The following is a 72089-nucleotide window of genomic DNA, read 5'->3' on the forward strand; positions in this document are numbered from 1 at the left end:
CCCCCTGGGCGCGCCCCTGCCTTGTGGGCCCATGGTGGCTCCCCTCCACTTATTCCAGCCACCACACACTCTTTCTTCCTCCCAAAAAAATCACCAACCAGCTCAAGCACGAGTTCTAGCTCATTTTGCTGCGATTTTTGATCTCCTAGCTCAAAGCCCCACTCACAAAACTGCTTTGGGGGATTGTTCTTCGGTATGTGACTCCTCCAATGGTCCAATTAGTTTTTGCTCTAGTGCTTTATTCATTGCAAATTTTTGCTGCCTAGGTGACCCTGTTCTTGAGCTTGCATGTCAAATTTATATGGTCCCAAGTAATTCTAATGCATGATATAGTCTCTAGGCACTGGTGGGAGTAGTTGCTATTAATTTTGTTGAGTTTGGTTCACTTTATTTGAAGTCACTAATTTTTTTAGAAATTTTCAGAAAATGATGAAGAGATTATTGAGGGGCTCTTCGAGCCGAAGCTCGAGGGATAAGCAAAGTGAGGAGGATAGGAGGCCCAAATATATAATCTCCCTCGCACCATGGAAGTTCGGCCGTGTGAATGGCCTTGTGGTGAGTTCTTAATAGCAGCCGGAACCACAATTTGATCCTTCACGACAGTCTGTTTACCAGTGGGATCCGGAGGAGATTGCCAACCAGTGGCAACCCGAGGCTCCTTCTCAGTACGATCCCAACTATAACTTTGGATATCCGCCAGGCCAGCTATGGCAATAGACCAACTTAGGCCAAAAGCCTAAGCTTGGGGGAGTATGTATTTCTCACCGACATTACATTCATATTCACACACTCATGCCAGTTGTCAGTGCTCATACTTTTTCATTGTACTATCCATGCTAGTTTATTTTCCTTTTTATGCTTTCTTCTTGTGTGTTTGTTGAACCTTAAGAAAAATCAAAAAAAATTAGTAGTAGCTTTTAGCTATTTTACTTTCTTGCTTGTAGTAGTAATTAAAAGAAAACCAAAAAATATTTCTCGTTCTTCTTTTGCTTGTTGGGAGCTTTCCTGTGTAAATAGTTTTATTTCTTTTCTTGTTCTTTGGGGGTCGAGAGGAGAAGACCATAATGAAAATGTTGAAGTGGCTCTTATATGCATTATTGTTGATTTAACCAAGAGCCCATATTGCCTTGTCTTCTCCTGTTTATTGAATGCTTGCAGATTCTAGCTTAGTCCAAAGCACGTGCACTATTATTATTATCATCGTTCGGTCATGCAAGTGAAAGGCAATTATGACGATATATGATGAACTGCTTGAGATGAGAGAAGCTGGTATGAACTCGACCTCTCTTATTTTTGTAAATATGATTAGTTCATCGTTCCTGATTCAGCCTATTATGAATAAACATATTTGCAATGGCAATTAGAGATTATAGTTGCTTATGTCATGCTTAATTAGCTAGGAGTTTATAATGGTTTATCTTGCGTGCCAACATGCTATTAAAATGATTGTGATGTGGTATAGTAGGGTGGTATCCTCCTTTGAATGATTCGAGTGACTCGACTTGGCACATGTTCACACATGTAGTTGAAACAAATCAACATAGCCTTCACGATATTTATGTTCATGGTGGATTATATCCTACTCATGCTTGCACTCAATGTTTATTAATTTTAATGCATGTTCATGACTGTTGTCGCTCTCTAGCTGGTCGCTTCCCAGTCTTTTTCTAGCCTTCACTTGTACTAAGCGGGAATACTGCTTGCGCATCCAATCCCATAACCCCAAAGTTATTCCATATGAGTCCACTATACCTTCCTATATGCGGTATCTACCTGCCGTTCCAAATAAATTTGTATGTGCCAAACTCTAAACCTTCAAATGAAATGTTTTGTATGCTCGAATAGCTCATGTATCAACTAGGGTTGTCTGTATATTCCATGCTAGGCGGGTTATTCTCAAGAGGAGTGGACTTCGCTCCTCACTCACGAGAAAATGGCTAGTCACCGGGATGCCCAGTCCCATGCTTTATGCAAATCAATTCAAAATAATTGCAAACAAAACTCCCCCAGGATTGTTGTTAGTTGGAGGCACCCGTTGTTTCGGACAAGCCATGGGCTGATGTTTGTTGGTGGAGGGGGAGTATAAACTTTACCATTCTGTTTGGGAACCGCCTATAATGTGTGTAGCATGGAAGATATCAAGATCTCTCAGTTGTTATGTTGACAATGAAAGTATGCCACTCAAAATATTATTTATCTCTATTTCAAAAATCGAGCTCTGACACCTCTACAAATCTCTGCTACCCTCTGCGAAGGGCCTATCTATTTACTTTTATGTTGAGTCATCATCCTCTTATTAAAAAGCACTAGTTGGAGAGCACTGCTGTCATTTGCATCCATCACTATTAATTTATATTGAGTATGACTGGATCTCTTTTACCATGAATTACAATGTTTAGTCAGTCCTTGATCTTTAAAGGTGCTCTGTATTTATGTTTTGCGGTCTCAGAAAGGGCTAGCGAGATACCATTTTGTTATATCATATTATGATTATTGTGAGAAAGTGTTGTCATCCGAGATTTATTATTATTGCTCGCTAGTTGATTATGCCATTGACATGAGTAAACATGAGACCTAAGTGTTATTGTGAATATAGTTAGTCATAATCATTGCTGAAAACTTGAATGCTGGCTTTACATATTTACAACAACAAGAGCAAACAAAGTTTGTAAAAGTTTTTCTTTATCACTTTCAGTTTATCAACTGAATTGCTTGAGGACAAGCAAAGGTTTAAGCTTGGGGAGTTGATACGTCTCCGTCGTATCTACTTTTCCAAACACTTTTGCCCTTGTTTTGGACTCTAACTTGCATGATTTGAATGGAACTAACCCGCACTGACGCTGTTTTCAGCAGAATTGCCATGGTGTTATTTTTGTGCAGAAACAGAAGTTCTCGGAATGACCTGAAACTTCACGGAGATTATTTTTGGAAATAATAAAAAATACTGGCGAAACAATCAAGGCCAGGGGGCCCACACCCTATCCACGAGGGTGGGAGGCGCGCCTGCCCCCTGGGCGTGCCCCCTGCCTCGTGGGCCCCCTGGTGCTCCACCGACCTCAACTCCAACTCTATATATTCACGTTCGGGGAGAAAAAAACCAGAGAGAAGGATTCATCGCGTTTTACAATACGGAGCCGCCGCCAAGCCCTAAACTCTCTCGGGAGGGCTGATCTGGAGTCCGTTCGGGGCTCCGGAGAGGGGAATCCGTCGCCATCGTCATCATCAACCATCCTCCATCACCAATTTCATGATGCTCAACGCCGTGCGTGAGTAATTCCATCGTAGGCTTGCTGGACGGTGATGGGTTGGATGAGATTTATCATGTAATTGAGTTAGTTTTGTTAGGGTTTGATCCCTAGTATCCACTATGTTTTGAGATTGATGTTGCTATGACTTTGCTATGCTTAATGCTTGTCACTAGGGCCCGCGTGCCATGATTTCAGATCTGAAGCTATTATGTTTTCATGAATATATGTGAGTTCTTGATCCTATCTTGCAAGTCAATAGTCACCTACTATGTGTTATGATCCGGCAACCCCGAAGTGACAATAATCGGGACCACTCCCGGTGATGACCATAGTTTGAGGAGTTCATGTATTCACTATGTGTTAATGCTTTGGTCCGGTACTCTATTAAAAGGAGGCCTTAATATCCCTTAGTTTCCAATAGGATGCCGCTGCCACGGGAGGGTAGGACAAAAGATGTCATGCAAGTTCTTTTCCATAAGCACGTATGACTATATTCGGAATACATGCCTACATTACATTGATGAATTGGAGCTAGTTCTGTGTCACCCTATGTTATAATTGTTGCATGAATAATCGCATCCGGCATTATTCTCCATCACCGATCCAATGCCTACGAGCTTTTCACATATTGTTCTTCGCTTATTTACTTTTCCGCTGCTACTGTTACAATCACTACAAAACTGTCACTGTTACTTTTGCCACTGTTACCGCTACTATCATACTACTTTGCTACTAAATACTTTGCTGTAGATATTAAGTTATCCAGGTGTGGTTGAATTGACAACTCAACTGCTAATACTTGAGAATATTCTTTGGCTCCCCTTGTGTCGAATCAATAAATTTGGGTTGAATACTCTACCCTCGAAAACTGTTGCGATCCTCTATACTTGTGGGTTATCAAGACTATTTTCTGGCGCAGTTGCCGGGGAGCATAGCTCTATTCTTTGAGTCACTTGGGATTTATATCTGCTGGTCACTATGAGGAACTTGAAAGACGAGAAAACCAAAATTTATCCCTCAACTACGAGGGGAGGTAACGAACTACCATCTAGCTCTGCACTTGATCCACCTTCTGTTTTGAGTAAGCTTGCGACACCTAAACCTGCTTCTGCTATTAATTCTGATATATCGCATGTTATTGATGATGCCACTTCTGCTATGCATGATACTTATGATGAAACTACTTCTATGCTTGATAATATTGTGCCACTAGGTGAATTTCTTGATGAACAACTTGCTAGGGCTAGAGAGAATGAAATTATTGAAACTGATAATATTGATGAAAGTGATGATGAAGATTCCCCCTAGATATGAATTGCCTGTTGTGCCTGAGGGTTATGTTATGGATGAAGAAACTGCTAGAGACTTTCTTGCTTGCAATGATAGAAGTGATCTTAAGAAATTATTAGTTAAGCTGAAAGAAAAATCTCTGAATGCTAGAATGAAATATGATCCTGCTTATGCTACTTCACCTATCTTTGTTAGTGATAAGGATTATGATTTCTCTGTCGATCCTGAGATAATTAGTTATGCCGCAATCTCCCCAGCTTGCCGGATCTCCTCACGGGCCGCTCTAGATTCGAACCACGCTTCTTTCGCCTCTCGCAAGCCCTTGTCAAGATCAGCCATCTTGGCTTTATTCTTCTTCTTGAGGAATTCACAGCGGCTAGCGGCATTTTTTAGTTCGAGCGTCATGGTGGATATTTTCTCCTCGTCTTGGCGCCGAGCAGCCTGTTCGGCCTTTAACTCGGCCGATGCCTTTTCGGCAGCCGCATTACTAAATCGGGCCTGCTCCTTGGCCTGGGCTAGCTCCGCCCGAAGAATCTCAATGGCAGCGGCACCATTTGCAGCCATGCATATACCAGTATGCAATTTTCGGCGTCACACCTATATTATAAACACGTATGTGTAATGACTGCTCCGAATACATACCTTGCGACTCGTCAAGACGCCTATTGATTAACGTAATATCATCCCCTGCCACATCAAGCTTCCGCTGCAGCTCGGCAACTTCTGTAGTCCGGGCAGTCGTCAGGGGCGACACAGCCTGTGTTCCAATTAACCAGATTATTCCCTCAGCATATCATTTTGATCCTCTGATCGCCTCCTATGGGAAGCCAACCCGAGTCTCAGGGGCTACTACCTATACACAGGTGCATGCTGCAAATAAAATATAGTTGAAAATATTACATCACAAACCTTGAAGCCTCTTAGCAGGCTCATGAAGGGTTCATTCAATCCGCTCTTCGTGGACAGAATCCTCTCAACCACTGTACCCATCAAGGTACGCTGTTCCTCCGAGACAGATGCTTTTCGCAGCATATCCCTCAACACATTCGATGCCACTGGGTCTCCGGAAGCCGCTGTAGGAGCACGACCATCCTTTGAAGGAACCTGTTCACTCGTCTCCAGAATCACCGCTGGTTGAAAGCCGGATAGTCCGGGGCCTTCATTGTTGGCCCCCGAATCTCGGATGATCGAAGGCTCACCTTCGGGTACTGCCTCCTTCACCCCTCACGCCTCTTGTTGATCAAGAAAAACCCTCCGAGACGACACTTCAAAGTCGTCCGCCTTATTGGGCCAGGAGGCCGGGGGAGGCGTCTCGCTTTCCATCATCTCGGGGAGAAGATCTCCCGAAGAAGAGGATAGCTCAAGAACACTATGCGCCGAACTGTTAAGACACACGTGAATATTACGTGTCACTCCGATAATAGGAAAGGAACGAGATGTGATTAAAGCACCCCAGATTTACTTACGATTTGGTCGAAGGCCTGTCCTCACGACGGAGCTGTTCAATGGCGTCGCCTTCCAATCCCGAGCCGCCCGACGAGGGCATCTTGCCCCTCTTGGGAGTCAGTTCCTCCCAACCTTCTGAGGCGGCCCTTTTCTTCCTGTATGGAGAAGGGATGCTTGCTTCTCCTTCGCCTTTGTCTTCGGGCGAAGAAATGTCAATTTCCCCGGACTCGGTGTTTGATTTACCTCCGGAACGAAGGCCATCCCTGGTCTTCCCACTCTCCACCTTGCCCCCCTCTGCCGGCGCCTGATACGGTGCCGGTGCCAGCATCCTTGTTAGCACGGGGTCCGCTGAGTCTTCGGGAAGAGGGGTCGTACACCTGATCCGTTTCGCTTTCTTTATCCAGCCCTGGAGAGAGATGTTTTGCTTAGTGTCTTAGCACAAGATACCTGATTATGAGGTGTTCGGCGGACGGGTACTTACTGTGGTGTCCGGATGGTTACAGTCAAGGCCGATGTCTTCGGTAGTATCCGACCATTGCTTTCGTTTCCCGAAGAATAATTTCCACATCCCTTTGTGCGTAGTGCCGAAGAAGTGTTGAAGTGTCCGCGGTCCTTCGGGATTCAACTCCCACATGCGGAGAGGTCGCCTCTGGCACGGCAAGGTCCGACGGACCAGCATTACTTGAATAACATTGATAAGATCAATGTCCCTCTCGAGGAGGCTCCTGATGCGGCTCTGAAGAGTCTGTACCTCATCAATTCATCCCCAGTCCAACCCTTACTAATCCATGATGCAAGCTGAATCGGAGGGCTAGATCAGAACGCAGGCGTAGCCGCCCACTTGGAACCACGGGGCTCGATGATATAGAACCACTCCCGCTGCCATAAGTCGGGAGATTCTGTGAAGGATCCTTTTAGCCAAAGAGCATTATTAAGCTTGCTCATTATGGCACCACCGCACTCTGCCTGCTTCCCCTCTATCACCTGCGGCTTCACATTGAAGGTCTTGAGCCACAAGCCGAAGTGTGGTGGAATCCGAAGGAAGGCCTCACACGCGATGATGAACGCCGAGATGAGAAGGACAGAGTTCGGGGACAGATCGTGAAAATCCAGCCCGTAATAGAACATGAACCCACGAACAAAGGGATTAAGGGCGAATCCTAACCCTCGGAGGAAGTGGGAGACAAACACGACCCTCTCGCTGGATCTGGGGGTAGGGGTAACCTGCCCTTCAGCGGGGAGCCGATGGAGGATTTCTGCGATCAGATATCTTGCCGCCCTAAGCTTCGCAATATCCTCTTCTGTAACAGAAGAAGCCACCCACCGGCCTTGGAGGCTGGATCCGGACATGACTGAGGATTGTGGCGATCAAAACTTGGGTGTTAGAACTCGAGGTAGCAAAGGCTGAGGAAGAAGCAAGCGTGGAAGAGAAAGACAGGTCTGCACCCCTTTATAAAGGCTGTATCGAACGCCTCCTCCTGGGCCTTAAAACTTGCCTATTACGAAGGAGTTGTACCCAATAGACAGTTGGGTTACCCACGCCCGTGTTGATAAGAATCCCTTAATAAGGGGACACGATCTCAGCTTGGATAAGACGTGCCAATAAAGCCGCGCCTCCAAACCCGGGGCTAACAACGGGTTTAAAATAATGTCCTGACGATGACGAAGCGTCGTGCTATGAACAGTTGTCGGTGGATTGGATTTATAAATTATTGTGCCCTCTGTGGAAGTATACAAAACTTATGTTACAGGTCCAGACACGTTCAATACGTCCGAAGACTATCTTGGAGTTCGGAAGGAGGAACCCGCCTTGCAATGCAAAAGACGGATCTACGCGCCGGATACCTTGTCATTGAAGCCAGGTTCAGGGGCTACTGAGGGAGTCCTGGACTAAGGGGTCCTCGGGCGTCCGGCCTGTTAGCCATGGGCCGGACTGATGGGCTGAGAAGAATACGAAGACCGAAGACTGCACCCGTGTCCGGATAGGACTCACCTTGGCGTGGAAGGCAAGCTTGGGGATCAAACATGTAGATTCCCCTCTTTGTAACCGACCCTGTGTAACCCTAGATGCTCCCGGTGTCTATATAAACCGGAGGACTCGGTCCAGAGGGGGAGATTCATTATCATAGTCATACAGGCTAGGCATCTAGGGTTTTAGCCATTACGATCTCGTGGTAGATCAACTCTTGTAATACTCATATTCATCAAGATCAATCAAGCAGGAAGTAGGGTATTACCTCCATAGAGAGGGCCCAAACCTGGGTAAACATCGTGTCCCCTGTCTCCTGTTACCATCGACCTTAGACGCACAGTTCGGGACCCCCTACCCGAGATCCGCCGGTTTTGACACCGACACCTTTCGATTCCAAGGTTTGTCTCCATAACTCTAACTTCCTATTTACCCCTGCCCGACTATCGTCGACTAGCACCACATTATCCGCAAAGAGCATACACCATGGGATATCTCCTTGGCAAAAAGATAAGGGCTCAAAGCTGACCCCTGATGTAGTCCTATCATAATCGGGAAGTCATCAGTGTCGACATCACTTGTTCGAACACTTGTCACAACATTATCGTACATGTCCTTGACGAGGGTAATGTACTTTGCTGGGACTTTGCGTTCTCCAAGGCCCACCACATGAAATTCCTCGGTATCTTATCATAGGCCTTCTCCAAGTTAATGAACACCATATGAAAGTCCTTCTTTTGCTCCCTGTATCTCCCCATAAGTTGTTGAAAGGATCGATATAGTTGACTAGAGGGGGGTGAATAGGCAACTAACAATTTTTAGTTTTTCTTTACCAATTTAAACTTTGCATCAAAGTAGGTTGTCTAGATATGCAACTAGGTGAGCAACCTATATGATGCAACAACAACAAGCACAAAAGCAAGCAAGGGATACAACACAATATAAGCTTGCACAAGTAAAGGTAAGAGATAATCAAGAGTGGAGCCGGTGGAGATGAGGATGTGTTACCGAAGTTCCTTCCCTTTGAGAGGAAGTATGTCTCCGTTGGAGCGGTATGGAGGCACAATGCTCCCCAAGAAGCCACTAGGGCCACCGTATTCTCCTCATGCCCTCACACAATGCGAGATGCTGTGATTCCACTATTGGTGCCCGTGGAGGCGGCGACCGAACCTTTACAAACAAGGTTGGGGCAATCTCCACAACTTAATTGGTGGCTCTCAACGACACCATGAAGCTTCACCACAATGGAATATGGTTCCGCGGTGACCTCAACCGTCTAGGGTGCTCAAACACCCAAGAGTAACAAGATCCGCAAGGGATTAGTTGGGGGAATCAAATTTCTCTTGGTGGAAGTGTAGATTGGGGCCTTCTCAACCAATCCCTAGAAAATCAACAAGTTTGATTGGCTAGGGAGAGAGATCGGGCGAAAATGGAGCTTTGAGCAACAATGGAGCTTGGGAAAAGAAGAGGTAGTCAACTTGGGGAAGAAGACCCCCCTTATATAGTGAGAGGAAAAATCCAACCGTTATCCACCTACTCAGCCCGCGACATGTGGTACTACCGCACAGGCTTGCGGTACTACCGCTGGGAGGTGCGATGATACCGCTCGCGCGGCAGGAGCCAGGTGAGGCCCTGTTGCACAAGGCAACAAGCGGTAGAACTGCCCTTGCGGTACTACCGCGCGCCCTTGCGGTACTACCGCGCGCCCTTGCGGTACTACCGCAAGGCAGGGCTCATCCTGGGCAAGGAAGGCACAGACTAATAAAATTACATCCGTGGCTACTTCTGCTGAGTTTCGGTCAGTGCAAAAATCCGGCACGGTACTACAGCTCACAGGGGGCGGTATTACCGCGTAGGGTGCAGAAGTAAAAAATTACTTCCGCCCCTACATCCGCTCACGCCACCGTGCTGGGCCAGAGACCATGGTACTACTACGTGCTAGGAGTGGTACTACCGCACTTGCGGTACTACCGCTGCCTTGGGCGGTACTACCGTGGCCAACTGCGGTACTACTGCTCCCTTGAGCAGTACTACCGCACGCCGCAGACCAGTAGCACTAGGAGGCCTTCATCTTCGCAACGACAAGGGGAACAACCGGTGCTCCAATCAAGCAAGGAAAGGTGGTGCAAAGGAACATATGTGTACGTGATGATTCCACCCTAACCTTTCCGAAGCGGACCCCTCTTAATAGTATGGCTTTCCTACGACTCAAATCCACCGAAAAGAAACATAGAGAGACGTCGTCTTCGATAGGCTCCGAGGGGCACCGAATCGTCTTGTGCCTAGACATGAGATATCTGAAATGCTCAATGCACATGATTAGTCTGCAAAAGCATTGTCATCAATCACCAAAACCACTTAGGGAGAAATATGCCCTTATAGTTGTCGTACCAAGAAAATGGCTTCCATGGTCAACCTCCCAGGCATGAAACCAAACAGATTTTTGGTCACGCTTGTCATTCTTCTTAAGCGGTGCTCAATGACTCTCTTCCATAGCTTCATTGTATGGCTCATTAGCTTAATTCCTCGGTAATTAGTACAACTCTGAACACCCCCCTTGTTCTTGAAGATTGGTACTAATATACTCCATCTCCATTCTTCTGGCATCTTGTTTTCCCAAAAAATGAGGTTGAAAAGCTTGGTTAGCCATACTATCGCTATGTTCCCGAGGCCTTTCCATACCTCAATGGGGATACAATCAGGGCCCATCGCCTTGCCTCCTTTCATCCTTTTTAAAGCCTCCTTGACCTCAGACTCCTGGATTCTCCGCACAAATTGCATGCTGGTCTCATCAAAGGAGTCGTCCAGTTCAATGGTAGAACTCTCATTCTCCCCATTGAACAGCTTGTTGAAGTACTCCCGCCATCTATGCTTAATCTCCTCATCCTTCACCAAGAGTTGGCCTGCTCCGTCCTTGATGCATTTGACTTGACCAATATCCCTCGTCTTCCTCTCTCGGATCTTGCCATCTTATAGATGCCCCTTTCGCCTTTCTTCATGCCTAACCATTGGTATAGGTCCTCATATGCCCGACCCCTTGCTTCACTAACAGCTCGCTTTGCGGCCTTCTTCGCCATCTTGTACTTCTCTATGTTGTCTGCACTCCTATCCAGATATAGGCGTCTGAAGCAATCTTTCTTCTCTTTAATCATCTTCTGGACATCATCATTCCACCACTAGGTATCCTTATCTCCGCTTCTCCTTCCCCTGGACACTCCAAACTCCTCCGAGGCCACCTTACGAATGCAAGTCGCCATCTTCATCCACACATTGTCCGCATCCCCTCCTTCCTCCCAAGGGCCCTCCTTAATGACCCTCTCCTTGAACGCCCGAGCTACCTCCCCCTTGAGCTTCCACCACTTTGATCTAGCGACTTTGGCACGCTTATCCCGCTGGACATGAATCTGAAAGCGGAAGTCAGCAACCACCAGCTTATGCTGAGGTACAACACTCTCTCCAGATATCACCTTACAGTCTAGGCACGCACGCCTATCTTCTCTTCTCGAGAGGATGAAATCAATCTGGCTAGAGTGTTGGCCACTTCTAAAAGTCACCAGATGTGATTCTCTCTTTCTAAAGAGGGTGTTAGCTACAATCATGTCGTAGGCTAAAGCAAAGCTTAAGACATCCTCTCCTTCTTGATTCCTGATGCCATGGCCAAAGCCCCCATGCGCCCCTTCAAAACCTGCGTTAAATGTACCTACATGGCCATTGAGGTCTCCTCCTATGAAGAGCTTCTCGCCAAACGATACATTACTAACCATGTCTTCCAGGCCTTCCCGGAACTCCCCCTTGGTGTTCTCATTGTGGCCTACTTGCGGGGCATACTTTACGCTGATAACATTGAGAACTAAGTCCCCAACTACCAGCTTGACCAGGATAATCCGGTCCCCACGACTCTTGATGTCTACCACTCCATACTTGAGGCTCTTGTTGATCAAGATGCATACGCCATTTCTATTTGCAGTCGTCTCTGTGTACCACAGCTTGAAGCCGGTATCCTCCACCTCCTTCGCCTTTTGTCCCCTCCATTTGGTTTCTTGGACGCAAAGGATATCAACACCTCTCCTCACCGCTGCATCAACTAGCTCCCGAAGCTTCCCTGTCAGAGACCCTACGTTCCAGCTATCTACACTACAAAAAAAATACACTTCCGTGATGATACGTGTTTGTCACAGTAGGTCGCGTTTTTTGTCATGCATGTACATCCATGACAATTTTATGACAGAATCAAGATAGTCATACCTGTGCTGTCGTAGAAGTGTTCCATGACATTACCAAAATTATCATCACGGAAATGTCCACTTCCATGACGATAAATCACGCGTCACAGAAGTGCTTTCGTCAAGGGTGACCGACACGTGGCATCCACCGTAACGGAACGCCGTTAAGCTATCGGGTCGGGTTTTGGATCCGATAACCCGTTAACAGCCCCGACCAATGGGAAATTTCCACGTGTAAAATTCTTATTGGCCGGACGAAACACGTGTCAGCTCGTCAGTGGGTCAGATAGGCGCCTATGATATGTCGACACGTGCCACGGCCCACCACTGGCCCATTTAGCTTACAAAGCCGGCCCGTTTGACTTGGTCAAAAGTTAATGGGCTGGCCCATGAAAAGCCTGTTAACGGTCTCTTTGCAAATAGCCCATTTTACGGCCCGTTAACTCACGGCCCGTTAGGCCCTAAAGGAAATCGGCCCAACAACGTCATGTGGGCCGTCGAATATAACACCAGCCCATTTCACTTTCGGCCCATGTATGGCCCACGACGTCTTTCGGTCCATATGAGGCCTTCGTATCTTTCGGCCCTTTACAGGCCCATGGTGACTCTAGCCCATAATGAACAGTAATTTTCTTTATACCCGTTAACGGCCCCTGATTTACATGGGCCGTTTCCAGCCCGTGTTAGCTTTCGGCCTATTGTCGGCCCATACATTCTTGGGCTCCTTTTCGGCCCTCGATTACTTCCGGCCCGTTACTGGCCTGTTCCCCTAATGGGCCAAATTCGGCCCATGGAAAGAGTCGGCCCGTTATTGGCCTGTTCCCCTAATGGGCCAAATTCGGCCATGGCGAGAGTCGGCCCGTTACTGGCATGTTACTCTAATGGGCCAAATTCGGCCCATGGCAAGAGTCGGCCCGTTTCTGGCCTGTTAACCCGTTGCGCCGTTTCCAGCCCGTCCTATATTATGGCCCATTAATGACCCGTTATGCCTGTGACAGAATTAAGCCTTTGCTGTCCTACGGCCTGTTAACGGCCTGTTACCGTGCTGGGCCGATACCAATTACGCCCGATTACGGCCCATGTAGACCCATTTATCCTATGGCCCGAGGCCCACCGATTACAGGCCGATTTATCGACGGCCCGTAGGAGACCCATGGATCCTACGGCCCATATATGGCCCATGGTAGTTGCGGCCACTAGAAAACCAGGGAAAAAGAAGACTAGGAAATAAATAAGGCCGAAACTAACGCTAGGCTATTAAGGCGATTGCACAGATTACATCCACTCGGCATCAAAGATCGCCACTGGTGTAAATATAGGGAACACCCTACACTATACAAAAATGGCTTGCTGTTTTCTTCAGCTGGTGGCTGCACGTTAAGAATAATTTTGTATCGCACCAAAACAAATTACGACTATATAACAAAAGGAAGGTTGGCATAAAACTTAACAGTCTAGCAGATAAATGCACCACCAGAAGTTCAGAAGCTCAGTTCATTTGACCTAACTGTTACGTTTTCATGCTGTATTGTCCGATGGAGCACCATAACCCTCGCCTTCATTTCCCCTAGGCTCCTGAACAACATAGCAAATGTCTGATAGTCTGGTTTCAAAATCATGCATATCTTGACGACATTGAGCAATGTTTCTCCTTGTTTCACAAAGGGTCTTTGTTAGGGAATGGACTTGTGTCTGGAGCGCAGATACAACATTGCTTTGAGCTTGCATATCTTGATCATGAGGCAGTTTGGACGATATTGCCTTAACAACCAACCCAGTATTACGCAGGAACGTGCTTTTGGCACTGTTAGTGGACAGGTACTGACCCACTGCAGCAAGAGCTGACATTGCGGTTATAGTTGCCTCGCCACCTTCAGAAGGTGGCGGTTCCACCTTTTTTTCCATAGCTCGCTGAAAAGTTGAGGTTTTACATTAGTAGTACCAGAACAGAAGATATTAAGGAGGCAGCAAAACCAAACAAAATAGCTTTGGTCTATATACAGAACTTATTCTGGTGAACCCATGTAAAATATTAGTTGTATTTTATTGCAAAGTACATAATAAAACCAGGTTCCAAACATATGACCATGTACCATCGCTAATGTATTGTCTATTTCTTCACATTGTATTGAGGGCTAAGGATAAAGAGACGAAGATTATAATACGGTAAGCATAGTATGACATCATTCATATCACAAAACAACTGAGAACAGACAAACAGGCAATTGTAACGTTGTGTGGGCAAGTCCAGCACGGAACTAGATTACGGGTCAAGATCAAAGGAACATCACTCCTCTCTTTTAAACCTTGTAAGGTGCAATGATACGCTAAGACAATTGTGTATAAAATTGAAAAGAGTAATAGACATTGGCTGCAAACCATGCAGTTCAAGGCACAAGTCAGAGTAAGTAGTAGTTAAAAGGCATGAGGATTAAGGACTTACAACAGCGGCTTTGACTGGTGTAGTCATGCCCTTCTTCTTGCTGGTGTGACAGTCCTTGAAGATTTCCACAGCATTTGGTTCAGGTACTTTTTGGTCCTTGCGGGCTTTCCTCTGCATTTCGAACAAGTCAATATAGATCTGATAATATGGTACAGCAAAAAGAGTGAAACAGCAGCTAATTACAAGAGCCTCGCAGTGTGCAATATAGCTACGAGATCCTGTCGTCTGTTGAAATTTCACTTCCGTACGGTTGGCCTTGTTCTTTGAACAGTTCACCTACAAGAAGATAGATTTGTGTGGCACATGCGTAAATAGGACTTCAACATGTGATCTGATCACATATATATAATGTACCTGATACTTCGGATCAGACCAGTGTTTAACAAGCCCCCTCCAGTCTTCATCCGATATATTTTGCACTGGAGATGTTTGGGAAAGTTCACTGTTAGCCTTGCCTTCAAAGTGAGTTTTCCTCAAGTTATATCGATACTGTCGCGCAGACTTGAAAACATGGGTGCAAGCTTGTCTGGTTGCATCATCTTGGCTAACCAACTTGAACCTCATCTGTTGAAAATTATGGGAGTCTCATTATCAGCAACCTAGAAAGTATGGGACAGAGCAAGACGATATTACTAGTTTCCATACATAACCATACTTACAAATAAATGGTCGAGGAAGGTGTTGAACTGGGTTTCGTCTTTGTCATTCCTGTACTGAATCCATGTTGGGAGGATACGTACATGACACCTAACGGCAACCGCTGGCTCTGATACTAACTTGGCTGACTCTGTAGCATCACGTGGCCTTTTTAAACCTGCCTCAAAACAGATCTCCATTCTTCCTCCTCTAGATTTAGTTAACCTATCGAGCATTATCCCTGATGTTTGTTTCCTCTTGCGCCTAGGTGCTAGTCCAACAACGAACATAGGAAGTGTTAGTGTACATCAAACTGTGAGACTACATATAAAGAAGCATGCAACTATAACTTGACTCCAGCAACTACCTTCTTGCTGTTGAAGCTCACAAGGTTCATCTGATATTGCCAACTCGTCTTGTGTCAAGAGTGCTTGGGAAGTAGTGTCAGGTGGCAAGGGAGCTTGGGAACGTGCTGCTAGCTCAGTTGATGCACGAGTAAGTCGTGCAGCTGGTAGTACTGTGGTAGGTGTTGCAAGAACTAGGGCTGTCTCTGCTTGTTTGGTGGCAGCTATTTGTTTCTGTTTGGCTTTTTTTGCAACTCGTGTAGCATGGGATGCCGTGTTTGTAGAATTTTCCGCTGGACTTTGACCTTCTATTGCACCATCAGTACCAGTAGAATCTGCAGGATTCATCCGCTTCTCATTCCCTGCCATTCTGTGTTTCTTCCTCTTTCTCTGTGCCATGTTAAGTCAAGCTGACAAGAAAAACGAATAACAATTTAGTTCTTCAGAACAAATTGATGCGTGATGCAGACGAACTGAACTTTGATGTTAGACAACCACATGATAGGAGGATGTAATATGTATGAAAAACAGGACGGAAGAGATAACCAGAACTATGATGTGTAAACTAAGAAGAAGACATTTCACCAAATTAGAAGAAATGCAATGGAAGGTAGACACCATATGAAAGATGCTACAAATATCGCTCTGCCAAGTTAACAGTGTCTCATCATAAATGGCGTTTAAACAAATGTGAAGCAGTACAAGAAATAAATCATATGCAAGATGCAAACAACATCACACTACCATGTTAGAGGTCTCTCGTCATTAGTGCCATTGCATATTCACAGCATTGCATATTCACAGTTTATGATGTGTAAACTAAGGAGAAGGCATTTCAACAAATTAGAAGCAATGAAAGCTAGACACCATATGAAAGATGCAACGAATATCACTCTACCAAGTTAAAACTGTCTCATCATGAGTGCCATTTCAACAAATTAGTAGTACAAGCTAGAAAAGAATGTGAGATGTAACCTATATCACACTCCGAAGTCAAACGTGTCTTATGATAAGTGATTGTTGTAGGTTACACAACAGTAGTAATTTGATGTAAGAACATGGTGTGATAGACAGATATTGTATGTTCTAGAAATAGGAACACGTGTCTTATTCAAGTATAATGTGTAAAGTAAGCAGATGGAATTCAACAAAATTAGAAGCAATACAAGCTAGACATCACACATAACATGCAACCACATATAACAGTGCCAAGTTAGAGGGAGCACCGGTGATGCTGCACTAGGGGAGACGTGCTCATCATAAACACATCTTTGTTGAGTGTCTATGCATGTGTTGTCTTGGAAATCATCTCGGGGGTGTCGAGGAGTAGAAACTGTAGAGGCCCTCCGTTCGGAAGGAGCACCTTTATCCGCTGCCTTGCTAACTTCCTTCTGCTTTATTGATTTTGAATTGTCAAGTAAAACCGACAAGAAAAAGCAATAAAATTCTCTCTTCAGAACTCATTCATGCATGATACTGACAATCACTACTTTGACGTAAGGCAAACACATGATACCAGGATGGAATATGTACGAAAAACAGGACGGCATGGCATGTTCACAACTGTTTGTGTAAACTAAGCAGAAACCATTCCAGCAAATAAGAAGCAATGCAAGCTAGACACCACATGAAAGATGCAACCAATATGACTCTGCCAAGTTAAAAGCGTCCCATCATAAATGGAATTTCAACAAATTAGAAGCAGCGCATGCTATAAATCATATGAAAGATGCAACTAATATCACACTGCATATACTAAAGGTGTCTCGTCATGTTGATTGATGCGGGATACAAAAAAACAATAGTTTTATGTAAGGACATGCTTAATAGACAGATGTACTATGTACTAAATATAGGAAGGCATGTCACATTAACAGGTATAATGTATAAGCTAAGCAGACTAGCACATGCAGTTTAACCAAATTGGAAAAATTACAATCTAGACACCATATGCAACATGCAACCACATATCACGCTGCCAAGTTAGAGCAAGCACCTGCGATGCTAGTGCAGGGGAAATGCTGTAATCAACTACAGAGCTATGTTCACTATCTTCATCTAGCATTTTTGTTTTTTGAGAATCATGTCGGGAGGCTGACGTTGCATTCTTTAAATGAGGAGTAGTCCCCTTGCCTGCCTGCCTCGTCATAAGTGATTGATGAGGGATACACAAGAACATTAGTTTGATGTAAGAACATGGTTAATACGCAGATGTACTAGTATGTACCAAAAACAGAAAGGCATGTCATATTCAAAGGTATAATGTGTAAGCTAAGCAGATGCAATTTAACCAAATTGGAAGCAATACAAGGTAGACATCCGACTGGAGTGGTGAGCATGATCATCTAGGACCTGAGAGCCTGGTGGGAGGCGGGCTGCTTCGCCACCATCGCAGCTTTTTAGTTGGCTTCCAGGTGATGCCTATCTTTGTTGGGCTTGTCACTGGCTCGGCCAGTGCCCTGACTAGCTATTTGTCTTCTGGTGCTCACGGGATGGTGGTTCATGTAAAAAAAATCTTTCCTTATCTTACCGACTTCAGCCTTTCGAATACAAGCTAGACACCATATGGAACATGCAACCACATATGACACCGCGAAGTTAAAGCAAGCACCTGGGATGGTGGTTCATTGCGAGCGAGGTCATCAACTCCACAGCTACGTTTACCGTCTCCATCTGCTGACATTGCACCCTTTATAGCGCTGTAACGTGTCTTGCCTACCCGCATACGAAGCTGGAGTGACTTCTCTCTTTTCTTTTCGGCTTCTCTCATGGCAGCAGAGTCTGAAATACCCTTGCATAAAAACACAATAGTGAGAGTAAGGGTGAAGTGTGTGCATAACTAGTGCACTGTAAAAGTAGCAGATAGCAGGTGGCTGAAAAATAAATGACAGGAGACATATGATAGCTCTACAACATTGCATGGCAAACAAAATTAGATTCTACTCCGTATGATTTTGTAATATATGAGCATAGGAAATGCAGGTACTCCTCCAGCACACCACCACATGTGGTCATATCTAAGATAACAGTCGACTGAAAATAAATAGGTCAGTCAGTTTTTTTAATGAACCGTCCGATCTATAAGGAACGGGCAGATGGCCTTCGTCTACCTCCCGCCAGTCACTGTTGACGATCTTTCTCGAACCGCCAGCGACCACCGGCCCAGACCCCTGCCTCCGCCGCCCCGCCCTCCCATCGACCTCACACCACCGTCGTGCTGGGCAGCGCCCCCAGGCCATCCCTTTAATCCCAGCCGACCTCCAGATCGGGCGCCAGTAGCTCTAGGCCGCACACGCCCCTAAGATAAACACCAAGGCACTGCTTCCCCGGCGTAATAGGCGTACTAGCGCCTGTTACGCCAGGGAATGCTTCCGTTAATTGGGAATCAACTGGCCAGAAATTGAAATTCAGGGGGCGGCGGACCTCTAGCTAAGGTGAAATAGTATAGGAGGAGAAACCTTGTGCATCGCGAGTTACTAGGAACATCTAGTATCAAGAAGAAGCGGTCGACTAGTGTCTTCTGTGGGATGAATACCGTGCAAGCATAGACGTAAGATTTGCACGAATAAGGGAAGAGGAGTACCTTTTTCGGTTGCCGGTGTGGTCACCTCCACATGTCGCGCTGATCTTCTTCTTTTTACCGAGGAAACCGATGTTCTGGAGGGTGCAGCCTTGGACGAACCCATGGCCAAATTGTTGACTGTGTTGCCGTGGCCGTATGTCGGCGGAGGGGAAGCAGATCCGAGGCGGCGAAGGACGGCGTAGCAGGAACAACTCCGGTGCGGTGGAGGGTGGCGAAGTTGGAGCGGCACCGGTGAGGCGCAGGACGGCGTGGTTGAACTGGCTCGAGTACGGACGGCTCGGCCTCGACTTCAACTACTAGCCGTGGAGGGCGTTGCGGTTGAGGTTGCGGTGGACGATGACGTCGGGGTATCGGCTCCAGCGTGATGGAGGAGGGCGGCGGTTGATGGGTGGGATGGGGTGGCGGACGGAGGACGCCGGGGTTTCACGGCTGGTGGAGAGGTAGTTTTGGCGCCCACGGAGTACGAATGGGGAATCGGACGGGTGGGGGAACCATGTTTCGGTCTGGGACGCGCTTGTTTTTGGCTTTTTTGAACAGAAGATGGGACGCGCTTGTTTAAAATTTGGGGAAAGTACAAACTTTGCCCCCCTCTTAAATTTCGGACCTACTGCGGGTCGGGGGTAGGATGGTAATCCCAGGTGTCCCAAATAGTGGGCGGGAGCAATTTCGGCCGCGCGCATGTGTGCTTAGGCGGCCATTGTGTATGAATGTTTTTCGGATGCGGTTGCGTGGCGTCTAGATGAAGCTACAAACCTACCCCGGTTTAGACCTTTGGACGTCGGGCCGGTAGGTTTCACGGGTCGGAGTTATTAGAAAAGTAATTTCCTTGTACTACCAAACATTGGTCTCACGCGGTTTCGGGCGAGTAGAGGCTCTTTTGGCGCTTCGTTCGAAAGTTTGAAACACAAGCATTCACTTTATAGTACTCTTGAACTATGAGGATTGACCTAAATAGACAACGTTATATTTGACCTTGTATGTTTGAAAACCTCATTAAATTATCCGCTTCTTTTTGAAATTTTGACACTTGAAAATCCTATAACTACGATTATTTTGGAATGGAGGAGCTAAATTTGAATCTATTTTGTACACGACTACATATGCTATTATGTACAAAATCAGAGCAAAGATTGGTGCCCCCATAATTTAGGTATGGTTTACAAATGCCATGATATCAAATTCAAATAATTGAATGGAATTCATGTTGAATTCGATTTTTTAAAACCACCTTAAGTTGAATTCAAATGTATGCTAGTTCATAGGTAGCTATTTATAATGTCCATTGTGTAACTTTCATATGTATAATGTGCTTTACACACACAACATGAAATATACTCACGTTTATATTCGATTACTAAAGCGATGCATTGTCTGGAGTTCAAAATACTAACTATGTGGATCAATTGTGTCGAATAATAACATAGACATGCTCAAATTCGATAGAATCTAGATGTCTGATGGATCAATGACCGCTCCTTACGCGAATTGCAAATATCATGATCCCATCCTAATATTTGGATACAATTTATATCTTTAATCAATGTGTAGAGCAGTCTTTTACGTGTAGTTTCACTCTCCATCGGTGGTCTCTCACACATGCTCACACACTCTCTCCCGAGGTGTCTTTCTCGCACACATGCTCTAGATATAACCCTCCCTCCCTTTCGTAACCATTTACAACTGTTTTCACTAACCTTTATCACAAGCACTCTTCCTCTCGCAAACATACACACGCACAATCCTCATCGACCCTTTCTATATACATGGACCTGCCTACGTGTCTCATGTACGCACATTATCTTTATGCCTATCTCTCACGCATTGTCTCACACCTCTCTTCCTAATCGACGAGTATGATTCTAGCAGAGCATTCTGTAGGATGCCCCTTAAAGTTAGCTTGGATGAATAGTAATATCAGAGATAAAGGGGTTACCTTAGTCCGAGAACCTAGGGTTACAAATCCTAGCCGGCTTTGTCAGTGGACACAGAGTCCTTCACAATTCTGCTATCTTTGTCTTGTACGACTAGTCATCCATGGGTCTTCCTAAATGCGTCACGGGCCGACCAATGTGGCGCAGGACGGAACCGAACGAAGGGCCTCACCTCGACCCACCGGACCTCATGCGGTGACACACCCTCTGCCCCCACGTCTCATTATCTTCTCACACCCACACATACCAACACAAACACCACACACACAGAAAATTTCTCCTGGTGCCTCTATTCCCTCCCCCCTTGCATATACACACTCAAGGGAATAGAATCTCTTGTTGTGACGTCATATTCGTCTCTCTCTCTAGACCACTCTCATTTCTCGTGCTATCTCTCCCACGCCCCCCCCCCCCCCCGTCGGCCCCTCTATCCATGCCTCTCTCGAATATGTAATACACACACATACCTCTCTAGGCCCCGCCAAATGCATCAACTACACACTCACACATGTTACATCACGTACCCCATTGATCTAAAAAGCCCTCTCTTCACGTTTATTTTGCATACAACATTCCTTTTGAATAAAGTGTGGCCAAAAAATTATTTTAGAGTTTCTACATATATACAACATTACAAAGTTATATGGAGGAGTACGAACGCTAATTTGCATTGCATGGTGCCCACAATGATATTTATTCCGCACTGTGAATTTGTATATTTTTATACTATATACAAAGTTAGTCATAATAAAGAGAAACGAAGAGCATCTCTCTCTCCATCGCATACCCCCCCTGTACACCCCTTTCACGTATGCACACAAAACTATCTCCAGGTCCTCTAAAAGTAAGCCCCCAGAAAATTCACGCATGTTTCATCTTTCTCTCGCGATATATGCAATGACGATCATTGTATTTGAAGCGAAATCACGATATGTACATTGGACTTCAGAATCCACTCATTACGTTCACCATTTACGTTTAGTGGTTATTATACAGTCACGGGCTCACCGTACAACTCTGTATTTGCTCATGACATGACTAGTTGACCAGTTAAATGCTCCATGTGGCACCTCTAGTGTTGCATCACATTATCTCACTACCATCGTGCCCACCTGTCGACTTGTATCTACTCTACATCTACACTCTTATAAAATACATAAAATACACTCTTATAAAAAACAGAGTTGGTGATGATGGTGTGCCTGCCATCCTGCAATATAGGCCGTCCGATTTATATCTGACGGATAGGAAAGAAACTATGGCAATTTTGCAAAAAGGTACCCACACACCTCTCCACATTTGCAAATAAGGCCTTCCCTCGTTCATTCTTTTCTCTCACAAGATAAACAAGTCATACAAATGCATCTTGATGTTACGTGCAACGCACGGGCATCTTGCTAGTAAGAATGAAAACAAACGACAAAAAAATATTTGGACGGTGGTTCGAAGTCATGACCGCGGGCACAACGGACAAGGTGGCCTTGTATTGGTATGCTGAGCCGTCTGTTTTAACACACAGGAGCTGGTGTGGTGATTATACACACACGCACGCATGCACACGAACTGCATCCACGCAACACTCACACAAACACATGCACCCACGCACTCACGCAACACTCACACGTACACACGCAGCCACGCACGCACGCAACACTCACACGCACGCACGCAACACTCACACGCACACACGCACGCATGCATGCACACACCAGTACACCACACGACCAACACACACTCTCACGCTCAAGTGCTCAACCTACACGTGCATGCACACACATCAGGCCCTGACAGACACATACACAACCAGGTGATTCCCGCGCACGGGTTGGAGCCTTGTCGCGCCAGCGTAAATTTGTGTTTATGTGACCTTTTGCCTATGCGAACTGGCAGGTGGGACCCACAAGGAACGTGGTCAATTTAACTAGTCAACATGGCGCCACGCAGACTATTTGGCCGGTCAACAGAGTGCGATCCGATGCTGAACTATGAGCAAGTGACCGTATAATCACCGCAAAACGTATATAGTGACCGTAATCAGCTTATTCTGAAGTTCGGTGACCGTATTACGCTTTTCTCTCTGTAGGCCCTCCAAAACTACATCTCTACACGTTCTCGCATGTTACATCTAACAACTATGCAATACAGCACTACTACTACACTCTAACACAATAAATCATATGTGTTTTTAGTTTTACTAGATATCATATTGTTACTTATAATTATTCAGTTTGCATACATTAAAATTGCCTTTGAAATGTATGGCCAGTATCATCTACCGCGCGGGAAAAATCCCGCCCTTTCCTGTTTAATCGGGTTTGTATCGATGGATCGTGCGAAACAGCAAAACTATAGTACTATACAGTACTACAAGTGATAGTTCATTGGGCCGTCGTGTCATCTACTCCTCCGTCGTAAGAGTGGAGCGCTCGCTTTCATAAATCTTCTAGTCCCTTTCGCCGACATGTGGGACATCAAGCTATCGGGTCCACATGCCATACCGGAATACAGTGCAGAGCAGCCGGGTGAAGCACCCCAGTCATGGCGCCGGCGTAGTAATGAGCAATGAGGCGTCAAATCACAAAGCTGCACCTTTACCATAGTTAAGTTGGAGGGACGAAGCAACCATCATTTCACTCGTTGCTGAATCCGCTTCTCCCTCATCTTCTTCAACTTAACCACGTGTTGCTTCTGCCGTTGTTCTGCCTCATGTGGGACACGGATCGGCTTGGTAAAGCACTGACACGTGGGACCGCATGTTAGCAAACTGCCAGGACAACGTCCTCCAAAAATAAGAAGCCTAATCCTGGACTTACAAAGGGCTACGTAGCTGCTACGTATACTTTCCATCTAATCTATATATGCCCCCCCTGATTTTCAGGTGGGGTGGGCCTAATCCTCTCCTTTAATCCAATCAAATAGTCCCACATCACATCAGTTCGTAACTTTATGTAAACCATTACGTGGATGTAGCATTGCTCAAATAAGAAACCTCCCCCGCCATCCGCGCGGCAAAATCACCTCCTTTTTACTAATCTTGATTCTATAATTTTTTAGATCAATATAATTGAGATTTGTATAGATAGCACACAGGAGAAAATCAAGTGGTACGGTTAAGGGCATCCACAATGTGTAGCCAAATGTGAAAATAGCTTTTGGCATCGTGGGAACCATTGTGGACGGTGTTGACAAAGCCAAAAAGATGGAACCGAAGCTCCCTGATTGATTGATTGAAGGAATAGAAAAATGCAACGTCTCTCCTCTTTCTCCCATGCTTGGACGCATGTAGTACAGTATAGAGCAGAGAGTCTACTCCCCTGTCCCTTCTATCACAAATCACAAAGCAGTGAGGCGTCAAATCACAAAAGCACGGACGAAGCAACCATCATTTCACTCTTTGCTGACATTAATATCCCCTGCATGCATGCAGAATTGATGGGGTTAGCAACCAAGGACATTAATATCCCCTGCATGCATGCAGAAGTGAGAAGGTTGGTTTGCATGGCGCTGCATTAATCAAGCGATGAGGAGTGAGATGGTTAGCTCTTTGGTCTTTGGAGAAAAAATACGCATTAATTGACACGTGAAACGAGGATTTGTATCGATTAAATCCCGCGAAGGAAAACCCCGCCTTTCTTTTTTAACACTAGTACTCCTAGTACGTACGTACTTATCCTGTTTGGGTCTAGGCCTTGCATTGCCAAACTTCGCCACACATTTTTGCCAAGCTTGCCTAAAGTTTTCAAAATGAGAAGGAGGTACACTTGCGCATGGCTGTCGCGGTCGCACCGCACCCTCACACGGTCGCTCCTGCACGCCGCGGTCGTACCGCACCCTCACCAGTCGCTCCTGCACGCCGCAAACCCAACCAAGGGAACACACCCTCACTGACACGTGCTGTCGCATGTGAACAAACCAAACTCAGCCATCCTATCGCTGACACATACTTTTCGTTCATAGAGTATGTTTATCCAACCGCATGTTGGGGAGTATCCGTACGGCCCGTGCGGTGGTCTGTTGGGGAAGAAGAAGAGGTGAGGAAGAAGGAAAGAAGGGTTAGGAGATGTAGGATATTCATCCAACCGCCTGAAATGGTAGACTGACCCAAGTCAGGCGACTTGCATAACAAATATATGTTTTTACACAGCAAAAGATCCATAAAAACAACAACATAAAGAAAAACTATCACTGCTCGCGGAAAGAGACGGCCTCGTCGTCTTTGGCTGTCGGCGCAAACCAGCCGACGTGTGTCTCCGCACCGTGGTTGTCCTCGGCCTCCAGCTACTCGTTCAAGCGGAGAGTGCAGGCGCTCTGCACGGACGAGAGCACAACTCGGTTCAAGTCGAGGACGTCCGGTTCCGCCTGCAGGAGGGCCTTGATGGCCGCGGCATCCGCGCGCTCCGCGTCGAGTCGAGCCTCCGCCGCCCGATTCAAGTCCAGGACGTCCGGTTCCGCCTGCAGGAGGGCGTCGATGAGAGCGGCATCCATGCGCTCTGCGTCGAGTCGAGCCTCTACCGCCCGGTTCAAGTCCAGGACGTCCGGTTCCGCCTGCAGGAGGGCCTCGATGGCAGCGGCATCCGCGCGCTCCCCCTCAAGTTGAGCCTCCGCCGCCCGGTTCACATCCACGACATCCGGTTCCGCCTGCAGGAGAGCCTCGATGGCAGCGGCATGCACGCACTCCGCATCGAGTTGAGCCTCTGCCTCCCGGTCCTCCTTTAGTATCGCCATGTTGAACCGCTGGTCCGCCTGCACCATGGGGGACTCGGACGCCGGCACGAAGTCAACGTCCATCGTCTCATACCCATCGGGGGCCTTCTGCGCCACGACCTCTGCCATGAACATTGGATCGGCTTCCTCCTCCTTGTAGCTTGGCTTCAGAGAACTCGGGGATTGGCCCGCCGCAAAGCGAGCTTGGGAACGGAGGTCTGTGGCGCCGACCGCCGCCGCGATTTCTGCGCGGCGCTCCGGCGTCAGCATCTTGTAGTAAGTGATCTTGCGGCGCACCATGGCTTTCCGGCGAACTAGGGGACGCTTGATGCGGGCTAGGGGATCGAAAGGTGGGGGAATGGGCTGGAGATTTGGTGTGGTTTTAGGGCAGTGGCTGGCGTAGGCCGAGCAGCAAAGGTTCTGGTGTGAATAGTGGTTCCGGTGACGACCGGTCAATCAGTTTTGACTGTACATCGCTCTTGTCGCGTTCGCGTTGCAGCCCGGCACGCTGGACCCTCAACGTCGCTCACCGAATGGAACGCGCTTCGTCTTGCGTTTTCGCTCACTTGTGGGACCACAGTTGAGAGCAAACCGACGTCCCTCCCCCGCCCGCGTCATGTATTATACCACCACTTCCTCCGTTTTATGCGGAGTAAATAAAAACATAGGGAGTATACTACGGATGAGGATCCCCTGACGTGGCCGAACCCATTGAGTAACTGACATGCGGGGCCTAGCAAGCATGGGGTCCACCAGTAAGTGACCGAAAGGGAGGGTAAGGCAGGGATACCTACGTCAGAGGATCCACTTCCACTATACTACTTTGACCAAATGTTAGAGTAATAATATATGACATGCAACTTACACAAATGTTAGAGTAATAATATATGACATGCAACTTACACAAAGCATACAGGGTCTAATGCGTTTTTCGACGCTAACTTTGACCAAATGTTAGAGTAATAATATATGACATGCAACTTACACAAAGCATACGGTCAAATTCGTATGTGAAAGGAGTTTCCAATGATATAATTTTCACATTATACATCTCATGTACTATTAATCTTGTCAATAGTCAAATTGGAAACCATCTCGAGTACAAATCTAGGAGTACGTACGAATCTAACAATATTGATTGGGCGTTGTTGAATGTTGATACATTTTGATCAAAGTAGAGATACTTTGACTACACATAAAACTTATATGTAAACTAGAAAGGATAGGGGGAGTATATTGTACATTCAAAAACGAAACGAACATTGAATACCCTTTATATATGATTTGCGGATGCTATGATCACCGGTTCAAAATTTTGAATCCGCCTTAGGTATCACGTGCCCCCACTCGTTCCCTCTCGATTTCATCTCGGGGTCCGGAGATCTATTGAAAGAGGACTAGGGTGGGTACATGCGAATGATACTCGACGGAATGTTCAAATGAGGCATGCGGGAGGATGGACTCGACTGGAGGGCGACATGATCGATGGAGAAGAGGGTTGGAGAGGAATGAGAAATAAGCAAACGCCACATGATTATACTTGAACGGCTCAAATAAACAATAAGTTGTCTCGCTTGGCCTACATAGTGAAAGGCCTAATGCGCAACGCGGAGCACTGACGCTCGAATATGGCCGGGAAAACAGGGAAACCGACATGTGGGGCACACCCGTCGGGACGACATAGCGCAGACTAGTCCAATGGAGGAGTTGGCCCACGACCTCCTCGCCACCGACAACCGTTCATGTGGGTCGTTGGGGCCAACAACGGGGCGCAGCTCCAGCACCGCCTCTGGACATGGCGACCGCGGTGAGCGACACGCTCATATCATCGCTAGACACGGTCGGTTTCAGTGTGCCGAGGGTGGAGTTAGTGCTGTGGCACGACCAACGGTATGTTTGGTTTGTGCCCAAGGTTGCCCCATCAAAGCATAGGGTAGCCAAAATTTTGGTTGAGGTATTGGTTGCCCATGATTTGGCCGACATTGGCAAGAAAAATGAACTAGAGTTGGCTAGAGTTCATTGGCATGCCAAAGAAATGGCAACCATCCAAACAAAGACCAATCTTTGGGTCATGACCAAAATTTTGGTTGAGGTATTGGTTGCCCATGATTTGGCCGACATTGGCAAGAAAAATGAACTAGAGTTGGCTAGAGTTCATTGGCATGCCAAAAAAATGGCAACCATCCAAACAAAGACCAATCTTTGGGTCATGACCAAAATTTTGGTAAGGTGCACTTTGGCCACGATCCAAACACACCCCAACACCCGGCTCGTCGAGGATGCACGGGGTGCCGTGACGCGTCCGCGAAGTGGTGTAGCGCGGCCAACTGCATCCTCTGGACCTGAGACCATGCCGGGTCGTCTTGCTTTTTCAACGACATGCGGGGATCGCATGTGAGCAAAGGGCATCTCCAACGTTGCCACGACCACAGCTGACTACCCTGGCACACCAAAACCCTCGTCCCTCGCGCCGTCACGCGGTGCGTTCCCAGCCGGCGCCAGCTGCCTGCATTCATGCCGTCCATTCGTATGTCGTCGTTAAGAGGCTCGGTGCCCGAGGAACCAACTCCGGCGACTTAATGACGCACCCGGACGCTTGGCCTCACCGGAATGCGCTACTTAAAGCGGCAAAGCCCAGCTAACCTCAACACCATAGCGCATCGTCCTCCTACCTGGCACCACATCCACCATGACCGCAAGTGCGAACGCTCTGCGGGAGAGTTTGTCTTCGGGGATGAAGCTCGAGGTCGCCGCCCTCGCACAAGTCGCCTCTCGTGACGCAATAGCGGCGTAGCCGGACGCGGACGCGACCACACAAGCGGTGGCCACGCTGGCGGCCGACGACGGGAGCACCGTCAGCCACGCGTCCTACTTGCCGCCGTCCAACGTCCGGCACCGCTGAGGTCGGGGACTCCTCCGAGGATGAGTAGGGCATGGGAGGCGGCAGGGCATGGTGTGCCAACTGGCCGGTCCGTATCCCGTGTTCTACTCTTCCTCGTCGAGACCGCACCTTCACTTCACGGGTCTTGAACACCGCCCCCGTACATAGAGATCGCAGATGGAGGACGTCGGTCGCCGCCGTAGAATAGGTTTAGGGTCGGGTTTCTTTTATTTTTTTGTCCTATAAAAGTTTGAAATGTAATGAAAATCTGCCGTGTTTGCATTAATCTCGGCCGGTGTATATGAACTTTCACAATAATATACATATTGTAGGAGTACTAGCAAGATGCCCGTGCGTTGCACGGAAGATCAAGATCTTGTGGGAGAAAAGGATGAACGAGGGAAAGCCTTATCTGCAAATGTGGAGAGGAGTGCGGGTAAATTGTCATAGTTTCCTTCCTATCCGTTAGATATAGATCGGACGGCCTATATTGCAGGATGACAGGCACACCATCATCACCAAAGCTTTTTATTGAACCAAGACAAATCTAACATGTGAAGTAAAATAAACACATAGGGTCTATACATACACAAATTATCTTAGGCACTCCAATAGTACGTCCACTACACATTCACGCATTTCACATCTTTCTACATCTACGGGAACCTACGAAAGGGTTAACGTAAATTGCCTCTCTCTCTCCTCCCCTGATTTTCATGGTGGTGGGCCCCTCCCTCCCCCCAATCTACAATCAACAGCTCACACGTTTCACATTACGTTAATCATGTAACTGGGATTACGTAGGTGTAGCATTACTCGTCCTAAAAAACCCAACTAAGCCAACCTCCCAGCATATCGCGCAGGAAAAGACCCGGCCGCGCCGTTTTAGTCGGGATTACCGGATTACTAGTAGTAGTATCGATGGATCGCGCGAAGCAACAAATTTTTTTTGAGGGGGCGAAGCACCTAGTTTAAAAGTAAAAAAGGCGGTACACTCACAGCACTCCTGTCGCGGTCGCATTGCACCCCACACACGTTCGGTCCTGCACACGGCTCACGCAAACGGAACGCGCTTCGGCTTGCCTCTTCACTGACACGTGGGACTGCACTTGGAGAAACCGACCATGCGCCAAACTCCCCCCGCCCACCGCGCGAAAATCCTCCCCCCCCACACCCAAAAATTCCCCCCAAATCCGATTCAACCGCCCTTTGGCGAACTAGCCAATAATATTCCCCAAACCCCCCTCCCCCCTGTCCCCCTCCACTCCATTCGCTCTGCCAAAGCCGCCCTCCCCGCCGCGCCGATACGTCGGCGCCGCGGTTCGGCGATCCTCTCGCTCCCACAGTACGCTCTCGTAGACTGCTGTCCTCTAGCCGCGCCGCCACCTCTGGCTACGTTCTTGTGGAGGCGCACGGCGGTCAGCGCCGCCACCGCTGGCGACGTTCGTGTGGAGACGCACGGCGGTCAGCTTCTCCCACGGTACGCGCATTCTAGACTGAGGCCCCGTTCATGTCGGTGTAGCGCTGAATGTTAGCTGATAGACGCTGTTAATCTCACTGTGTGCCGATGTAGTTTACTATCAATATGCGTATAAACTCGACAACGTGGTCAACGACCGGCATGCATCTAAAGTGGACCCAGCTGCAAACTTTGGAAAACGCCACTGCAATTTGCAAACTTTGAAAAATGCCACTCCAGACTTCGAAAAATGCCACTGGAAATTGCAGTGGCATTTCTCAGAAACACCAGATTTGGAGTGGCATTTATCAAATTAACCCAAAACAAAAATAACTGGGCGAGCTGCTGGGTCCCTGGTGTCAGCCGCTCGTTGTGCAACTCTCTCGTTTATTGACTACGTTGACAATGGCATGGGACCCAGATGTCAGAAATCCATTAGGAGGAGCCATTTTTTTATTGGATTGAAATAAGGAGGCACTTGCTTGCGTACTGCCATGACCTTGGCAGGTCCCTGGTGTAATCCTCTCCACGTGCAATCATCTCCTGATTGTGTACGCATCAACTTGGTAGGCCCACAAGTCAGCCTCTAAACCCGTGGAGGACAAATACAACCCATTTAAAAAAATAACAGCCCATTCCATACGTTCAAACGGAAAGTTCAACATTCAGAGCAAAGTAACAGGTCTGATCCACATATAGAATACTGAACTTCCACGTTGACAACCATCATAGCCAAGTTAACTATCTACTCCCACTAATACTCTAGTAGCGTACAAGTACTAACTTACTCTTAGCTAACTAGACGATGCCGGCCGCCATCTGCGGTACACGCTAAACGCCGGCACCGGCGTCCTCCGCCTTGCCTCGGACTTGCCAGAGGTGCGATAGGGCGCGTTGCTCGCGCGCGTTGGCCCTTTCCATGCCGGCGTGGTCCACCGAAGCTTCGGCTTCTAAGCGGGAAACCCACTTGACGAGCTGGTAGTAAAAATTGGCGTCGCGAACGCGTGCATGCCCGACAGCCTCCAGGGCTATTTGCCGGGCGCCGGCCTCCACGTAATCGGCCTAGGTGCGGGCGCTCTGCTCGTGACTCAGAGCGTCGGTGCGCTGCTGCTCCATGTCCCGCTGGCGGCGCAAATCGGCGATACGCTGCTCCTCCGCCAAGCAGTCGCGCTCCAACAACTCCTGCTCCTCCACCAGGCGGTCGCGCTCCAACAAGTCCTCGATCTCCGCATTGCCATCTAAAGACCAATAGAATGCCTCCTCCCTCCGTCTTCCTTCCGATGAAAAATCGAACACTAGTTCCGGCGGTGACCGCCTCCGGCCTCGCCTATCGCGGACGGGCGGGGGCATGGCGGACGTGGAGAGAGCGAGGATAAGTGGCGGGCGACGTCGGGCCGGTGGGGGCTTATGAGGATAGGGCGAGTTGGCTCACGGTGCCACCATAGAAGGCCGGGAAACAATACTTATAGGCGGAAGGTAGCGCGACGGTCATCAGAATTCAATGCACAATTAAGCAGGCATGGCTTATCGTGCCAGCTTGCCGTGGAAAACTAGAGAAACTAAAATTCTGACTGTACCGTCCCGTCCCATCCGTGCTGGGTCGCACGCCGGCATGACGGTCAAACGAGTGCACTCGAATCATCTCCCTCCTTGTCAATAATGATTCCACGGATTTAAAAGGCCTGCAACAATTAAAGCGCATCTTTTTCGCATCAGTTAGCTGCCTAAATTACGACGGGCTGCATGCAGGCACTCAAAATCGCTCGTACCCAGTACGCAGAGCAGCATGCAACGAGTCGCAGCCGAGGGCATTAGTTGATGAACTTTAGCTGGGAGATAAGGCATTTGCGAACGTTTTCGCTGGCAGTTTCTTCAGATTCGCATGGCATTTTCTTCAGAGCAGCTTGTCAGTTTCTTCAGAGGTAGGCATTTTTATTCAAAAAACTGCCACTTCGGATCTTGCGTCGCAAATAAAACAGCCAGGAGTGCATTAGTAGGCTAGCTAGTGATCGATCAGTAACTTGTAAACACTGAGCGAACATATATAAGGAACTGTTAATGCATCAATGATTCACAGATCATATACAAATATGTAGCTCCAAAAGCAAAGATTAGCCACAACTAAAACCAACTAGTACGATTCCCATACATAAGATCAACATGTTAATGCATCTCAATGATTCACAGATCATATACAAATATGTAGCTCCAAAAGCAAAGATCTAGAAAAAACATATGTTCTTCCTACTAACATGGATGCTTCTCTTGGCCAACATTCAGTACAGACTGAAAGACAAATTTGTTTGTGAAGTCTACAACTCCTCTTGCAAACATAACTGGTTTCACCAACAGCTGGAACCATGAGAATGAACCACACATGATGGAGGAACATCCACTGCAATATGATTTGGTCTTCTCTTGATCACACGGCGAGACTATTTTCGGAATACAAACTTTAACTTAGGCAAAATGATGCCCATTGTATAATCAGACCAAAGCAATGAAGCACCTAGTGTTGGCCAATAAATAGTACAGTACTACTTTTCTGCAGTCCATGAAGTGAATATCCAATCTTTCTGTGTCTATTTTCAAATGGCACTGCATGCAGTGACTATACTATTCTCTTGTGCAGTTCAACCAAAATTGCGGTCACTTTGTGTGTTTGCCAAATAGCAACGGGCAGACATCTCTGTCTGCACAAATATCAAGCAGCTAGTAAACATATACCCCACCTTGTATTTTCGGTTTAAACATGTCTCTTCCGCTTAGCATCTGTCATGTTTTGCACTGGACAATTTGATACAGTCATGTTTTACCCTGGACAATTTCATACTGAATTGATTTGCTTGTTCAGAGCAGAAATATAGCGCCTATTCTTCATCAGACCAAGGATATTCATGTTCACAGTGATGGAAGAGGTGAAATCGATACAACCGAAATTGAGCATCCAATCATTGAATCCTTTCCTGCACCTCCAATGTAGGTCCACCCTGCCAATAAATTCACATGCAAACCACTAGTATTACTATCTAATGACAGTACAAAAAGAGTAGCAAGATAGTAGCAAACCATGTACCTTCTTAATGAACAGCTCATAGTGCCACCAATTGGATATAAAGGTTTGGAAGAAAACATGCTCCTAATGTTGAACCAGTTGGACTTTTTGTGCAGTTCCACTAAAATCGAGCATCCCTGTTTGCATAGATATCGAAAGTGTGATTACTATAAAAGTGGCACTAGTTGAAGCATAGACTCACAAATATAAGCATTCCAATTTCTTAATGGGAAAAGGTAGCAAGACTGTTTCTAACCACCTGTTTGAAGGAATAAATAAGGCAACAGAGGCTGATGTCAGAAAGGCATATATAGTTCTTTATGAAAGAATGATCGATTCCTGACCTTTCCTCTTCTTTTAAGCATATGTTGTGCAGTTCAACTAAAATAAAATGCCATCACCGCCTTGACAATTCAGTGACACTGTACAAAAGGAAATGACTTAACATTACATCATGATGTCAGGTATGTAGTCGACAGGCATTAGAGACAAACTTACAGACCTCCTTTGATAACATAATGAACATTAATTTTAACAAAGGTGTGACTAGCTTTACCGGGATAATTTGAGTGAACTCTACACCCTCTGTTCCTTAATATAAGACGTTTTCGTGGTTCAGTTTAAAGTACCCAAACGTCTACTAGTATTTAGAAAAACAGGTAGTAGTTTTCTTGAGCACATATCTGTGAAAGCTTGCCACACTTTATTTATGTCCATACGCTAATGCAACACCATTCGAAATTTCGAATACTACAAATATACACTAATCCAGTGGCTAGTGCAACAGTAGAGTAGTTATTTTATTACAGGGTACAGTACAATGGTTTTACTGAACAGATCTCAATAAACTCTGGCACTGGAAGATTTCTATAAGAATTAACAATACAAAATGTAAAGGTAACACGTTTCAGCATTGGTATACTAGCTGTGCATGAGCATTAAACCAAAAACAAAAGTCTAAAGGTAACTAGCATTATTAATTAATGACAGTATAAAAAAATTGCAAACCATGTACCTCCAAGGTAAATATCATTTCGAACTCGGGGGGACCTTAAAAATTGCTATCCCAATCTTGATAATCGATCAAACATAAAAACTTGATCGAATGAATCAAGAGAACAGCCGGAGGAGGAGGTGCCCACTCTTGACCTTTCCTCTTGTCTTCATAATTTTTTGTGTAGTTTAACCAAAATAAAATGACATCAGCGCCTTGGCATTTTGGTGACACTGTAGAAAAAAATTAACTTATCTCATGAAAGTGAGGTATGTAATCTATAAGCATTAACAGTGCAAAAATCTGAAGGTAGTAACAAGTTTCATCGTTGGTATACTGGCTGTGCAACAACATTAGAATGCCTTAGCTGAAAAATCTTTAATACATCCACAATCAACAGCTAACCCTGAAATAATCCAGTGACATTAAATGGCATTGCTTAAATTTATCGGTGGCATTAGACTGAGTGCGGCATTAGTTAAATGTGGCATCACTTTAGCAGTAGCATTGCTTGACTTGACTGCTGGCGTTATACTAACAGCAAAAAAGTGACACTAAGAGCATGGGAGGCCCATTCGGACAGTGGGCGTACCAGTACGATTTACCTCCACGGACGCATAGAGTGGTGAGGGAGGTATGGTTGCCCAAAGCAACAAATATCCAGGCAGCATATGTGGATTACGTCCCATTTTTGTTATGTTTAGCCACCTTTTTCCTATGTGAGGACAACAAATCGATCGACCTGGTCATTCTCTATTGCGTTGTCATGCCTTTCTACCCTTCTTCAACCAAGAGACACGAGACTCGTTCCTTAGCTACTGATTTTCCCCTTTTCAACCTAGATGCGGGTTCAATGCCTACTCTCTTGGACAGTACAGTCTCCCTTCCTTTCCTTATTCAACCCAGACATGGATTAGTCTGCATGAAGTAGGGTTTCCTTTAATAGTGCAAATTAAGGTTTTCATCTGCGTGACCAGCAGAGCAGAGGATAGCAAATTGGGAAGATGGTGGAGTGGAAAAAGATCCACATGCAGCGACATGGCAGATGGGGAAATAGAACAAGGGTATGGTTCGAAAAGAGGTAGCATACATGAGGGTCAGCGGGAAGTGGCTTCGCTCGTGGTCGTCGTCCTCCGCACGCACTACGACAGCAAGCTTGGGGACGGAGGCCATCCCGCGCGGGCGCTAGGTCTGAGAGGATGACCTTGTCGTCAGTGCATGACCTCGCTCGCCGACGACGAGTGCGTCAACGCTGCACGTCCTTTTCTTCCCCGGCGGATCTGGGACCACCAGTGAGGAGGGAGAGAGAGGCCGTATTTTTTAGATCTGGAGAGAGGGTGATAGTGTGAGAAGCAATTGGGCAGCCCTTAGCAAGAAAGCTCTGAAGCTCCAGCCTATATATCTTTTTTATACTACTAGTACTAGAGGTGGAGTAGTGGTAGAGTAGTTTATATTTTCTCTGCAAACAGTACCAGTTAGTCGTGCTTCAAAACTGAACGGCACGCCATTAAAAAAATAAAGTCGATAACTAATGCGACACCTCGGGCCAACACGGCCAGATCGCATTTTGCACGAGAAATTACACACCATGTTTCGTTGACATGTGGTCCCGTTCCAACATGTCAGTGAGACGACGATGAGTCCTTTTGTACAATTTCTGAAAGGACGTGTAGGCCGGGGCGCCTCTTCGTGTACCGTGGCAAACTGGCAACCGTCCACCGACTCTTCGGCTTTCCCTCTCGATTTGAAACTGCTGTCGCACGCTCTTCCTCCCTCCTCCATTTGCCTTCACCCTTCCTTCTGCCATTGTTTGATTGTCTTCTCCATGGAGGGAACAAGCCGGAAACGACCCCGTTATTCTTGCCTCGGTCTGAAAGATGACGTGGTGGGGGAACTCATTGATCGGTGCGACGTCATCACCTCGGCTAGCATGGCAGGTTCGTTCAAGCCCATTCTCGACTCAACTAATAACACCATTACAAGGAACCCAAGGGTCCAGGAGCGGTTTGATCTCCCTTATCTTCTTCGCTATAAGCCTGTTCGCATGGGCGCGGACGACGGAGGCCTCGCCTTGTGCAAGTTGATGCCGCTTGATAATGATACGTGTGATGTCAAGATGCCATCGCTTAAGGGTAAGTCCTGGGCTGGCGCAAATGGAGATTGGGTTGTTTATATTGGGTACAATTGCGAGTGGGAACTTGTGAATGTGTACACTCGTCAGCGGATTCCACTTCCAAAAATCTCCGGGTGCCCTGAGGTTGAGCACACAGATGATCTACGTACGTTCAAATACGATCATGGTGACTGTCGTCTACTGAAGATAGCAATTTGTCGAGTTCCCAACCGCTATTGGAATTACAAGAACTATCAAGTTATTGCTATCTTCGACAAGCTTGTTGCCGTCCTTCGTGGTTCGACTGGATGGATATTGCTCAAAAATCAGTTTCTATACACAGATGTGTACTGTGATGCAATTGAATACGAGGATCTTGTGTTTGCTGCGACCACTCGTGGCACTGTTTTTGCATGGGATCCTCGTAGTTTCGGTACGTTTGTCTTCCACCGTAATTATAATTGTTTCATCCACATGCATGCGGGTTAGCAAGTTTCCCTTTACTAATTAACCTTCTTCTTGTGTTTCCAAGGTCCCGTGAACATTCCACCACCTATACTTGAAAAAATTTATAAGCAAGGGGGAGATGACGATGGTGATGATCACGAGCATGAGGAGGAGCAGAACTTATATACTCAGTGGCGCCTGGCAACTAATTCCGATGGATCACCTCTTCTTGTCTGTATACAGTGCACTCAGACTGTTACTACTGAGGAAGCAGGTGTTGTCTCCCATGGTCGCCCTCTCCTGATCTATTCCAACACCCGTTGCATGGTATTCAGGACGGATACTAGTGTGCTAGCGCCAACACCTTCTCCCTGGTTCAGTATTAATAGTCTTGGAGCAAACTCGCTCTTCCTTGGACCAAACTATCCAATGATGGTGAAACGCGATCCAGCTGCTGTTGACACAACATTACTACCATTTATGAGAAGCAACTGTATCCATACCTCGGACATTTCGGTGGTTCCCTACCCTGGTCCTGATATATGCCGCTTCAGCCTGGATGATCAGTCCTGCGTTGCTCTCGATATTAACAATAGCTGGCCCTTCGCAGAGCACCTATGGTTCAAAGCAAGCGTTTCCAACGCTGAGGATTGGTTGAGTTGAAGTTCATTTCATTGCTTGTTATTTGTTGTGTGATGAAAACTTTAGTATTTGCTAGAATGTTTTGTTGGAAATAATCTATAATCCAACATGTATCCTCGTTGTCGTTGTGTGTTGATGACTTGTTTTATTTAATGAATGGTACATTTCAGTTGCAAATGCATGTCATAGACTCAATTTATGAATGGTTTTCGAGTCACTTCTTGGAGTGTAAGTACCGTAGTAGTATAGCCAGCATCCGGTTAGTATATGAAGTTGCCACATCACATAGAGCCAACCTAATATTGGAGTATGCTAGCCCTCCACCGGCGCGCCGTGATACATCTCCGTCGTATCTACTTTTCCAAACACTTTTGCCCTTGTTTTGGACTCTAACTTGCATGATTTGAATGGAACTAACCCGGACTGACGCTGTTTTCAGCAGAATTGCCATGGTGTTATATATGTGCAGAAACAAAAGTTCCCGGAATGACCTGAAACTCCACGGAACTTATTTTTTCTAAAACTCGGCAACGTCTCTTTTTTCTAAAACTCGGCAACGTCTTTCTTTTTTCTAAAACTCGGCAACGTCTCTTTACTGGTACACTAGCTTGTTCTGTACGCCTTCCCAAGTCTTTGATTTTCTTTCCCTTTTTTGCGAGGAAGGAAGGAGGACAAAATTGAGAGTTCCTGGGGCTCGAACCCAAGACCTCTCGGTTGAAAACCAAGGGTGCTAGTCACTTATGTGGCGAACGTTCCCTGTGAGGAGGACGACAGATGAACGCATTTTCCTAACAATTTTCTTCCTATATATAAAAAAGTATGCTACTTGGTGTCCGCTTAGTCAACAAACGATTGTGCCAACCTTGACCGTTGGATTGACATTCAACGTCTGTCGCGTTTCTTCAGTCTCTTCTTCCTCGAGCCGCCAAAGCCAAACCAGCGCCGGCGGGACCGCCTGCTCCCGCCTCCCACGGTTGGCTGTGATCTTCCCCGGCTCCTGTTCGTTCCCGTCCGAGGCCTCACCATCGTCCTCCGCCTTGGTTCGCTCGCCGCGGCGCTGCCCTCCGGTATTGTCAACATGGTCAACAACCGAGAGGAATAAGGAGATGACTGTACATGGTGAGGATGACAGTAGGGACCCAACAGCGCGCGCAGTAATTTTGTTTTTTCGGGATGGAGAAGGGTATCAACTGGGTTGTGCGGGACCCGTGGCCCGTCTAGCCCAGGCTTTTATTTCATATGTTTAGCACATGACCAGCCCAGTTTGTTTTTTTCCTTTCTGAAAATGGCTAGCCAGCTATTTTGTTTTTTGCAGAATAATCAACGTAGGCCTACTTGCTTTTCTACGCCCTGCTGGGCCGGAAATCTTTCAAGACGAGGAGGGATGCATTTTGCCCAGAAAATGGGCTATAAGTAATAAGAAATGGGCTATAAGTAATAATAAATGGGCTGTAAAATGAAAAAATACGGCAAACAGGCAATTAGTTCCAAAATACTGTTTCTTTCGGATTTTGATATTTTAAATTTCATTGTTTTTGTGCGGGTAAAATTTCATTGAATTTAAATTAAGGTATATTTAGATTTAAAATTAATTTGAATCTGGCTAGAAATTTCGGGTTGTATGCTGTTTGGGATAGATTTGGAGGCTGACTTGTGGGTCTACTAGGTTGACGTGTACTTTGGCTTTGTCAACTTAGTCCACAAACGATTCTAGCAGCAGTGACCGTTGGATGTTAATCCAACGGCCGTGCTGCTTCTTCAATATCTGATCTTCTTGCTCCAGCCGCCCAAACCAGCTCTGGTGGGACTGCCTGCTCCCACCTCCCGTGGCCGGCTGTGCTGCCGCACAGGCCGCACCGCCCCACCCTACTTCATTGCTGGCCAGGCCATTCCTCTACTCACCCACACCTCCTGTTATTTTCCAGCGACGGCAGCCGGACCAGTAAACCCTCGTACTCCCCACCGCGTGGGCAACCATTGCCAAGTCTTCTCCGGCTCCATGTCGTTCCCTTCCTAGGCCTTGCCGTCGTCCACCGCCATGGTGCTCTCGGCGCGGCCTGGTCAACGTGGTCAACGAACGACATCCATCGGTCGTGGACTGTACGTGCAAAATAATGATTCCTCCACCTCACAGTTGGGACCCACCGAAGGGCCTCTGTTTTTTGCGAAAAAACGTTCCCCCCGCTGACATGTCGGACCCACCAGCTATATCTTCGCACGCAAGGAAGTGCCTCCTTATTACGCACAAAAAAATGAATACCCCCTGCTAGCTGGGACCCACCATAGTGGGAGGATGACTTGTGGGCCAACTAAGTTGACGGGGACGGAGGGCTTTGTCAACTTAGTCAATATGAACGATTCTAGCTCCAGTGACCGTACGATGTCCATCCAACGGCCGTAGTGCTTCTTCAACCTCTGGTCTTCTTGCTCCAGCCGCCCAAAGCAGCGCCGGTCGTGCCGCATGCTCCTACCTCCCGTGGTCGGCTGTGCTGCCGCGGAGGCCTCACCGCCCCCTACTATTCCCACCGCTGGCCAGGCCCTGCGGCGACGGCAGCCTCACACCGCAGCCGAACCAGTGAACCCTCGTACTCCTCTCCGCGCGGGCTTCCACTGCCGCGTCTTCCCCGGCTCCGCGTCGTCCCCTTCCTAGGCCTCGCCGTCGTCCACCGCCGTGGTGCTCTCGGCGCGGCCTGGTCAACGTGGTCAAGGAACGACTTTCATCGGACGTGGACTATACGTGGAAAGGCTGACAGCTGGGTCCACGGCCGCAGCAAGGAAGTGCCTCCTTATTACGTGGAAAATAATGATTCCTCCATCTGACAGCTGGGACCCACCGGACGGGCCACTGTATTTCGCGGAAAAAACATTTCCCCCTGACTGCTGGGACCCACCAGCTTCATCTTCGCACGCAAGGAAGTGCGTCCGGGCAAAAAAAACCGATTCGCCCCTGACTGCCGGGACCCACCAGCTACACCTTCGCACGCAAGGAAGTGCGTCCGGGCAAAAAAACGATTCGCCCCCCTGACTGCTGGGACCCACCGGCTACATCTTCGCACGCAAGGAAGTGCGTCCGGGCAAAAAAAATGATTCGCTCGCCCCCCTGACTGCTGGGACCCACCAGCTACATCTTCTCAGGCAAGGAAGTGCCTGACAGTCGGGACCCACCTGGTTGAAGCGTACGTAGCGTTGTCATTCTGGTCGCGAACGTGTACGTACATACTGGTCGATGTAGAGGCGCGCACGTGTCGTAGTAGAGGCGCGCACGTAGCATGTACACGTACGTACAGCGGCCAGGGTGCAAGAAAGAAAATACGGCCACGTATGTATGCATACGGGCGGGGTCTCGAACGCCTACTCGCGCATACGTACGGCCAGGGCTCGTGTACATGGCTGGGTCGGAACGGAGAAACAGCATCGTCGTCGTGTTCATGGGGAGGCAACGGAATGCGTCGTGTTCATGGGGAGGCAACGGAATGCATCGTGTTCATGGGGAGGCAACGGAATGCGTCATGTTCATCGGGAGGCAACGGAACGCGTGGGAGCCAACCGGCTGGGTCGGAACGGAATGCGTGGTCGTGTTCATCTGGAGGGCTTGGACGGACATGCGATGGAAACGAGGCCTGGCGTACCGCAAAACGGAGGAAACGGACCTCCTATGTTCGGAACGGGGTCCTGTTGATCGGGAGAGGTGTGGTGTACCGCAAAACGGAGGAAACGGACCTCCTACGGTCGAAACGGGGCTCCTGTTGATCGGGAGGGGTGTGGCGTACCGCAAAACGGACGAAACAGACCTCCTACGGTCGAAATGGGGGTCATGTTGATTGGGAGGGGTGTGGCGTACCGCAAAACGGACGAAACGGACCTCCTACAGTCGAAACTGGGGTCCTGTTGATCGGGAGGAGTGTGGCGTACCGCAAAACGGACGAAACGGACCTCCTACGGTCGAAACGGGGGTCCTGTTCATCGGGAGGGGTGTGGCGTACCACAAAACGGGACTCCACGGGATACTGTTCATCTCCACCGTCGACCTCCTCCAGCCTCCACGGGCTACCGTCGACCTCCTCCAGCCTCCACGGGCTCCTGTTCATCCAGCCTTCACCGCGCGCTACTCCACCGGCTACTGTTCAACCACCCCTCCACGGGCACCCCTCCACCGTCTACTGTTCATCCAGCCCTCCACACCACGGGGTCCTGTTCAACCACCCCTCCACGGGCACCCCTCCACCGTCTACTGTTCATCCAGCCCTCCACACCACGGGGTCCTGTTCATCCAGAGGCAACGCCACCGCTCACTGTTCATCCAACCCCTCCCCCCCCCCCCCCCCCCCCGCAACGCTCACTGTTCATCCAATCGGTCGGCTTGAGTTAGCAGCAGTAGCGAAGGAATCGCTCGATCGGGTTCAGTTAACAGCCATCGATCGATCGCTCGGGTTCAGTAACGCATAGCCTGCAGTGCAATCGCTTGGGTTCAGTTAGAGCCCAACGCCTCGCTCGGGTTCAGTTAGAGCCAACGCCTCGCACACACGCGCGTACGTGTACGAGAGAAACGCGCATCGCTCGGCCCCCGACCTCCCAACGTAACCAGGAACTCCCCGAAATTTTCCTCCCCCTCGCTTCTACCACGGTTTTTTCCGTCATGGACGGCCCAAAGAATGTCATGCAACTGCGTCTTCAGCCCGCCCAGGACGAAAAGCCCATTTTCTGTCATGATTTTTTGTCATAGAAGTAGGAGCCCACCACATCTATGATGATACCGGGTTTTGTCACAATTATCGTCATAGAAGTGTCATATGTATGACAGAAAAAAATTCGTTCGGCCCAAAATGTCACGGATGTGTCTTTTTTTTGTAGTGCTAAGCGAATCCTCCTAAGCTCGGCTAGCTTCCTTACCCTTCGCACTCGTCGAGTCAAATGCTAAGACTATTGCTCATTTTCCACTACATCCGGGCGCCGATGTAGCGCGCCACTAAGGATGCGACGACCCGATCCTCGCTCACTTGCCACCGTATCCGGATCAAGAGCGCACCACCGGGGGGGGGGGGGGGGTGACGGCCCGGCCCTTGCCCATTTTCCACCACACCCGGGTTCAGATGTGGTGCGTCACTGTGAGGGTTACGCCCCAACAAAAATCTTTTGGGTTTCATCTCCATAAAGAATGGCTGAGTTTTTACATTGGCTCGCCAAGCCTATCACAATCCTCCTCCTTTATCCGGGCTTGGGACCGGCTATGTTGAGACAAAAAGTGCCTTATATGAGCGAGAGAGCCGATAAGGGCCCCTCTTTGGAAAGAACTATTAGGTTAAAAATAAACAAGCAGCTCTGTAGATAGGGTACAAGTAGGATAATTTTGTACTCTCTATCCTATATTATGGAATATAGGACGGAGGGAGTATCATTTTACCAGAAAATATGTCAATCCGCAAAAACTTTTAGTCCGAGGCTATTCTTTTAGAATGTGCATTTCCCTCTTCTATAGAAATCAAATGTGAGCAATTCATTATGATAGATTTCTTATTTCCTCAACCTCTCAACATTAGACTTGATTCTTATTTAACGCTTTTGGTTGCTACCTAGTGCACCTAACATGTGAAATGTGCTCTACCTGGAATACCATCATCGGGTTGAAAGTACCGGATATTTATAAAGACTTTCTTGAGACAGCAACCAAGAAGATTAATGAACAGTGCTATTCAACTCGAAAAATGAGGGAATCGTCGTATACATATAAACTTAGATTCAAAACTGAACTCTGCCCAGTAACGGTTTTATAGAAGATAGAGAAAAAAAAACAGAAAGTAAAGAAACTAATCCTTCACTTGACCTATTTCCAGCTTTGTGTTGTTTCTCTCTCAGAAGAAAAAAAGGAAAAGAAATATCTGTCACTAAATATTAAAATCCAGGAATGAACCAACTAATTTATGTGTACCACTATAAACAACCACAAGAGAAAAGATTGCAGCGCCGGCTATGGGTTGCAGTTGCTTATGTCAGTTTGGCAAACCAAATCCTACTTCTGCAACATTTTTTCTTCTAAAACCTGCACATGAAACAGAAAGCCTGTCATCAGATCGGTACTGAGTTTCAGCGTTGAAGAAAGGAATAAGCTGGCTTAGCCAAACACAGACCTATAAATATGCATGAAAACCACTGGTACAGTAGTCGAAGAAAACTGAAGTGATCAGGATGCGTATCTACATGTCCGGATGCCCAAATGGCGCACGCACAAATAGCTGGCCATGAAGCGTGACAACTGCTGATGTTTGATGCGGATCAATCCTTAACGGCAAGTTGATCACCTGAGACAGAACAATCAGTTCATGTTAAGTTGAGGAAGTACCCAATTATTTATGTGTTTAAATGTTTATAAACAATCACCTTCTTGAATGCAGTGATGCCCCAAGGGTTATCAGGCTGGTCAGGGTCCCCAGTTATAACCAGACGTCCAGCAGGATCAGACTGAACATGCACCTGCGCCAGTTGGAACAAGAATTAATATTTTATCCCTGGCGTAGACTCAATTTCATGTGACAAGCTATTTTTGTTTATGTTGCACACATTTTATTTTATTTTTGGATCAATGATGAAGTGTGGCAGCTGAGATGCAATCTCACCTCTTCCCTTAGAAGCCCAGGAACTAGCGCATATATCTCAAAGCATTCTTTCTGCATGAAAGCAGTAACAAAATGTAGCCGTTTCAGCTCAAATCCAAATGGAATTTCACAATGAGAAACGACTCTTAAGAAATTGTTTGATACTCGTATTTCAGACTATCAAGACACTTTATGTAATATTCGTGCACCACCTTATTAAACAAAATAATTATGTTGACACTTACAGTTTGACGAACATTAATCTTCACCCAATCGGCAGGTTCTCCAACATCAATGACCATAGAATCTTCCCTGAAATTGGGCAGTACGTTACATATAATAACATGCATTATAGACATAACATCCAAATGCATGGATTCTTCTGACAAATTCAATCCTACTATAAGGTCCTATAATTTTTTGGGATTTTCCTTATTAAATTGAGGAGTGACATTTCAGGGGTCAAGTTGTCTATTTCATGCCATGCCATATTTGGAAAGCACGCCTGTTAATTCCCATTGGTATCAGCATAAACAAAATTTGGATGTTTAAACTCTTATTTTGCTAGGTCCATTCAGCAGGTAAGATTCTTGATCTCTTGAACATAGGCAACAGCAGACGCAAGATAGAGAGCACATAAGCAAATGCACTTCTTCACAGTAAAAAAAATTCTGCTTGCACTTTAAAACGAACCATGTATGTGCAAGTAAAACTTAAATAACTGCTATTAAAGGTTACTTAATGTTTTCAATCTGCTAAATTCTTGAGATTGTAAGTTTCTGTCTATCATGTTAACAGCTGAAGTAAACATAGCCAACTGAGATGATGGGAGGTCTTAACTGTGACTTGTTCACTTTTGTACGGGAGACCTTGAAAGCACGCTCTGGACTAGATGCTTTCTTCCTCTTGAGTACCCCTGAAATGCCAGAAAGATATAAGAGAAGAAAGCATCACATGCTAACGCAGAAATACCTGTGAAGCATACCAAAGCCTTTCAGATTCTTATCACGACTTGAAAGGGGTATTGAGTCTTTGTCCTGTAGAAAAATGAATATATTTGCATGAAAAGATAAAAATTGTAGGAACATCGAAGTATGCGCAAGTAAATGCCAAGATATTATTTACCTTTAAAATGTGATCTCCATACATGTCATTGGCAAGGAGACGGTGCGCATGCCAACCCTGCATAGCACGTGCTGCAGCATCCCTTCTAATTCTTGCAGAAGATGATGGATTTACACCCTGCGAAACAGGAAACAAAATCATCAAGCTTACTAATGTTAGCAGGTGACAGCAAAACATTTTCGGCAATGTCAGATATCTTAAAGGCAGTCATTGAAATAGTTCCTATCTTGACATAAAACTGTGTTAATTTCGACTGTGAAATATATGTACACCAATCCAGCTCTGAGCGACTGAGCCCGATAAATCTTTTAAAAATTTATGGAAAGCAAGAATTCCTTTGAAAATCAGAATTTGGTTGTCGCTTACTCGGCATAGGTCACTAATGACACATTGAAAAAAGGGATGGGAAGGGGATGAAATCTGTCGTTTCTGCTCACACACTGAGAACATATACCATATTTTCTGTGATTGTGTAGCTGCTAAGTTTGTTTCGAGTTCTGTTAGCCTCTGCCTCACTCTGGAAGCAACACATCATCCTAGTTGTTTTACACTATTTTTAGCGGGCACCTTCATATATACCAGGCATATGTAATTTGCAAGTCGTGCGATTGACTGCCCTGTGCTGGGCCTGCTGGAAGTTGAGAGAAGAACTTGTTTTGATAACAAGCTGATTAAAACTCATGCTGAGTTAATGAGGTGGAGAAAATGATGTTAGAAGAAGATGCAAGGCTACAAGACACGGCTCTACCGGTAGTATGTTTTTTTGGGTGTGTGCGTGGGGGGGGGGGGGGGGGGGGGGGGGGGGGAGGCACTGTCTAGAATACTGATGGTTGAAGATCTGAGGCATGCCTCTGGGGATGAAGCTGACGATGTGAAGAGAGGTCCTCAACACTGAACTTGTGACAGCTTCATGGTTGATACTGTTCGGATTTTTACCTGTGTGCTGCTCCCTTTGCGAGTGTGGCTGTGCGTCTTTACAGTTGCGCTGTGCTTGTGCACTTTTGATACCTTTTAAGTCTAAAAAGATAGCAATTGCCTCTACGGTGGTTAGTGTTAGGTGATACCGTGCAAGCACTCAAGAGTTTTGTTATTTCCTTTTGGTATGGTATGCACTGAACTTGACATGTGCCATTATTCCTTGGAATAGTGGAAGCAGGCATAATATTGTGTCATGTGGAAAATAGTTCAACAGGACAAGAAATCAGTGGCGACAGAACAAGAAGTCAGTATTTTTAATACAAATCTTAACATTTCCTTGATTTTCAGTTAGATTGAAATATGAATTTGAAATCCTTAATATTTTAGACAGGGGTATGTCAACCCATTAAACTTTCATATGTGCACCAAACTAGAAAGTGAACTGCAAAAATTCATATATAGTTAAAACTCTACTTCCCAAGATAAATACCTCACGGTTTGTACCACCAGATTGTGGTACAGCAGGTATCGATATTTTAAGCTGGCCAGTTCGTACTTTGTGTTTTTCATATTCAAGAAGTGCCTGAGTTGATAAGAAACAACAGTTAACAACAAATGAAGCAAATGCATGAACATAACATGGAAATAAATAAGCTTAGAATAGTGTTTTTCTTTCTTTTATTCCATCCGAAAACTGACGAGGCGGCATCTCACAACAACAACAACAAAGCCTTTCAGTCCCAAACAAGTTGGGTTAGGCTAGAGTTGAAACCCACAACATATCGAAACCAAGTCATGGTTCTGGCACATGGATAGCTAACTTCCACGCACCCCTGTCCATGGCTAAATCTTTGGTGATATTCCAGTCCTTCAGGTATCTCTTTACGGACTCCTCCCATGTCAAGTTTGGTCTACCCCGACCTCTCTTGACATTATCAGCACGCCTTAACCGTCCTCTACGCACGGGCGCTTCCTGGAGGCCTGCGCTCAACATGCCCAAACCATCGCAAACGATGTTGGACAAGCTTCTCTTCAATCGGCGCCACCCCAACTCTCTCACGTATATCACGAGATGGCATCTCACGAAATAAGGAAATTGAAGGATCTTAAGTCTTACATAAATACTCCCTCCGTCACATATTAATTGACGCTCAAGCGGATGCATCTAAACGTATTTCAGTGCTAGATACATCCATTTGAGCGTCAATTAATATGGGACAGGGGAAGTATCATCTACTCCCTCCCATCTGATTTGCTAGTCCCATCTCCAAAATCGCAGCAACCAAGATGAAGCTAATTAAGTGGTTCTACTTCCTTTCCGGTTTAAAAGCCCCACGTGTATCCCTAGATTGACAATTTGATCAACACAACACGAGTTATATATCACAATAAATAACCATTAGAAACGTCAAATGTTGTATTTTCTAATGGCATACCGTTTATGACATACAATTTGTACTGCATTTATCAAATTGTCGATCTAGGGTACACCTGGGCCTTTTAAACCGGAAAGGAGGAAGTAGACAACATACTAATGCTACATGCATATCCACCTCTCCCCTTCATGCATTAGTTGATTCCACATCAAGAAACAAAATTTGACAGAATTTAATGTAGCCATAGCAAAAGTTTACCTGTTCCTAAAGCAATGAACCTTACAAAATGGAAAATCAATATTCTTTAGATGAGATTAACAAACCAGAAGGGAGGGAGTATCAAATATGGAAGTAAAGTACAACAGTTTCTATGAAATGAAAAAGAAGGAAGTATTATAGTTATATCTGTTTGGTTCCTAAACCATTAAGAACACTAACTATTGCAGTGGATCCATTTCAGCTCCATATTTCTATTCGTAATAACCATCCTAGTAGGTTTTAATGGTATATAGCTTTCGTTCAGCGAGTAAATTTACAGTAAAGCTCCATATGCCATAATATTGTTTCAAGAGAAACTGCTTCCCAGCTACCATAGTGGGGATGAGATGTGCTTGTGAGACAAGTACAACATGTAACAAAATTCTGCGAGCAATCTATCACCTTCTCGTAGAAAATTCGAAATGACCAAGACACCGTAGTGCAGGTCCTACAAAAAACACAATAACAACAATCAGCTGACGCAAAATTTAAATCTTTCACTGCAAACTTGTTCAACATGTATCGCTGGAAAAGAAGCTTTACTTTGGTGGCCTGAAAGTCTCTCCAACTTGACGCCATAGTTTACAAACTGTTACCTGAATAATCAAAATAAACGTCATGAATAACTATCAATGTTCAACGGAAAGATACTGCAGCATTTACAATAGAAGATGAGCAGTGGATTCTGCACAAAAGCGCAGTATCCTTAATTTTTGTTATCATCGGTGAGCTACTTGCTAGTTATTGCATTCACTGGTGGAACATGTGGAGGAACTTCAACGCTTTCGCGGTACTAAAAAACCACTCTGTAGTATCGGGATTCGGGAGCGTGTCCAGTCTGTGCCTGTTCAGTTGTGCAATGTAAAGGAAATCATCGATACCTGCTCATGGCCTCCCAGGTGAGCGACCTGCCTCCACAACCTGGAACAGAACAGCGCAAGGCACTTCATTAAGTTGGCTTAGACGAGAAAATGTGGTTCGAGTAGCTCGGAGAAACGAGAGGGGTGCGCACTTGAGGCAGTTGAGGCCCTTGCCGTAAAACTTGGGCGGCTTGAACTCGAGGCTGTGCTCCCTGTGGAAGCGCTCCAGCTCAGACATGAACGCCGCCTGCTCCTCCTCCGTCCCGGAGTCGTGACCCTCGAGGAAAGGGTCGGGCTCCACCGGCTGCTGGCTGGCGCACTGCGCCAACCCGGCCGACCCGTCGCCCTCCGCCTTCACCTCCGCCCTCGGCGACGCATCAGGGGTGGAGTCGTCGTCCTCGTCCTCCTCGTCATCATCATCCTCATCATCTTCATCGTCGTCGTCGTCCTCGCCGTCCCCCTCATCGCCGTCGTGGCTCATGGCGTCCTCGCCGTTGGTCTCCACCCTCACGCCCACGGCCTCCTCCCCCGCGTCGGGCGGCGCGGTCTCCCCGCAGTCCCCCGCATTGGGCAGCCCCGCCCGATCCGGGGAGCGCTCGCCGTCGCCGACGCTGTTCGTTTCGGGGGACGGGGGCGCGTCCTGGAACTCGTCGGCCACGGGCGGCTCCTCCTCCTTGGCGGCCCGCGGGACGGGGTGGCGCGGCTCGTCGTTGCCGTCGGCGCGCGGGAGGTCGCGGTCGGAATCGGCGCCGTCGCTCATCGCGGCACGGGGGAGGAGTGCGAATGGGCGGCTGCTATTTTCGCGGTTTGCACCGAGGGGGGAGAGGAGCGGAGAGAGGGAGGGAGGGGGGAGGGGGGGGGGGGGGGGGGGGGGTAGAGAGGTGGCGACTCGCACGGGAAGGCAAGGGACGGAGAAGAGAGAAGAGAAGGATGGATCTCCACGGCTTGCGATGGATGGAGGGACGGACGGGAGCCAGATTCTTCTCTCACGCGGCCCGTCGGAACCGTAGGCCCATCCACCACCCTGTCAGTGATTCCTCCTGGGCTAGGCCCATTACTGTTTTGGAAGTCACCAGTAGGTTTTGTAAAAAAAAGGAGAGTAGGTTTTGTAAAAACATCAAGATGGAGAAAAGTCCATCAAAACTCTCTGATGATGACGACGATTGGTTAAGGACAACAAGTGGGTAAGGTCCTTAAGGTACCTTAACGAAAACTTGGGTGCATCAGCTAGATTTCCAAGTTTGATCGTTGTCGCCGACTGCTCTTGTTCTCATTGGCGATGGTTCCTGTGATAGTCTCGATATGTCCCTCTGGTCCTCGTCCCTGCTCGTAGTCTCCAATGTTTTTCTCGTCCCCGTCAAAACCCTAGAAAATCCATCCGTCGTTCTAGACCTGTCGCTTGTGGCTAAAGTATGCGATCGTAATACACCAAACCTAGATAGAGTTTTGGACTACAATTTGCAAAAATAAGTACGGATGGGGTGGAAGGAATGTCACGTGGACTGAAATTGGCGGTTGCGTAGAAGAAGGGGGTCAACGTCGGGTGGAGAGATTTTGGCAAAGTGGGAGCGGTGGAAGCGAAGGTGGTGGGGAAGTTGATAGCCCAGAAACCCACCTACGCGTAAGCAATAGCGAATGCACTTGGTCCGGTCTGGTGCCTGATGAAAGGTATTGACTGCAAGTTCATGATGGGAATAGGTTTCTGATCACTTTCCATCAAGAATCAGCGAAAAAAGAAAGGATGTTTGATGTAGATCTCATTGTAATGGAGGAGTATGTAGGTATCAAGTCTATGGAGGAGTATAAGTTTAGCAATATTCCCATATGGGTTCTGATATTTGGAATGTCGATGGGTATGATGAGAAGTGATACGGTGGAGTCCTTGGGAAAATGGATGGCTTGGAAAATGAGGTGGAAAGACAGATCATATGTATAAGAGTGAGGCTGGATATTAGGATCCCACTGCTCCATGAAAAACTTGTTTATTTGGTTGTGGGAGTTGATGTGACACAAAGAAGATAATAAAGAAGTGGCGCGGATTTGAATATGAGTATCTACCAGACTTTTGTTTCATATGTGGGATCATTGGGCATGTTGAAATGGAGTGTAAGATAATTGGGCCCTGGCGTGTTGCTCAGGTGTCTTTATTGAATCTTTTAGTTTCCTTTTTTATCACTAGTTGGTTTATAAAACAAAATTACAAAAAACAGAAGTGAAGTTGCATCAAATTCTTAATCTTTATGAAGTCTTTCTTCAAAATGTGGATTCTCATAATTGCTATTAAGTGTTAAAAACAGAATTTAACACAATGTTTGGTGTGAGTTCCTTTAATGATAAGAATGATTGCAATGATATTAGTATGAATTCCTTTAATATCCATGATGCTAATGATATGCAAAGCCATAAGTTTGGGAATGCTATGTTTGATGAAGATGATATTTGTAATCCCCCTATTTTTGATGAGCAAATTTATTATGATGATAGCATGTCTCCTATTTATGATGATTACAATGATGAAAGTGGTTTTGGATGAGTGTCAACTTTAAGTGATAATTATCCCACTATTTTTTAGGGTGTTGAATCTTATTGGAATAATGATAAAAGTAGATTTGGAGAGGTCATACTTTATTTAATGTTGAATCTGTTGGAAATATGCCCTAGAGCAATAATATTGTATTATTATATTTTCATTATTCATAATTAAGAGTTTATATTTCATGCTATAACTGCTATGATCCTGAAATATGCGATTCAGGGGAAAAACTCATATGCATGTGTGAAATGATAGAAGGTAAACAATAGGTTCCTAGTCTCGCCTCTAAGACTGGCTCAAGTGTTGTTGGTGATCACGTTTTCCGGATCTTAGGATATCGTTAAGTGTAACGATAGTCGTAAAACAACATTGAGGGTATGACGTTAGAAGAATGATCAAATTGAATCGACCCAAACTTGTCTGTTATACTTTGTGATTATATCGTCTGAAATCATTTTTTATAACACGGAGTGTTAGCATGTGTTTTAGTTCCTCGGACCATGAGAGTGTCTCAGTCACTTCCTACCAGACGGTGGACTTTGGGGTTGCTCAAATGTCATCTGTAACAAGGTGATCATAACGACAACTTTCAGGCTCACCGGAAAGTTTGAAAAGTGTCTGGATAGCTCGAGAGTGGGATTTGCCCCTCCAGCGATGGAGATATATTCTTAGGGCCCTCTCGGTGTGACGACATCCATCATCGTCTGGCCGGACACAGGTGACTACGTCACATGGATGCCGGAACACGTTAACAAGAAAGAAGAACAAAACCGATAACGGAAGCAATGGTATGATGAGAATGGTGATGACTCAGGAGGATACCGATGCACACCAGGTTTTGTATAGTATCGCAAGGGAACATCACATGACAACCAAAGTTTCACTCGAATATCATTCGTGTAATCATAGGGACCGATATGGATGTCCATGGTTCCGCTATCATTCAACGAAGGGGTTTCATTTATATCTATGATTTACTGAACCTACGAGGCCACAAGCTTAAAGTAATCATGTTTTGCTGAGCGTTAGTGGTACGAGAGTAATGAGAATATATTTGTGGAATCGTTTCATTAATATCCAGAATAGTTTTGAGAGGTTCTGGAAGTGTTTCTGGGTCAGAGGAAGGGTTTCAGTGAATATCAGGTAATACCGGGTATTATCGATTAATATATATATATATATATATAGGTGGAAAATATTTCTGGGATGTTGAAATATATATATAATTCTCTAAAAATGTTAAGAAAATATATATATATATATTTAATTTAATGTCAATGGGCCTAATAAGGCCAAGAGGTGAAGGAATTGGGCCACAAGGGCCCAATAGGGGAGGCCCCCCCCTTTCCCTTATGGGGAGGCCGAATCCTAGTGGGGGAAGGGTTGGGGAACGCAGTATTTCAAAATTTTTACCGACAATCACGCAAGATCTATCTAGGAGACGCCTAGCAACGAGCGGGGAGAGTGTGTCCACGTACCCTCGTAGACCGAAAGCGGAAGTGTTTAGTAATGCGGTTGATGTAGTCGAACGTCTTCGCGATCCAACCAATCCAAGCACCGAACGTACGACACCTCCGCGTTCAGCTCGATGACGTCCCTCGATCTCTTGATCCAGTTGAGGATGAGGGAGAGTTCCGTCAATACGACGGCGTGGCGATGGTGATGATGAAGTTATCGGCGCAGGGCTTCGCCTAAGCACTACGATGATATGACCGAGGTGTGTAACTGTGGAGGGGGGCACCGCACACGGCTAAGAGAAGGCTTGGTGTGCCTTTGGGGTGCCCCCTCCCACGTATATAAAGGGGGGAGGAGAGGTGGCCGGCCCAAGGGGGAGCGCCATAGGGGGGAGTCCTACTTGGACTCCCGGTCCAAGTAGGATTTGCCCCCCCCTTTCCTGTTCCCACTAGGAGAAGGAGGGGAGAAGGAGGGGGAGAGAAGGAAAGGGGGGCCGCCCCCCCAACCCTAGTCCAATTTGGTTTGGGCTTGGGGGGGGGCGTCTCCACCTGGCCGCCGCCTCCTCTCTCCACTAGGGCCCATGAAGGCCCATTAACTCCCCGGGGGGTTCCGGTAACCCCTGGTACTCCGGAAAATGTCTGAACCTTTTCGAAACCATTCTGGTGTCCAAACATAACCTTCCAATATATCAATCTTTATGTCTCGACCATTTTGAGACTCCTCGTCATGTCCGTGATCTCATTCGGGACTCCGAACAAACTTCGGTACATCAAATCACATAACTCATAATACAAATCGTCATTGAACGTTAAGCGTGCGGACCCTACGGGTTCGAGAACTATGTAGACATGACCGAGACACATCTCTGGTCAATAACCAATGGCGGAACCTGGATGCTCATATTGGCTCCTACAAATTCTATGAAGATCTTTATCGGTCAAACCGCATAACAACATACGTTGTTCCCTTTGTCATCGTATGTTTCTTGCCCGAGATTCGATCATCGGTATCATCATGCCTAGTTCAATATCGTTACCGGCAAGTCTCTTTACTCGTTCCGTAATGCATCATCCCGTGACTAACTCATTAGACACATTGCTTGCAAGGCTCATAGTGATGTGCATTACCGAGAGGGCCTAGAGATAGCTCTCCGAAACACGGAGTGACAAATCCTAATCTCGATCTATGCCAACTCAACAAACACCATCGGAGACACCTGTAGAGCATCTTTATAATCACCCAGTTACGTTGTGACGTTTGATAGCACACAAGGTGTTCCTCCGGTATTCGGGAGTTGCATAATCTCATAGTCAGAGGAACATGTATAAGTCACGAAGAAAGCAATAGCAATAAAACTAAACAATCATTATGCTAAGCTAACAGATGGGTCTTTTCCATCACATCATTCTCTAATGATGTGATCCATTCATCAAACGACAACACATGTCTATGGTCAGGAAACTTAACCATCTTTGATTAATGAGCTAATCTAGTAGAGGCATGCTAGGGACACTTTGTTTGTCTATGTATCCACACATGTACTAAGTTTCCGCTTAATAAAATTCTAGCATGAATAATAAACATTTATCACGATATAAGGAAATATAAATAACAACTTTGTTATTGCCTCTAGGGCATGTTTCCTTCAGTCTCCCACTTGCACTAGAGTCAATAATCTAGATTACATAGTAATGATTCTAACACCCATGGAGTCTTGGTGCTGATCATGTTTTGCTCATGAGAGGCGCTTAGTTAACGGGTCTGCAACATTCAGATTCGTATGTATCTTGCAAATCTCTATGTCTCCCTCCTTGACTTGATCGCGGATAGAATTGAAGCGTCTCTTGATGTGTTTGCTTCTCTTGTGAAATCTGGATTCCTTCGCCAAGGCAATTGCTCTAGTATTGTCACAAAAGATTTTCATTGGACCCGATGCACTAGGTATGACACCTAGATCGGATATGAACTCCTTCGTCCAGACTCTTTCATTTGCTGCTTCCGAAGCAGCTATGTACTCCGCTTCACACGTAGATCCCACCACGACGCTCTGCTTGGAACTGCACCAACTGACAGCTCCACCATTCAATATAAATACGTATCCAGTTTGTGACTTAGAGTCATCCGGATCAGTGTCAAAGCTTGCATCGACGTAACCATTTACGACAAGCTCTTTGTCACCTCCATACACGAGAAACATATCCTTAGTCCTTTCAGGTATTTCAGGATGTTCTTGACCGCTGTCCAGTGATCCACTCCTAGATTACTTTGGTACCTCCCTGCTAAACTAATAGCAAGGCACACATCAGGTCTGGTACACAGCATTGCATACATGATAGAACCTATGGGTGAGGCATGGCGAATGACTTTCATTTTCTCTCTATCTTCTGCAGTGGTCGGGCATTGAGTCTGACTCAACTTCACACCTTGTAACACAGACAAAAACCCTTTCTTTGACTGATCCATTTTGAACTTCTTCAAAACTTTTATCAAGGTATGTGCTTTGTGAAAGTCCAATTAAGCATCTTGATCTATCTCTATATATCTTGATGCCTAATATATAAGCAGCCTCATCGAGGTCTTTCATTGAAAAATTCTTATTCAAGTATCCTTTTATGCTATTCAGAAATTCAGTATCATTTCCGATGAACAATATGTCATCCACATATAATATCAGAAATGCTAAAGAGCTCCCACTCCCTTTCTTGTAAATACAGGCTTCTCCAAAAGTCTGTATAAAACCATATGCTTTGATCACACTATCAAAGCGTATATTCCAACTCCGAGAGGCTTGCACCAGTCCATAAATGGATCGCTGGAGCTTACACACTTAGTTAGCACCTTTTGGATCGACAAAACCATCTGGTTGCATCATATACAACTCTTCTTTAAGATATCCATTAAGGAATGCAGTTTTGACATCCATTTGCCAAATTTCATAATCATAAAATGTAGCAATTGCTAACATGATTCAGACAGACTTAAGCATCGCTACGGGTGAGAAGGTCTCATCATAGTCAACTCCTTGAACTTGTCGAAAACCTTTTGCAACAAGTCGAGCTTTGTAGACAGTAACATTATCGTCAACGTCAGTCTTCTTCTTGAAGATCCATTTATTCTCTATTTCTTGCCGATCATCGGGCAAGTCAACCAAAGTCCACACTTTGTTCTCATACATGGATCCCATCTCAGATTTCATGGCCTCAACCCATTTCGCGGAATCTGGGCTCATCATCGCTTCCTCGTAGTTCATAGGTTCGTCATGGTCAAGTAACATGACCTCTAGAACAGGATTACCGTACCACTCTGGTGTGGATCTTACTCTGGTTGACCTACGAGGTTCGGTAGTAACTTGCTCAGAAGTTTCATGATCATCATCATTAGCTTCCTCACTAATTGGTGTAGGAATCACTGGAACTGATTTCTGTGATGAACTACTTTCCAATTCGGGAGAAGGTACAATTACCTCATCAAGTTCTACTTTCCTCCCACTCACTTCTTTCGAGAGAAACTCCTTCTCTAGAAAGGATCCATTCTTAGCAACGAATATCTTGCCTTCGGATCTGTGATAGAAGGTGTACCCAACAGTCTCCTTTGGGTATCCTATGAAGACACATTTCTCTGATTTGGGTTTGAGCTTATCAAGTTGAAGCTTTTTCACATAAGTATCGCAGCCCCAAACTTTAAGAAACGACAACTTGGGTTTCTTGCCAAACCACAGTTCATATGGTGTCGTCCCAACGGATTTAGATGGTGCCCTATTTAACGTGAATGCAGCCGTCTCTAAATCATAACCCCAAAACGATAGCGGTAAGTAAGAGACATCATAGATCGCACCATATCTAATAAAGTACGATTACGACATTCGGACACACCATTACGCTGTGGTGTTCCAGGTGGCGTAAGTTGCGAAACTATTCCACATTGTTTCAAATGGAGACCAAACTCGTAACACAAATATTCACCTCCACGATCAGATAGTAGAAACTTTATTTTCTTGTTACGATGATTTTCCACTTCACTCTGAAATTCTTTGAACTTTTCAAATGTTTCAGACTTATGTTTCATCAAGTAGATATACCCATATCTGCTCAAATCATCTGTGGAGGTCAGAAAATAACGATACCCGCCGCGAGCCTCAACACTCATTGGACCGCATACATCAGTATGTATTATTTCCAACAAGTTTGTTACTCGCTCCATTGTTCCGGAGAACGGAGTCTTAGTCATCTTGCCCATGAGGTATGGTTCGCAAGCATCAAGTGATTCCAAAAGTCCATCAACATGGAGTTTCTTCATGCGCTTTACACCAATATGACCTAAACGGCAGTGCCACAAATAAGTTGCACTATCATTATTAAACTTGTATCTTTTGGCTTCAATACTATGAATATGTGTATCACTACTATCGAGATTCAACAAAAATAGACCACTCATCAAGGGTGCATGACCATAAAAGATATTACTCATATAAATAGAACAACCATTATTCTCTAATTTAAATGAATAACCGTCTCGCATCAAACAAGATCCAGATATAATGTTCATGCTTAACGCTGGCACCAAATAACAATTATTCAGGTCTAAAACTAATCCCGAAGGAAGATGTAGAGGTAGTGTGCTGACGGCGATCACATTGACTTTGGAACCATTTCCCACGCGCATCGTCACCTCGTCCTTAGCCAATCTTCGTTTAATCCGTAACCCCTATTTCGAGTTGCTAATATGAGCAACAGAACCAGTATCAAATACCCAGGCTCTACTACGAGCATTAGTAAGGTACCCATCTATAACATGCATATCAAATATACCTTTCACTTTGCCATCCTTCTTATCCGCCAAATACTTGGGGCAGTTCCACTTCCAGTGACTAGTCCCTTTGAAGTAGAAGCACTCAGTCTCAGGCTTAGGTCCAGACTTGGGCTTCTTCACTTGAGCAGCAACTTGCTTGACGTTCTTCTTGAAGTTCCCCTTCTTCCCTTTGCCCTTTTTCTTGAAACTAGTGGTCTTGTTAACCATCAACACTTGATGCTCCTTCTTGATTTCTACCTCCGCAGCCTTTAGCATCGGGAAGAGCTCGAGAATTGTCTTATCCATCCTTGCATATTATAGTTCATCACGAAGCTTTTGTAGCTTGGTGGCAGCGATTGAAGAACTCTGTCAATGACACTATCATCAGGAAGATTAACTCCCAGTTGAGTCAAGTGGTTGTGGTACCCAGACATTCTGAGTATATGTTCACTGACAGAACTATTCTCCTCCATCTTGCAGCTGTAGAACTTATTGGAGACTTCATATCTCTCAATCCGGACATTTTCTTCAAATATAAACATCAACTCCTGGAACATCTCATATGCTCCATGACGTTCAAAACATCGTTGAAGTCCCGGTTCTAAGCCGTAAAGCATGGCACACTGAACTATCGAGTAGTCATCAACACGCGACTACCAGGCATTCACAATGTCTGCAGTTGCTGGTGCGGGTGGTACACCTAGCGGTGCTTCCAGAACGTAATTCTTCTGTGCAGCAATGAGGATAATCCTCAAGTTATGGACCCAATCCGTGTAATTGCTACCATCATCTTTCCACTTAGCTTTCTCTAGGAACGCATTAAAATCAAAGGAACGGTAGCACGGGTCATTGATCTACAACAACATAGACATGAAAAATACTATCAGGTACTAAGTTCATGATAAATTAAAGTTCAATTAATCATATTACTTAAGAACTCCCACTTAGATAGACATATCTCTAGTCATCTAAATGATCACGTGATCCATATCAACTAAACCATGTCCGATCATCACGTGAGAAGGAGTAGTTTTCAATGGTGAACATCACTATGTTGATCATATCTACTATATGATTCACGTTCGACCTTTCGGTCTCAGTGTACCAGGGACATATCTGCATATGCTAGGCTCGTCAAGTTTAACCTGAGTATTCTGCATGTGCAAAACTGGCTTGCACCCGTTGTATTTGAACGTAGAGCTTATCACACCCGATCATCACGTGGTGTCTCGGCACGACGAACTGTAGCAACGGTGCATACCCAGGGAGAACACTTATACCTTGAAATTTAGTGAGAGATCATCTTATAATGCTAACGCCGTACTAAGCAAAATAAGATGCATAAAAGATAAACATCACATGCAATCAAAATAAGTTATATGATATGGCCATCATCATCTTGTGCCTTCGATCTCCATATCCAAAGCACCGTATCACCATCGTTACCGGCTTGACAGCTTGATCTCCATCATAGCATCGTTGTCATCTAGCCAACTATTGCTTCTACGACTATCGCTACCGCTTAGTGATAAAGTAAAGCAATTACATGGCGATTGCATTTCATACAATAAAGCGACAACCATAAGGCTCCTGCCAGTTACCGATAACTTCTACAAAACATGATCATCTCATACAACAATTTATATATCATCACGTCTTGACCATATCACATCACAACAAGCCCTGCAAAAACAAGTTAGACGTCCTCTACTTTGTTGTTGCAAGTTTTACGTGGCTACTACGGGCTTCTAGCAAGAACCGTTCTTACCTACGCATCAAAACCACAATGATTTTTCGTCAAGTGTGCTGTTTTAACCTTCAACAAGGACCGGGCGTAGTCAAACTCGATTCAACTAAAGTTGGAGAAACTAACACTCGCTAGCCACCTGTGTGCGAAGCACGTCGGTAGAATTAGTCTCATGAACGCGGTCATGTAATGTCGGTCCGGGCCGCTTCATCCAACAATACCGCCGAATCAAAGTAAGACGTTGCTGATAACCAGTATGACTATTATCGCCCACAACTCATTGTGCTCTACTCGTGCATATAACATCTACGCATAGACCTGGCTCGGATGCCACTGTTGGGGAACGCAGTATTTCAAAAATTTTACCTACGATCACGCAGGATCTATCTAGGAGATGCATAGCAACGAGCGGGGAGAGTGTGTCCATGTACCCTCATAGACCGAAAGCAAAAGTGTTTAGTAACGCGGTTGATGTAGTCGAACGTCTTCGCGATCCAACCGATCCAAGCACTGAACGTACGGAACCTCCGCGTTCAGCACACGTTCAAACTGATGACGTCCCTCGAGCTCTTGATCCAGTTGAGGATGAGGGAGAGTTCCGTCAGCACGACGGCATGGCGATGGTGATGATGAAGTTACCGGCGCAGGGCTTCGCCTAAGCAGTATGACGATATGACCGAGGTGTGTAACTGTGGAGGGGGCACCGCACACGGCTAAGAGAAGGCTTGGTGTGCCTTTGGGGTGCCCCCTCCCACGTATATAAAGGGGGGAGGAGAGGTGGCCGGCCCAAGGGGGGCGCCATAGGGGGGAGTCCTACTTGGACTCCCGGTCCAAGTAGGATTTGCCCCCCTTCCTATTCCCACTAGGAGAAGGAGGGAAGGAGGAGGAGGAGAGAAGGAAAGGGGGGTCAGCCCCCCAACCCTAGTCCAATTCGGTTTGGGCTTGGGGTTGTGCGCGTCTCCACCTGGCCACCGCCTCCTCTCTCTAGTAGGGCCCATGAAGGCCCATTAACTCCCCGAGGGGGTTCCGGTAACCCCCGGTACTTCGAAAAATGTCTGAACCTTTCCGAAACCATTCCGGTGTCCAAACATAACTTTCCAATATATCAATATTTATCTCTCAACCATTTCGAGACTCCTCGTCATGTCTGTGATCTCATCCGGGACTCCGAACAAACTTCGGTACATCAAATCACATAACTCATAATACAAATCGTCATCAAACGTTAAGCGTGCGGACCCTACGGGTTCGAGAACTATGTAGACATGACCGAGACACATCTCCGGTCAATAACCAATAGCGGAATCTGGATGCTCATATTGGCTCCTACAAATTCTACGAAGATCTTTATCGGTCAAACTGCATAACAGCATACGTTGTTCCCTTTGTCATCGGTATGTTACTTGCCCGAGATTTGATCGTCGGTATCATCATACCTAGTTCAATCTCGTTACCGGCAAGTCTCTTTACTCGTTCCGTAATGCATCATCCCGTGACTAACTCATTAGACACATTGCTTGCAAGGCTCATTGTGATGTGCATTACCGAGGGGGCCCAGAGATACCTCTCCGAAACACGGAGTGACAAATCCTAATCTCGATCTATGACAACTCAACAAACACCATCGGAGACACCTGTAGAGCATCTTTATAATCACCCAGTTACGTTGTGACGTTTGATAGCACACAAGGTGTTCCTATGGTATTCGGGAGTTGCATAATCTCATAGTCAGAGGAACATGTATAAGTCATGAAGAAAGTAATAGCAAGAAAACTAAACGATCATTATGCTAAGCTAACGGATAGGTCTTGTCCATCACATCATTCTCTAATGATGTGATCCCGTTCACCAAATGACAACACATGTCTATGGTCAGGAAACTTAACCATCTTTGATTAATGAGCTAGTCTAGTATAGGCATACTAGGGACACCCTGTTTGTCTATGTATCCACACATGTACTAAGTTTTCGGTTAGTACAATTCTAGCATGAATAATAAACATTTATCATGATATAAGGAAATATAAATAACAACTTTATTATTGCCTCTAGGGCGTATTTCCTTCATGAAGGACTCCCCCTTGGCCAGCGCATGGGGAGGGGAGTCCTTCCCCCCTTTGTGGCACCCCCTCCTCTCCCCTAAATCTGATGGGGAATGAAGCATGAAAATAAAAAAATTCCTATGAACACCCAAGATCTATCTAGGAGAAGCATAAAAACGAGAGGGGAGAGTGTGTCTACGTACCCTCGTAGACCAAAAGCGGAAGCATATATGAGACGGTTGGTTTAGTTGTACTCTTCGCATCCGATCATGATCCAACCGATCTAGTGCCAAACGGACGACACCTCCGAGTTTAGCACACGTGCGGCTCGATGATGTCTCCTCCTCCTTGATCTAGCAAAAGAAGGCAGAGAAGTAGATGGGATCACAACCAACACGACAACTTGGTGGTGATGGTGGTGGTGGAGCTAGTTTAGCAGGGCTTTGCCAAGCGCTACTAGAACGAGGACGGAGGAGCTACGGAGTAACGGGAGAGAGAGAGGGGCGCCAAGGGCTTGGTGTATCCTATTGGGGCTCCCCTCCCCTCTATATATAGGTGGAGGGGCGTGGGGAACAACCCCTCGAAGCCCTAGGGCTCAGCCAAGGGGAGAGGACTTGGACTCCAATTCCAATCCTATTCCTACTAGGACACCTTCCTTTTTTTCTCCCTTCCCTAGCCACATGGGCTTTTGAGGACTTGGTGCTCCTAGCCCAATAAGGCCAGGGCGCCTCCCCTCAGCCCATGCTAGCCACTTTTGGACTTTCGAACCACTCCGGAACCTTCTAGAAGCTTCATGGTACAATACCGAAAAACTGCACTTTTTTCGGAACCCAAATATGACTTCCCATATATAAATATTTACCTCTCGACCATTCCGAGAATCCTTGTTATGTCCGGGGTCTCATCCGGGACTCTGAACAACATTCGGCTACCAATCATCAAATATCCCAATACTACTCTAGCGTCAACGAACGTTAAGCGTGCGACCCTGCGGGTTCGGGAATCATGTAGTCATGACCGAGACACCTCTCCGGTCAATAACCAATAGCGGGACCTAGATGCCCATATTGATTCCTACATATTCCACGAAGATCTTTTATCGGTTGAACCACGATGTCAAGGATTCGGTTAATCCCATATGCAATTCCCTTTGTCCGGCGATATGTTACTTGCCCGAGATTCGATCGTCGGTATCTCCATACCTAGTTCAATCTCGTTACCGGCATGTCTCTTTACTCGTTCCATAATACAAGATCCCATGACTAACTCATTAGTCACATTGCTTGCAAGCTCTTTAAGATGTTGCATTACCGAGAGGGCCCAGAGATATCTCTTCGTCATACGGAGTGACAAATCCCATCTCGATCCATGCCAACCCAATAGACACCTTCGGAGATACATGTAGAGCACCTTTATGCATGATCACCCAGTTACGAAGTGACGTTTGGATACACACTAAGTATTCCTCTGGTGTTCGGGAGCTACACGATCTCATGGTCTAAGGATCAGATACTTGACATGAAGAAAGCTATAGCAAGTAAACTAAAGGATCGGATGCTAAGCTTACGATTGGGTCTTGTCCATCACATCATTGTCCTAATGATGTGATCCCATTATCAAATGACAACTCATGTCTATGGTTAGGAAACCTTAACCATCTTTGATCAACGAGCTAGTCTAGTAGAGGCTCACTAGGGACACTATGTTGTCTATGTATTCACACATGTATTTAAGTTTATGGTCAATACAATTCTACCATGAATAATAAAAATTTATCATGAACAAGGAAATTGCCTCTAGGGCATATTTCCAATAGTCTCCCACTTGCACTAGAGTCAATAATCTAGTTTACATAGTTATGAATCTAACACCCATGGAGTCTTGGTGCTGATCATGTTTTGCCCGCGGAAGAGACTTAGTCAATGGGTTTGCCGCATTCAGATCCGTATGTACTTTGCAAAGTTCTATGTCTTCATCCTTAACATAATTACGAATGGAGTTGAACCGGCGCTTGATGTGCCTGGTTCTCTTGTGAAACCTAGGCTCCTTGGCAATGGCAATAGCTCGAGTTTTGTCACAAAAGATAGTCATTGGATCCGATGCACTAGGTATTACACCAGATCAGATATGAACTCGTTCATCCAGACTCCTTCTTGCGTTGCTTCTGAAGCAGCTATATACTCCACTTCACATGTAGATCCCGCCATGACGCTCTGCTTGGAACTGCACCAACTGACAGCTCCACCATTTAATATAAATACGTATCCGGTTTGAGACTTAAGAGTCATCCGGATCTGTGTCAAAACTAGCATCTATGTAACCCTTTATGATGAGCTCTTCATTGATATGTCTCCAACGTATCTATAATTTTTTATTGTTCCATGCTATTATATTACCTGTTTTGGATGTTTTATATGCATTAATATGCTATTTTATATTATTTTTGGGACTAACCTGTTAACCTAGTGCCAAGTGCCAATTGTTGTTTTTCCTTGTTTTTGGCTTTTACAGAAGTTTTTTTTACATTTGTACCCTTGGTTCCTTAGCCATACTCATTCATCCCCACACTCTTAACTTTTGCTCACTTTTCCCCACTCCCTTGCCCGAAACCCTCAGAACTGGTCACAAACGGTGGATGCCATCGGGTCAGTTCTTTGACCGTTAACTCTGACGAGTGGGGCCGCGCTGACTATGTCGCCCGTTGGACCTGATGAGTGGGGTCGCGTCGGACGGTGCCGTTGTTCGCCCGTTGGGCCGTGGTTAGATTGTTGGGCCCTGCAGGTGCCGCAACGACAGAAGCCTTTTATGCATGCATGACATGTCCAGCTAGCCTGCTATGCATGCACGTAGCTAGCCTACTTGCATGCGTCGCTGCCCGCCACCACGATGCGCTGACCGGCCTCTTTCTGCACGCGAGCCGCCACGGACGCTGATCGGCCTCTTTCTTCACGCGAGCCGCCACGGACGCACATACGGTTGTTGTTGCTGGTTTGTCTCATCTCGCGCGCGTGTCTCCTCGATGTAGAGCATTGTTTCACACTTTTCGATCCACTCGCATCTATTCAACGTGGCAATTAAAAGCTATTGGCAATTGAAGTGGCATATTGATCGATGCGGCTCGTTTGAATGTAGCTAATCCAAAGCGCGGCCGGTGCCACTCCCCTTACCTTCCCCTTTCCCTATTTAAACCACCACCCCTCCACCTATTCTCCACACATCCATTTGCTCCGCCCCCTTCTCTTCTTCACCCAAACCCAGAGCACTCTCAAAGCGAGGCGAGGATGCAGTACAACGGCCCCACCTTCGAGCTCTCACCGACCGTGCCGGAGAGACAGTATCCGGCCGGCATCATCGTGGAGAGGACGCTCCGCATGTGGGCTTTCTCACGCTGGAGGGGTGCAAGGGGGTTTGCCCAGTGGTTCCTCGGTGCGAGCTTCGCCCACCTCCCAGCGGGCTCGCCGGTGATGTTTCGACTGGAGGAAGTGCGTCCAAACTCCAAGACTCCGCCGATAGGGCTCATCGTCACCTTCACCAACAGATTTGATGCGTACTACCTCCTCGGCAAGGTGTTTTGATGTGGATGCGAATTCATCGCATTCACAACCCACAACATCTTCACAAACTTCGACTGCATCTTCCGCACCCGCAACGGTATGCACAGCCTCCCCTACTACCTCGGCGAGGACGGCATGGAGGAGGAGCACTAAAGAGAAGGCACAATGAAGATGGTGATACGTCTCCAACGTATCTATAATTTTTGATTGTTCCATGCTATTATATTATCTGTTTTGGATGTTTAATGGGCTATAGTATGCTCTTTTATATTATTTTTGGGACTAACCTATTAACCAGAGGCCCAGTGCCAGTTTCTGTTTTTTTTGCCTATTTCAGTGTTTCGCAGAAAAGGAATACCAAACGGAATCCAAACGGAATGAAACCTTCGCGATGATCTTTCTTGGAACAAATGCAATCCAGAAGACTTGGAGTTGAAGTCTGGAACTCCACGAGGCGGCCACGAGGCAGGAGGGCGCGCCCAGGGGGTAGGCGCGCCCCCACCCTCGTGGGCCCCATGGAGCTCCACCGACGTACTTCTTTCGCCTATATATACTCTTATACCCTAAAAACATCCAGGAGAGCCACGAAACCACTTTTCCACCGCCGCAACCTTCTGTACCCGTGAGATCCCATCTTGGGGCCTTTTTCGGCGATCTGCCGGAGGGGGAATCGATCACGGAGGGCTTCTACATCAACACCATAGCCTCTCCGATGAAGCATGAGTAGTTTACCACAGACCTTCGAGTCCATAGTTATTAGCTAGATGGCTTCTTCTCTCTCTCTTTGATTCGCAATACAAAGTTCTCCTCGATGTTCTTGGAGATCTATTCGATGTAATACTTTTTGCGGTGTGTTTGCCGAGATCCGATGAATTGTGGATTTATGATCAAGATTATCTATGAATATTAGTTGGTTCTCCTCTGAATTCTTATATGCATGATTTGATATCTTTGCAAGTCTCTTCGAATAATCGGTTTAGTTTGGCCTACTAGATTGATCTTTCTTGCAATGGGAGAAGTGCTTAGCTTTGGGTTCAATCTTGCGGTGTCCTTTCCCAGTGACAGTAGGGGCAGCAAGGCACGTATTGTATTGTTGCCATCGAGGATAAAAAGATGGGGTTTATATCATATTGCTTGAGTTTATCCCTCTACATCATGTCATCTTGCTTAATGCGTTACTCTGTTCTTATAAACTTAATACTCTAGATGCATGCTGGATAGCGGTCGATGTGTGGAGTAATAGTAGTAGATGCAGAATCGTTTCGGTCTACTTGACACGGACGTGATGCCTATGTTCATGATCATGCCTAGATATTCTCATAACTATGCGCTTTTCTATCAATTGCTCCTTTGCGGTATTGCTTCTTCTTGATAGTTCCGGTAATGTTGCGATTGTGAGGATCCGCTCGACTACGTTGGTTCGTCTTCTTCATGGACTCGTTCTTCTTCCTAGCGGGATTTCAGGCAAGATGACCGTCACCTTGGATCTCACTACTATCATTGCTATGCTAGATGCCTCGATGCTATCGCTATGCTGCGTTACCTACCACTTGCTTATCAAGCCTCCCAAATTGCCATGAACCTCTAACCTTTGTCACCCTTCCTAGCAAACTGTTGTTTGGCTATGTTACCGCTTTTGCTCAGCCCCTCTTATAGCGTTGCTAGTTGCAGGTGAAGTTGAAGATTGCTCCTTGTTGGATTATGTTTATGTTGGGATATCACAATATCTCTTACATTATTAATGCATCTATATACTTGGTAAAGGGTGGAAGGCTCGGCCTTATGCCTGGTGTTTTGTTCCACTCTTGCCGCCCTAGTTTCCGTCATATCGGTATTATGTTCCCGGATTTTGCGTCCCTAACGCGGTTGGGTGTTATGGGAACCCCTTGATAGTTCGCTTTGAATAAAACTCGTCCAGCAAGGCCCAACATTGGTTTTACATTTGCCTAACAACCTAAGCCTTTTTCTCTTGGGTTTCCGGAGCCCGAGGGTCATCTTTATTTTAAACATGGAAGAAAGCAGCATATTATGAAAGTACATGAAATCCTAAGAATTTTACATATATTACATGCTTTATTATGATGCATGGATATTTATATATGAGCAAAGCAAATTAATGGCATTTCTGAAAATATGCATGCACTGGAAATATGCCAAAATGACAGAGTGGAAAAAAATATGCACGGGCCGGATGGCAGCGCAGTGCAGCGGCCCAGAAGCGAATGAGGCCTAAGTGGCTGGCTGTGTGGTGTGCAAAAAGATAAATATGACATCTTCTAGGCGAGCTGGTCAGCGCGCTCTGTTTTCAACTGTGAGGTGCTGGGTTCAATTCCCAGGCATCCCAATTTTTGCCTCTGTCTCCTCTTATTTATCTTTTTGCACACCACATAGCCAGCCACTTAGGCCTCATTCGCTTCTGGGCCGCTACACTGCGCTGCCATCCGGCCCGTGCATATTTTTTTCCACTCTGTGATTTTGGCATATTTCCAGTGCATGCATTTCAGAAATGCCATTAATTTGCTTTGCTCATATATAAATATCCAAGCATCATAATAAAGCATGTAATATATGTAAAATGCTTAGGATTTCATGTACTTTCATAATATGCTGCTTTCTTCCATGTTTAAAATGTCTAAATGTGCTGTTTGAATTAATTTGTATAAATAGCATGTTAAAATGCTTTATTTCATAACTAAATAACCGTAGCTCCATTTTAAATAAACTTTATATGTAAATGGGGTAGAAAAATGCATAGATTAACTTGCTGCACTTTATTTTTCTGTTTAACAACATTAAAATTGTGTATAGGGCAGTACAGTACCAAATTCGAAATATGCTTATGAGGATTTTCCGGAATTGTTGCTTGTGTTTCCGGCCTCATTTAAACTTGCCTAAATAGATGGTTTGCATATGCTTCACCTCTTGCCATGTTAACAACATTTAATCTTGACATGCATCATACTTGGTTGTGCATCATGTCATGTTATGCTTGTTTGTTTACTATGTTGTTTGCTTCTTTCCGGTATTGCTTCTTCTTGATAGTTCCGGTAACGTTGCGATTGTGAGGATCCGCTCGACTACGTTGGTTCGTCTTCTTCATGGACTCGTTCTTCTTCCTAGCGGGATTTCAGGCAAGATGACCGTCACCTTGGATCTCACTACTATCATTGCTATGCTAGATGCCTCGATGCTATCGCTATGCCGCGTTACGTACCACTTGCTTATCAAGCCTCCCAAATTGCCATGAACCTCTAACCTTTGTCACCCTTCCTAGCAAACCGTTGTTTGGCTATGTTACCACTTTTGCTCAGCCCCTCTTATAGCATTGCTAATTGCAAGTGAAGATGAATATTGATCCATGTTGGTTTATGTTTATGTTGGGATATCACAATATCTCTTATATTATTAATGCATCTATATACTTGGTAAAGGGTGGAAGGCTCGGCCTTATGCCTGGTGTTTTGTTCCACTCTTGCCGCCCTAGTTTCCGTCATATTGGTATTATGTTCCCGGATTTTGTGTCCCTAACGCGGTTGGGTGTTATGGGAACCCCTTGATAGTTCTCTTTGAATAAAACTCTTCCAGCAAGGCCCAACATTGGTTTTACATTTGCCTAACAACCTAAGCCTTTTTCCCTTGGGTTTCCGAAGCCCGAGGGTCATCTTTATTTTAGCCCCCCTGGCCAGTGCTCCTCTGAGTGTTGGTCCAAACCGAGCGATGTTCGTCGCCCCCTGGGCAACCAGGGTCTATGCCAACCCGATGTCTTGCTCACCCGGTGTGCCCTGAGAACGAGATATGTGCAGCTCCTATCGGGATTTGTCGGCACATCGGGTGGCTTTGCTGGTCTTGTTTTACCATTGTCGAAATGTCTTGGAACCGGGATTCCGAGACTGATCGGGTCTTCCCGGGAGAAGGAATATCCTTCGTTGATCGTGAGAGCTTATCATGGGCTAAGTTGGGACACCCCTGTAGGGTATAAACTTTCGAGAGCCGTGCCCGCGGTTATGTGGCAGATGGGAATTTGTTAATATCCGGTTGTAGTAAACTTGAAGTAAACTCTTCTAAAATACGCCAACCGCGTGTGTAACCGTGATTGTCTCTTTTCGGGGTTATTTGAGAGGAGAACCCGGTTTTTGGGTTATGTTTGACGTAAGTAGGAGTTCAGGATCACTTCTTGATCATTACTAGTTGACGACCGCTTGTTAAGCTCCTCTTCTCACTCTTATTTCGTAAGTTAGCCACCATACTTTGCTTAGCCGCTGCTGCAACCTCACCACTTTACCCCTTCCTTACCCATTAAGCTTTGCTAGTCTTGATACCCATGGTAATGGGATTGCTGAGTCCTCGTGGCTCACAGATTACTACACCAACAGTTGCAGGTTCAGGTTTTGCGATGATCATGACACGAGAGCGATGTTTACTCGTGTTGGAGTTCTTCTTCTTCTTCGTCGATCTTGGGTTAGGTTCCGGGTCGGCAGCCTGGGCTAGCAGGGTGGAAGTCGTTTGAGTTCCTGTTTGTGTTTCATCCGTAGTCGGATGTTGTTATCATGTATGTTGATGTATTCTTTGGGGAGGTTGTGCCTTTTGTATGTATCCCCAACTATTATGTAATGGTACGATGTAATGATATCCACCTTGCAAAGCGTCTTCAAGATGCGCTTCTATCCTTGGTGGGACCTTCGAGTTCCTTTAGGATAGGGTCGCATCTTGGGCGTGACAAACCTATTAACCGGAGGCCAGTGCCAGTTTCTGTTTTTTTTTGCCTATTTCAGTGTTTCGCAGAAAAGGAATACCAAACGGAATCCAAACGGAATGAAACCTTCGCGATGGTCTTTCTTGGAACAAACGCAATCCAGAAGACTTGGAGTTGAAGTCTGGAACTCCGCGAGGCAGCCACGAGCAGGAGGGCGCGCCCAGGGGGGTAGGCGCGCCCCCACCCTCGTGGGCCCCATGGAGCTCCACCGACGTACTTCTTTCGCCTATATATACTCTTATACCCTAAAAACATCCAGGAGAGCCACGAAACCACTTTTCCACCGCCGCAACCTTCTGTACCCGTGAGATCCCATCTTGGGGCCTTTTCCGGCGATCTGCCGGAGGGGGAATCGATCATGGAGGGCTTCTACATCAACACCATAGCCTCTCCGATGAAGCGTGAGTAGTTTACCACAGACCTTCGAGTCCATAGTTATTAGCTAGATGGCTTCTTCTCTCTCTTTGATTCGCAATACAAAGTTCTCCTCGATGTTCTTGGAGATCTATTCGATGTAATACTTTTTGCGGTGTGTTTGCCGAGATCCGGTGAATTGTGGATTTATGATCAAGATTATCTATGAATATTATTTGGTTCTCCTCTGAATTCTTATATTCATGATTTGATATCTTTGCAAGTCTCTTCGAATTATCGGTTTAGTTTGGCCTACTAGATTGATCTTTCTTGCAATGGGAGAAGTGCTTAGCTTTGGGTTCAATCTTGCGGTGTCCTTTCCCGGTGACAGTAGGGGCAGCAAGGCACGTATTGTATTGTTGCCATCGAGGATAAAAAGATGGGGTTTATATCATATTGCTTGAGTTTATCCCTCTACATCATGTCATCTTGCTTAATGCATTACTCTGTTCTTATGAACTTAATACTCTAGATGCATGCTGGATAGCAGTCGATGTGTGGAGTAATAGTAGTAGATGCAGAATCGTTTTGGTCTACTTGACATGGACGTGATGCCTATGTTCATGATCATGCCTAGATATTCTCATAACTATGCGCTTTCCTATCAATTGCTCAGCAGTAATTTGTTCACCCACCATAATATATGCTATCTTGAGAGAAGCCACTAGTGAAACCTATGGCCCCCGAGTCTGTTTTACATCATATTAGTTTCCCGTTAACTTGCCAATTTCTTTCACCTTTTATTTTGCAATCTTTACTTTCCAATCTATACAACAAAAATACCAAAAATATTTATCTTATTATCTTTATTAGATCTCACTTTTGCGAGTGACCGTGAAGGGATTGACAACCCCTTTATCGCGTTGGTTGCAAGGTTCTTGATTGTTTGTGCAGGTACTAGGTGACTTGCATGTAGTCTCCTACTGGATTGATACCTTGGTTCTCAAAAACTGAGGGAAATACTTACACTACTTTGCTGCATCACCCTTTCCTCTTCAAGGGAAAACCAATGCATGCTCAAGAGGTAGCAAGAAGGATTTCTGGCGCCGTTGCCGGGGAGATCTACGCTCAAGTCAAGACATACCAAGTACCCATCATAAACTCTTCTCCCTCGTATTACATTATTTGCCATTCGCCTCTCTTTTCCTCTCCCCCACTTCTAAAACTATTTTCGAAAACCTTTGCCTTTTCTTCGCCTCTTATCCGTTCGCCTCCTTCCGCTTGCTTCTTGTGTGCTTGTGTGTTGGATTGATTGTTTATCACGATGGCTCAAGATAATACTAAATTATGTGACTTTTCCAATACCAACAACAGTGATTTTATTAGCACTCTGGTTGCTCCTATTACCGATGCTGAATCTTGTGAAATTAATGCTGCTTTGTTGAATCTTGTCATGAAAGATCAATTTTCTGGCCTTCCTAGTGAAGATGCCGCTACCCATCTAAACAACTTTGTTGATTTGTGTGATATGCAAAAGAAGAAAGATGTGGATAATGATATTGTTAAATTGAAGCTATTTCCATTTTCGCTTAGAGATCGTGATAAAACTTGGTTCTCTTCTTTGCCTAAAAATAGTATTGATTCATGGAATAAGTGCAAAGATGCTTTTATCTCTAAGTATTTCCCCCGCTAAGATCATCTCTCTTAGAAACGATATTATGAATTTTAAGCAACTTGATCATGAGCATGTTGCACCAGCTTGGGAGAGGATGAAATTAATGATACGTAATTGCCCTACACACGGTTTGAATTTATGGATGATTATACAAAAAATTATGCCGGATTGAATTTTGCTTCTAGAAATCTTTTAGATTCGGCCGCGAGAGGCAATTTTATGGAAATCACCTTAGGAGAAGCTACTAAACTCCTAGATAATATTATGGTTAATTATTCTCAATGGCACACCGATTCACTAGTAAAAAAGTTCATGCGATAGAAGAGATTAATCTTTTGTGTGGAAAGATGGACGAACTTATGAAATTGTTTGCTAATAAGAGTGTTTCTTCTGATCCTAATGATATGCCTTTGTCCACTTTGATTGAGAATAATAATGAATCTATGGATGTGAATTTTGTTGGTAGGAACAATTTTGGTAACGACGCGTATAGAGGAAACTTTAATTCTAGGCCGTTCCCTAGTAATTCCTCTAATAATTATGGTAATTCCTACAACAACTCTTATGGAAATTTTAATAAGATGCCCTCTAATTTTGAGACTAGTGTTAAAGAATTTATGAATTCGCAAAAGAATTTCAATGCTTTGCTTGAA

General features: G+C 45.9%; 1 protein-coding gene across 1 annotated transcript; it reads right to left on the reverse strand.

Moving 5' to 3' along the window:
* Positions 1-43081: 43081 nt before the first annotated feature.
* Positions 43082-49439, reverse strand: LOC109780039 (AT-rich interactive domain-containing protein 5). Its single transcript, XM_020338631.4, has 13 exons — positions 48688-49439; positions 48557-48596; positions 48219-48271; positions 48078-48123; positions 46532-46624; positions 45124-45240; positions 44984-45035; positions 44839-44914; positions 44244-44310; positions 44020-44070; positions 43784-43876; positions 43534-43704; positions 43082-43445 (listed from the first exon to the last, which is right to left on the reverse strand). Exons 1-12 carry the CDS (start codon positions 49293-49295, stop codon positions 43600-43602), a joined length of 1401 nt encoding a protein of 466 aa, XP_020194220.1. The 5' UTR covers positions 49296-49439; the 3' UTR covers positions 43082-43445; positions 43534-43599.
* Between the last annotated feature and the right edge of the window lie 22650 nt (positions 49440-72089).

Source organism: Aegilops tauschii, chromosome 6 (assembly GCF_002575655.3).
Source record: "Aegilops tauschii subsp. strangulata cultivar AL8/78 chromosome 6, Aet v6.0, whole genome shotgun sequence".
Classification (NCBI taxonomy): Eukaryota; Viridiplantae; Streptophyta; class Magnoliopsida; order Poales; family Poaceae; genus Aegilops; species Aegilops tauschii.

Bases quoted from the DNA above. Each gene is read 5' to 3' on its own strand.
- LOC109780039 (XM_020338631.4), bottom strand. From the start codon at position 49,295: ATGAGCGACGGCGCCGATTCCGACCGCGACCTCCCGCGCGCCGACGGC. The intron at 46,625-48,077 runs GTGATAGATTGC...TTATCAACTCAG, and splicing joins TTCGAATTTTCTACGAGAAG to GCACTTCTTGAATATGAAAA. The intron at 43,877-44,019 runs GTGAGATTGCAT...CAACTGGCGCAG, and splicing joins CTGGGCTTCTAAGGGAAGAG to GTGCATGTTCAGTCTGATCC.